This window comes from Lethenteron reissneri, chromosome 67 (genome assembly GCF_015708825.2).
Source record: "Lethenteron reissneri isolate LAM-NWPU_2019-01 chromosome 67, ASM1570882v1, whole genome shotgun sequence".
In the NCBI taxonomy this organism is placed as follows: domain Eukaryota; kingdom Metazoa; phylum Chordata; class Hyperoartia; order Petromyzontiformes; family Petromyzontidae; genus Lethenteron; species Lethenteron reissneri.
Window position 1 is genome coordinate 739,403 of NC_083845.1, and position 60,777 is coordinate 800,179.

The following is a 60,777-nucleotide window of genomic DNA, read 5'->3' on the forward strand; positions in this document are numbered from 1 at the left end:
TAAGGCAGTGATCAGGGGTTGGACCCAGAGCCCCACGTGCACAGCAGAGTATGAGACGTACCCAAATTTCGATTTGGGCGGATTTCCCTTCGTATCGTACCCCCGCGTGTGTGAAAGGGAGTTAATGTTTAACAATGTTACATTCCCTGATGTTTTTAAATAGAAACATTTACATTTAAAGCTTTTACATTAATAATTCTACATCAATAATTAAAACATTTAAATAAAAATTCACTCACTGCGGCCTAAAGCCTACAGCTAGGCCTAAAGCCTAGAACTAGGCCTGAAACTCTCCCTTCGTATCGTCCGATTAGGTGTAGCAACATCGCCCCCTACTGCAAACACTTGGCAGGACCCTACAAAAACCTTTACACTCAGTGAGGCTTTCCTGGCTAAACAAGTGTAATAATACATTATGTTTATATTCTTTGGTTATTCGTTCCTACCAGCCCACCCTGCAGGGACCTGTTTACATTAGCTCCAATAAATATATATTATAAATTGATATTACTTGAACGTCCATTGACTGACAAGAACTCGGTAATGTCAATTGAATGTTGATTGAGTTATCGGTGGTAATAGAGATATGCACAATTAAGACTTTGATATTAAAGTTGACTTCACCATATAGAATACAATAATTGGGTCTAGAATGTGAGGGTGTTTATGATAACTAGGAGGTACGAGTGGATCAATTATTTTTGGGTTGTATTATATTGTAATTTTTGCGCGGGAAATCGAATAAGATGGCGCCGTGCCTCGTGGCGAGTTATTTCATTATAATTATTACGAGTGTCAATTGTTTATTTTGATCAGTCCAACTCGAATCACTACACATAACGTGGTTGGAAGATGATTATAGTGTTTTGGTGATGAAAATATAACTGTTTTTTTTATAGTTTATAACATTTGGTATTGTGCTGCGTTATGCTTTCATTGGGAAGGCACAAAATGGCTGCCTTAGAGCTTAATTTTAGCATTGAGCTAATGGGGTGAGCGGCCCGGGTGTTATTGCAGAAGTTACGTTCCCGATTCAGGTTTACGAAATACTTGTTTAATATTTTATTGTCAGTATAAAAAAAACGCGACGATCGAATCTGGCTCAACGCTGTGTGATTTGAGTGACATCACACATGTGTGCAGTGATGTCACTACTGTGCATGCACAATTGCTCGGCAACCAACAATCTAGCCAGGAAGCCAGCCAGCAAAATTTTATTTAAATAATATAGTATGATTTCATAAATGAACTGGTTTCCTCAGAGATGCAATGTCCTTACCTTCTGTGCAGTCTTCCCCAGTGAAGACTTCATCGCAGACGCATTTCCCGTCGACGCATCTTCCTCTGTCACTGCAGTCGTTGGGACATCTAAGATCGCTACAATCTTCCCCAGTGAAACCTTCATCGCAGACACATTTCCCATCGACGCATCTGCCTTGTCACTGCAGTCGTTGGGACACCTAAGTTCGCTACAATCTCCCCAGTGAAGCCTTCATCGCAGACGCATTTCCCGTCGACGCATCTCCTTTGTCACTGCAGTCATTGGGGCACCTAAGTTCGCTACAATCTTCCCCAGTGAACCTTCATCGCAGACACATTTCCCGTCAACGCATCTTCCTATGTCACTGCAGTCATTAGGGCACCTAAGTTCACTACAATCTTCCCCAGTGAAACCTTCATCGCAGACACATTTCCCGTCGACGCACCTTCCTGTCATTACAGTCGTCGGGACATCTAAGATCGCTACAATCTTCTCCAGTGAAACCTTCATCGCAGACACATTTCCCGTCGACGCACTTCCTTGTCACTGCAGTCGTTGGGACACTAAGTTCGCTACAATCTTCCCAGTGAAGCCTTCATCGCAGACACATTTGCCATCGACGCACCTTCCTTGGTCTTGACAATCGTGGGACATCTAAGTTCACTACAATCTCCCCAGTGAAGCCTTCATCAGACGCATTTCCGTCGACGCATCTTCCTTTGTCACTGCATCGTTGGGACATCTAAGTTCACTACAATCCTCCCCAGTGAAGCCTTCATCACAGACGCATTTCCCGTCGACGCATCTTCCTTTGTCACTGCAGTCGTTGGGACATCTAAGTTCACTACAATCCTCCCCAGTGAAGCCTTCATCACAGACGCATTTCCCGTCGACGCATCTTCCTTTGTCACTGCAGTCGTTGGGACACCTAAGTTCGCTACAATCTTCTCCAGTGAAGCCTTCATCGCAGATGCATTTCCCATTGACGCATCTTCCTTTGTCTTGACAATTATTGGGACAGGTCAATTCACTGCAGTCTTCCCCAGTGAAACCTTCATCGCAGATGCATTTACCATTGACGCATCTTCCTTTGTCTTGACAATCATTGGGACAGGTTAATTCACTGCAATCTTCCCCAGTGAAACCTTCATCGCAGATGCATTTCCCATTGACGCATCGTCCTCTGTTTTGACAGTTGTTGGGACAGGTCAATTCACTGCAGTCTTCGCCCGTGAAACCTTCATCGCAGACGCATTTCCCATCGACGCATCTTCCTTTGTCTTGACAGTTGTTGGGACAGGTCAATTCGCCGCAGTCTTCACCAGTGAAGCCTTCGTCGCAGATGCATTTCCCATCGACGCATCGTCCTCTGTCCTTACAGTCATCCGGGCAGGTCAGTTCACTGCAGTCGTCGCCGGTGAAGCCTTCGTCGCACACGCACTGGCCATTGACACAGCGGCCGCGGTCCTGGCAGTCATTCGGACACCGGGTCCCACTGCAGTCCTCGCCAGTGAAACCCTCGTCGCAAACGCACACCCCGTCCACGCAGTTGCCCCGGTCGCTGCACTCGTTCGGGCAGCGCTGCTCGCTGCAGTCGTCGCCCGTGTAGTCGTCGTCGCACACGCACTTGCCGTCGACGCAGCGGCCGTAGTCGTTGCAGTCGTTGGGGCACTTGAGCACGCGGCAGTCGGGCCCCGAGTAGCCCTCGTCGCACAGGCACGCGCCGTCGACGCAGCGGCCGTGCACGCACGGCGGCGAGCACGTCGGCTCCGTGCAGTTCTTGCCGCTCCAGCCCGGCTCGCAGATGCAGCCGCATGTCTCCAGGCTGAAGGAGCCGTGGCCTCCGCACGCGGGCAGGTAGTCGGTGCGGCCAGCTGCAAGCGACACGCAAAGCAAATGCGCCTGCTCAGTAAGTCAAATAAGTATAACCCGTAAAAACAAAGTTTTTCACTATAAATCCTTTATATGCGTGGCATCGGGGCGGCTAGAGTCCTCTCGTCCTCTGGCTTGAGATGGCTGCCACCTATGGGTCAGATGATTGTCTGCCAGTATTAAGCAATTGGTAATTAAATATTTAATTTGTTTTCCCTAAACAGTGTAAAATTTTGGAAAAAAATTTTCACGAACATTAATTGTCTCGCACAACGAGTCCGTGTGCAAAATGTCAGCTCGATTGGATCACGGGAAGTGGGTTAAAAAACGACCGAAAGATTTGCACGGTCGCAAGCAAGCAAGTGAACTTAATATAAAGGATTTAAAAACAAAGAGCCATCGCTCCCGTGTAGCCAGAACCGGCCCTAGACCCAGGGGCGGTTTCTTCATTAGGGCGATTGGGCGACGCACCACCAATGTCATTCAACCACAGAGTCACGCTAGCCGTCACTGTGCCTCTGGATATAGTCCAATCAGCGTCATGTCACGTTCTGTGGAGTACCGCCTCTTTTTGGGCGATTTCACTCCGGCTGAGAATCGCCCAGAGTGTTCCCATAGACTTACATTCAGAGATGTTTTTTTTCGAACGGGGGGCGCTGCAATGCATTCTCTATGGCTTCCGGGAGGGCTCGCACTAACGTGCTTACGTCATCGTACGTAAGCACATTTCATCCAACAATATTATTTGTCGCCACCTAGTAGAATCTTTAATAAAAGAAACTTGAGTGGATTGTATTAATAGTGAGTATAGAAACAAACAAGATGTATTGTAAGAGTCACTTTATTTTTCATTAATATTAAAGAAGTGAAGTTGCCTTTACATGCTTAAGCTGTTAATTTATCTTTTGCATGGGTGGACCTTATCCTTATAAATCATCCAGACATTTGCCCCCCCTGAGAGATTTTGCAGGAGCCGCCACTGCCTAGACCTTTGGGGGCCCTAAGCAAAATTTGGTTGGAGGCCCCTTTGATGTATGATTTTTTTCACCCACTAGCTAGCAGTGACTCTAGGGGGGCCCTCTGCTGGCCACGGGGCCCTTTGCAATTGCAAGGGTCGCTTAGTGGCTGGGCCGGCTCTGCGTGTAGCCTTAACAGACTGCAGGGGCAAGTGCTGTTAGCGAGCAGCACCTATGAAGGCCGGCACGGGACACGAGGGATGCATGGCGAGCACCACGCCCAACCGCCTTCGTCTCCTGAGTGACGATGTTTACACGTCATAGCAGGTACTCATTTGAGGCTGAGTCGACCTCAGGGAGGCCCAGGAACGATTCAGATAACCGTCACTGGTGTTGGCGGTCGTAAGCGGGTATCGAACTCGTGTCGCCGGGTTCATAGCGCAGCGCGCTGGCCGTTACACTGCAGCTAAGCATATCACACGGACACGGTTCCTAGAACCGCACTCATCACAGCGCGGATGATTACAGCGTGTAGTGAGAGGTGACTGGAGCTCTCACCACTCGCCGCGTTCCCCTGGCCCCCGTTGCAGCAGCCCCCGGAGGCTCCGGAGCAGAGCTGGCGTAGAGAGGAGACCTCGTTCTCCATGGCCTCCAGGCGACTGAGCAGGTCCTGGAGGTTGGGCAGGGCCCCCCCACCGCCGGCCCCTCCACACCCGCACGCCTGCGGAGGGATGTTGATGCGGTGCGTGAAGACCACGCTGTTCTCGCCGTCTTCCGTGCGCTCTACGTGAGAGTGGCCTGGAGTCTGCACACAGGAACAGGGCACATGGGTTGTGTTCAGCGTGGGGGAACAAAGTAGCAGGATGTTGTACAGGTTGTGTTGTGCGTTCGTTTCCGCACGGTTGCACTTTATTTTTGCTCAATGGGTGTCCGCCGCTTAAGTCGTGGGTGTTTTCATTGTTTTTGTGCCAAGCTCCTGTACCGTTCCCATTCTACACCATTGGAACCTCATTTGCCAGTAAAAATATGATAATAGTTTTTTTACCCTTCTATCTGGCAACAAAACTGACACCTTTTTTACAAGGAGTCATGTTTGCATAGACCACAATACCTGCAGTCATAATGCAAACAAAAAACATAACTCTGATAATATATACACTGTCCTTGAAGTTGATTGGTCCACACCCGAGACAGCTTTCCTTAGAGCCTAGTCTCACATGGTGTTGGACCAGATGACGCCAAAAGGCGCACAACTCAAAGACAATGCGCCATCAGAGTAAGAGAGCTCGGGGTAAGCATTTACACCATTGGAACCTCATTTGCCAGTAAAAAATATGATAAAAAAATTTGCATTATGGCTGCAGGTATTGTGGTCTATGCAAACATGACTCCTTGTAAAAAAAGGTGTCAGTTTTGTTGCCAGATAGAAGGGTAAAAAACAATTATCGTTCCCATTCTGTTATAATGTGCACTTTAGCCTACTTCACTGAGGTCGATATTGGCACGTATAATTAAGATCGATTGATTGTATGTACGTTGAAATTATTTCGCAACACCATACACAGCCAACCGCGACAACACTGGTCAACACACTTTTTTCTGGCATAAGGTATTCCAACGGTTTTAAGGTAATTCCAAATCTGGCATCAGTTTTTGTCTATCACGTCAGGTTTTTGAGATATCAAATATTGCATTTTCAATAAAAACTGCGGAAGAAAAATATTAAATAAATGTGGATATCTACATAAAATGATATTATAAACACACTATTCTAAAAATACAGCACCGTATTTTAACACTAAAGCAGTCACTGACTCGCAACAACTTGCAATCATAAGTGACAGAGTTAATTTCGGGTAAAATCAATGAAAAGGGCGTATGCCGATAGCATTAAAATGAGACGTGATAGAGCAAATCTGAGATCAGATTTGGAATCAGCACCCTGAAATTAGTCTAAAACAGCTGCAAAAGTCCAGGCCAGAAAAAAGTTTTTTTTTGTTGTTGACCAGTGTTATCGGAGGTGCGGGAAAAGGACAACAAACGGAACACAAAAAGCCGTTCGAATGAACTGAGTTTTCAATCTCGATGATTTAAAAGTGCACTGCTCCAGTAACTTCCTAATACCAGAAGGAAGACAAGTTACAGTTGCGAAATAGCACGACCAGAAATACCAGAAAAAAAGCTCATTGCGGTAATCTATCTTCAGTGTGGGGAAACAACACAACCTACCCGACCTAGTTCTCCTGGGGACCCTGATGACACAATGGAAAACCCACTTCCTTCTGCTCACGGAATTGGATATCCACCTGCCTCCTTGATGGATGAAGCCCAAACATAGTTTGCAAACAGATTTTGATTTTGCATTGAACGGAACGGTATGTCGCCGACACTCCACGAGACGTGTAATCTGTCGCGTCTCCCAAGTGCTCTTTAATCCCCCATTTTTTTTACACCATTTCTGTCATCCCCATTTTGGCTATGGCGGTGAAAATGGAAACTCTTACACGTGTCTGGCACCTCTGGCTCGATGCCCACTTGAATTTCGGGAAATAAACACTTAAACCCACGAAACTGAAAGTCAGATTCAAAGATAAATTCTGCTTCTCATTATCCACTTGCCATTACCTCAAGGCATCCTCCTTCCGACCAGAACTTTATTACAGCGATGCGATTCATCAATCTGCTCGTAGTTCTGCGCTGGATCACTTATATCGTGTCTTTCACTCTGCCCTATCGCTTATTCCAGATGAGGGGTCACTCTATTTAACATTGTAACCACTGTTGTAAGTGAAATCAATCATCCGCTATCCTAGCCGAGAGATATTCATCCATCCCGTTTTGTTTTAAGGACGTCAACGGAGAGCTGACATTGGCCTTAGCAGGTTTGCTGAAACTGTGGGGCGCAGTGTCTTATTCAGCACTAAAACAGACACCCCCCATTTTAAACCCATGAAGAGATGGAATTTGAATACGATTAATGGGAACGCAACACAGTAATGACATAGGCAGACACCGGGCCTCCACCCACAGCGCATTGAGTAGCCACGTTTCTCCCGACGCGTCATAGAGGTCTGGGCTGGCCAGTTCAAGCTCAGTGGATTTAGAGCGACGGTTTCTAACATTTACTGCAGCCGCGCACCCCCTTTGCTTCTCAATCGTTCTCAAACACAAGGCTTTGGTCGGATGTCTGCAGCAGACATCGTGCTGCTCAAGGCAGCAGACATCATCGCGACTATCGAGATTTTCCACCTGAAGACCAGCGCTTGTGTGTTTGCGTTCGAAACGTCGTGATTGTTTTATTTCTACCAACGTGACTTTACCGAAAGAAACCAAAGAGTATGGATTCCTGCAGTCACGAAAGCTTCAAATCAAGATTAGTATGTAAGTGCCGGTGCTTAATTTGTGTTTTGATGATTTACCTCCTAAGAAATCTGGCCGTGTCTCGCACCCCCACAAAGGGCATCTCGCACCCCCAGGGAGTGCGTGCACCTTAAGAACCACTGCTGTAGACCAGCAAGAGGCACTACAGACATGATCTTCTCTGCTCGACTACTGCGAGAGAAGTACCACGAGCAACATCAAACCCCTCTACGTGGCCTTCTTTGATCCGACCAAAGCCTTCGACTCCGTCAACCGTGGGCCCTGCTGAAAAAAATGGCTGCCCCCATAAAGTTTTTTTTCTTCTTCTTGGTTCTTTCAGTAAAGTCACGTAGAAGAAAAATAATAAAATAATAAAAATAAAACATTAAAAATGATTTTATATTATTTTATTACTTTATTTTATTATGTTTTACTTTTATTATTTTATTATTTTCCTTCCACGTGACTTTACCGAAAGAACCACGAAGATGAATCCCTGCAGTCACGAAAGCTTTAAATCGAAACTCATAAAGTTTGTGAACATTCTCCGTCTCCTCCACGATGGCGTCCAGGGCGGTAATCGTCTGCAATGGCTCCACGGCTGACCCGATTGACATAAGGGCCAGCGTCGAATGAGGACGTGCTATTGCCGCAATGCTCTTCTCCATCTTTCTTGCAGTGACACTTCATCTACCATTGGACAGACTCCTTGTTGGTGTAAAACGAACCAACAGGATGGACGGCAAACTCTTTGATCTCGGCCGCTTCAGAGCCAAATCTAAGATCGCGTTCGCATCTCTCGTGGAGCTGCAATATACAGGTGACAGCAGTAGTTGGTGCTTGTACGGTCACCGATCTTCAGGTAATTGTTGATGTCTTTGCCGGAGCGTACAGCAGGATGGGCTTACACTCAACACCAGAAAAACAAAAGCATTATTTCCGCCGAATTCAGTGTTCCATCACCTCCACCTCTAATCAGGGTCCAGGATACCTTATTAGAGAACGTGGAGTATATTCCTCATCTTGGCAGACATCTGTCACGCAAAGTAGACATCGACAAGGAGATTCAACGTCGCAGCCTTCGTTCGCCTAAGACAGGAGTCTTAAATGGCCACGACATCATCAACGACCACCAGATTAGTGGTCTATAATTCTGTCGTGATCCCCACACTCCTGTATTGCACAGGGACGTGTGAAACGTAGAGAAGACACCTCAAGGCGTTTGAGAAATTCCATCAGCGCTGCTTACAGAAAATGCTTGGCATCACCTGGCAGATGCAAACAAACCAAATGTCGGTGTTCTTGAAGAGGCCTGATCCTGGAGTTTTTTAAAGCTGCCATCACTCAACGTCAGCTCTGTTGGGTTGTGCACATTATCACACCTCAAGGCGTTTGAGAATTTCCATCAGCGCTGCTTACGGAAAATGCTTGGCATCACCTGGCAGATACAAACAAACCAAATGTTGGTGTTCTTAAAGAGGCCGGATCCTGGAGTTTTTTTAAAGCTGCCATCACTCAAAGTCAGCTCCGTTGGGTTGTGCACATGATCAGCAAGTCCTTCTATTCCCAACTCAAGATCAGGACACGCTCCAGAGGGGCCAGCAGAAACATTACAGGCGCGGTTGCTCTTACACTTGGTGAGAGCAACATCACCAAGTGCAACATCGACCCAGGTAACATGGGGGGGGGGGGGGGGGGGCGGGCAGCTAGCACTCGAGTGCTCATCTTGGAATTCGAGTCACAAAGATGCCGGCCATCGCGAAACCGACAAAACGGGCACGAAGGAAAGAACGCAGCCAGGCTAGACGGGTCACTCGAAGTTTCCAAACTATCAATAACGACAACACGCGGCGCCATCACTGTGAACAAGGCGTTGTTGGTTCCAGGATGGGCCTCGTCAGCCACCTGTGCATACCCACAAACCCTGACCAATAATCGCTGTCCATGGAGGATCATCACAGTTGAACTCGAGGGATCCCAGATGATGATGATGTGCAGACTGAGAGACCTCGGCGTTCACTTGCTGCGTGCAGGGCTCGTGGTAGAGGGCACGAATGCGGTTTTTAAAAAATTAAAGCAATCGCATGCCATCACGGTGCTTGGTGCTTTCCCTAGGGGCCACTCGAGAATATTAACAACATATATTTCGCAAATGTGCTTTGACAATTGGACTGAACCCTGTGTCAGATGTCACGGTGTCAGATGTGATACATCCGGTTTAGTTTGAAGGCGTCGGTGGGGCCCAGGCAGGGATTTTGCCCTGGACCCCGCACACCCCCCCCCCCCCCCCCCACATGGACTGCCCTGGCTAGAGTTGCTGCTAAAGTGTTGCTGCAATACAGAGGCTGGTGCAACCGCTACAGCCGTAAAGAGCCTTCAAATATAACAGCAAGACCAAGGTTTGCCACTCCTCCACGTATGTTGAACTACTCTCGCACCGTACGTAGCCAACTGTGCTAATCGGAGGGGCAGGGGAAGGACAACAAACCAAACAAGAAGCAGTTCTAAAGAAATTAGTTTTCAATCAAGATGATTTAAAAGTGCGTAACTCCAGTGGCTTCCTAAGAGAGCATTCCAGACGGCCGCAGAAGCGCATCTGAACGTAACACAATGATTCAGCAGTGACCACCGTCTTTGTTTGATGGCTGCGAGGATGTCCGGAGTTTTCGTGATGGTGGTTTATGCTCCTTCACGAGATCAGCGAGGTATTGTGGTTCATTTGTGTCAAGCACTTTGTGTGTAATAAGTGCGACCTCGCAGTGGTAGCTACAGGGCCGGCATCTGGGGGTCACCTGCATGGGGGTTTCACCACCCCGTGGGTAAACCCTCTCTGTGTGCAAGTGTGGATCTGGGCTTGAGCAATGTGTGGTGTGCAGTAGGGTGGGTAGAAAAATACATAGTGTAATGTTACATAAATATGATAAAATTCCTCTTGATATACAAATTATTTTGTCAAGGCGCTCTTCCTCCTCCCTCCCAGCTTAAATAGACGCTCCAAGCCCAGGACGTGTCATTCAGACTCTGTCTTATCGACAGACCTGTTCTTCACCTGAGGACGGCTGCTTGCGTTGTGGCCGAAACGTCGTGAGAATTATTTTATTATGTTTTGTTTTATTATTTCCATTCTACGTGACTTTACCGAAAGAACCAAGAAGAACATGCAAGGGTCTTGCACCAGTGCCGTGGCAGTGTTTAACACTGGGCAGGTTTAATAGGCTGTGCAAGCCCGGCACGCCACTCCACTCGGCTGTTGGGACTTACCCACCTGGCGCCCATTAATTTAAATTGGCGAGTGGGGGCCCACAGGCGTGGCGTAGAAGTGGAGGAGAGATAAGAAGAGCCTTTTAAAGCCATGGAATGAATTCGGGGACTCGAGAGGGTTATTATCACTCATGTTGCGTTTGAAGTTGTCGGGTGTTTTGTTGAATGTAAATGGTGTAGGCTTTCTCACACGTGACTTTTACGATTCATGATATTTCGATTTAAAACTTTCGTGACTGCAGGGATTCATCTTCTGGTTCTTTCGGTAAAGTCACGTAGAAGGGGAGTAATACAATAATAAAAATAAAACACAAATCAAATAATTCTCACGACGTTTCGGCCACAACGCAAGCAGCCGTCCTCAGGTGAAGAACAGGTCTGTCAGACGCTGTCTTTCCGACAGACCTGTTCTTCACCTGAGGACGGCTGCTTGCGTTGTGGCCGAAACGTCGTGAGAAATATTTGATTATGTTTTATTTTTATTATTTTATTATTTCCATTCTACGTGACTTTACCGAAAGAACCAAGAAGATTTTTGATATATTTGTTTAATCTGGTACAATCGCGTGAGTGAAATTCCAACGTGTGTCGTGCACCCTCCTCCACCCGGCACGGTCAAATGAATAAAGTTATCACGTGGACAAGCATGCCGGGCCTTGCTTATTGCTTCAGCACACCGGTACAGTGGAGAGTAGTCCATGGCGTTTAGCAATTGAGTTCGACATTTTTGCTAAAAGGATGATTCTAATACAGCGTCATTCACAACAAGGTCTCACAGCGCTCTGCATAAAATAACGCGACCCTCAACTGATAAAACTAAATAAAACCCTTAACAGATACAACCCCTGAAAAGTACAACTAAATAAACCCTTAACATATAAAAAAAAATATTTGCAAATAAAACTGAAAAAAAAAATCTTATACGGATAGAACCAAAACTCTTACTAAACCATTAACAGATAAAACCCCCAAAAAACACAACTGAATACAACACTAAATATATCCTTGACAGATAAAACCCTAAATAAATAAAACTGATAAACCTTTGCAGCTAAAACCTTAACAAAATATATAAAACCTTAACAGATGAAACTGAATCAATCCCTTAACAGCTAAAAGCCGATACAAATACAATTTAACCCTTAGAAAGAAAAAAAACTTTAATAAATCAACCGAGGAAAAAAACCTTTACAGATAAAACCATTAAAAAAATAACATCTGAATAAATCTTAACTGATTAAGAACAATGAGTCGACACGTAACCTGGCCAAGATCCTCGTCAAGATTATGGAGCATGGCCAACCAACCGATAACAACTCAGGAAAACCCAGACACAGCGCAACCCCCCCCCCCCCACCAACGTAACTCTGCCCGCCCGCATTCTCAAAGGGTGCTAAACTCCTAAGCGGTTGTTGCTCTTTGATGATTTACAACGTGAAGTTTGTTATCCACCAGCGAGCCGTGAAACCGCAGCCGCTGGTGCCTATCTGTAATAATCGACGCACGTGCCACCCTCCCCTCCTCGCCTGGGACAGCCCGGGCCAAGAGGAGAGCCTGGCAAGAGTGATCTAAGCGATGAAAGGAATCCGGACTCAGCCAAAAAAAAAATTTACCCGTAAAAACAAAGTTTTTCACTATAAATCCTTTATATGCGTGGCGGCTAGAGTGCTCTCGTCCTCTGGCTTGAGATGGCTGCCACCTATGGGTCAGATGATTGTCTACCAGTATTAAGCAATTGGTCATTAAATATTTTTAAAAAATTCCCTAAACAGTGTAAAATTTTGGAACATTTTTTTCACGAAAATTAATTGCCACGCTCAACGAGTCTGTGTGGAAAATGTCAGCTCGATTGGATCACGGGAAGTGTGTTAAGAAACGACCAAAAGATTTGTACGGTCGTAAGCAAGCAAGCAAGCACGCAAGCACGCAAGCAAGCGAACTTAATATAAAGGATTTAATAAACACGAATTAAGGAATGTTGAAAAAAAAATGTTAATATTACAGAACTACAGATGACTAGGAGGTGAATGTTATTTCCCGTAAATTAATTCAACGCTCGTATCGCAAGTAAATCTTCCGAGCTGTCGCACGCGTGAAAGAAACGCGGCCATTTTTTTACCCGGTTGCCATGACACAGCACGTGACTCGGTCCAGCCAATCCGAGTCCGTGTTGCTTGTGCAACTTTGTTCACAAAGGCTCTCTGTGAACAAAGTTGCCCGCTGCAGATAAGAACTTAAACTTTAATTACCCCACGATGCAGCCGATGCACGTATAGCAACGTTGCACGCGTTTAACATTGGATTGTATCGGCAAAACAGGAGGAATATTGGAGATTCATTTGTGATTGGCTCTGTCGCTGGGAGGTGGAGGTTAAGTTAAAATACTGATTATGACTGTATACTGAACTAAAAACAACATAATTTTTATTTTACCCGGTAAGGCCCACTGATCTGTATAGTTATTTTTCAGAAGCAACCTGGACACAAATGATAGCTCAACGAAGTGGCTTATTAATGTGGAAATTTCTAAGCAGTCAAATACTCTAAACGCGTGATGTTGATTCTAAATGTGGAGGGAAAATCCGGAGGACCCGGAGAAAAATCCACGAGACCACGGGAAGAGAGACACTGCAAACTACAAATATACAGGCATCAGGTCGGGATCGAACCCACGACCTGTATACCAAGTGAGGTAGTAAAAATCTCGGATTGATCACCCCCTAGTCTGCCTGCGTGCAGTTCAGGTAACGCGTGAGATCAGTTTCGGAGTTTTGAGACAGTGGGGAGGAGGAGGGAGATGAAAGAAAGAGGAGAAGGAGGAGAGAGAGGAGGAGGAGGTGGATGTGAAGGAAGAGGAGAGGGGGAGGAGGACAGGAAGAGGAGGGGGGAGAGAAGAGGGGAGCTCAGAGTTCAGGATTGAAACTGAGAGCTCAGCAGGGGAGGAGGGGTGTGTGGAGAGGGGGAATTGATGGGGGGGGAGGGGTGGGGTGGGGGGTGCCAGGTTCATCCTGAGGGCTCACGATAGAAGCAGCGGCCGCAGCCCCGGCCGCTCCCCGCGCCGCCTGCAGGTCCACGCTGCACATGGAGCCGAGCGGCACATTGATGTTGTAGACGTGGTTGAAGACGACGGGCGACGGCCCGGAGCTGGTGACGCTGTCGGCGGGCAGCTGCACCGACACCTGCTGCTCGCCGCCCGAGGCCGCCAGAGGGGCCGCGTGGGGTCGGAGCAGGCCCTTGCCGACGCGGCCTGCGGGCGCGGCCGCCAAGGCCCTCCTGTGGAGTCGGCGGTGGGGGGCCGTGGGTGGAGCGTTCGAGGACTCTAGCGCGGCCCGGGTCCACGCCCAGCAGCAGCAGCTGTAGCGCCAGCAGGACCAGCACGGGCACCTGTGGACGGTGCATCCTTGCCACGTGGAGTCGAAGGGTTGCGACGAGTGGAAGGTCGGGTCGCTTAGCCGACGGGGTGGGTTGAGCGCTCCTGCGTGAGGATTCGCGGTGGCGGAGTGAACGGGTGTGGAGATGCCGAGGTTCGTCGAGTCCGCAAAGTGACTGTGCTTCTGAAAGGCAGAGAGAGCGACGACATCATCAGTAGCAATTGAGACGGAGCAGGAGAACGGAGGTGGACGTTGACTCTGTAGTATGGGACGGAGCATCGGTCAGTTCTCCCACTCCCAAACGCAATGCATTATGGGCCACTTCTCATGATGCAGTGCGGAACGGGCGCCCGTTATAACGCAGAACGCGTGCCTGTTATAACGCATAACACGTGCCCGTTATAGCATGGAACGCGCGCCCATTATCACACAGTTTCTGAGTGGTCGACGACGAAATACTTTCTTGAGCTGCGCGGCTGACACAGTACACGTGTAGTGACATAAGAGGGGAGGGGCTGCTGGGGGCTCTGGGACCCTAGGCAACCCAGACGCTTAAGCCCCTTGGCGCCACCAACAGGGGGGGGGCTGTGTGTGCTCTGTGGGATATCTGGGGGCGCACACAACCCCACCCCTCGTTGGGGACGAGGCATAAAGGGGCAGCTCCCTGGACGATCGAGGCCCAGTTGTAGCTCAAGACCCAAGACCCTTGACCAGCCATCTGAGGACCCTGGGACGCTGTAAGGGCCAGTGGTGGGACTCTGGAACTCCCGGCTCTACGTCCTTGTGAGGGCGAGTTCCAGAGCATAGCCAGAGTAGTGTATCTAGGCTGTGTATCTAGGCTGTGTACCTAGGCTGTGTACCTAGGCTGTAACAGAGTATCAGGACTGTTGGAGTGTTGGATTGTAATAACGAAGTTACCTCTACAAGTGTCTCCGGAACCCGTTACATACGGAATGATGCAGTTTGTGTGGAATGATACAGTACATGGTGGCAGTGTACCGCCATCTCAGTTTTGTGTCCCACCATGGGATGACTGCAGGCTGACTTTACACTGCCAATGTGATTCGGTACTGTGCAGTAATTCCTCGCCTTAACGCGACACTTTTCCGGAACGCAACAACCGCTACGAACGAGAAATGACTTCATTCACAGTCTGTAAAAGGTCAAGCAGGCAACGAATTGCAAGGCAATTCTTTGTTCATACGAACGGCTTGTGTACAACGTGGCCACACCACCTGGAAGGCGCGGAAAGTGACGGATAAATAAAGTATGGAGAGAGGGACAGAAAGGAACGGGTGAGGGAGGGTGAAAAGAACAAGGTGCCATGGTGGCGAGATGTTTACTACCTCGCCTGGTATGAACGAGGTTGTGGGCTCGATCCCGACCCTGACGCCCGCTCTATATCACTGGTCAACACACTTTTTCTGGCATAAGGTATTCCAACGGGTTTAAGGTAATTTTGGGGTGCTGATTCCAAATCTGGCATCAGTTTTTGTCTATCACATCAGGCTTTTGAGATATCAAATATTGAATTTTCAATAAAAACTGCAGAAGAAAAATATTAAATAAATGTGGATATCTACATTAAATGATATTATAAACACACTATCCTAAAAATACAGCACCATATTTTAACACTAAAGCAGTCACTGACTCGCAACAACTTGCAATCATAAGTGACAGAGTTAATTTCGGGTAAAATCAATGAAAATGGGGTATGCCGATAGCATAAAAATGAGATGTGATAGAGCAAATATGAGATCAGATTTGGAATCAGCACCCTGAAATTAGTCTAGAACAGCTGCAAAAGTCCAGGCCAGAATTTTTTTTTTTTTTGTTGACCAGTGTATTTGGAGTTTGCGTGTGTCTCTCTTTTTCCCTGTGGTCGCGTTGATTTTTTTTCTTCGGGTCCTCCAGTTTTCCCCTCCACATTTCAAATCGACGTCATGCGTTTAGAGTAATCGGCTGTGATACATTGCCACACGTTGTTGACAAGCCACTTCGTTGGGCTATAACTTGTGGTGGCCAGGTCGCTTCTGAAAAAGAGCTGCATAGCTCAGTGGGGCCCTTACCTGATAAAATAAAACATCTTCTTGGTTCTTTCGGTAAAGTCACGTAAAATGGAAGTAATAAAATAATAAAAATAAAACATTATAAAATAATTCTCACGACGTTTCGGCCACAACGCAAGCAGCCGTCCTCGGGTGAAGAACAGGTCTGTCGAGAAGACAGACTTCTCATGCTGCAGTGTCTTCTCGACAAACCTGTTCTTCACCTGAAGACGGCTGCTTGCGTTGTGGCCGAAACGTCGTGAGAATTATTTTATTATGTTTTATTTTTATTATTTTATTATTTTCTTCTACGTGACTTTACCGAAAGAACCAAGAAGATGAATCCCTGCAGTCACGAAAGCTTTAAATCGAAATAAAACATCGTTTTAAAATAGTTTTAGAGTGGGGAAACAGAGGAAAGGGATGGAAATGGAACGGAAAAACCAGAGCAGAGTGGTCTGAAGAGCTGAGGGTTGGGTATAGGAGGCTACACGAGAGCCTCGACGCTGCTGCACATGGAACAGCGTCTGTTTTCATAGTGGGAGGGGCAGAGAGGTTAGGGGTTGAGAGTGGGCGTGGTCACGCAGAAGTCACGTGGGTTACGGGAAGTTTGAGCTCATTTAGAGAGATGTGTGTATAAATTTAGATTTAAAGCTTTCGTGACCGCAGGGATTCATATTCTTGGTTCTTTCGGTAAAGTCACGTAGAAGGGAAATAATAAAATAATATAAATATAAAACAATAAAAATTCTCACGACGTTTCGACTGCAACACAAGCAATCATCGTCAGGTGTGAAATCCACAGCACATTTTTTTTTATAAAAGTGGGTACTTTTTTTTCTTGCTGTGGATTTCACAGATGTGTGTATGTTTAACTTCTTTCGCATCGTACGTCGCGAACCGTGCTAATTGGGAGGTGCGGGGGAAGGACAACAAACGAAACATAAAAGCAATTCTAAAGAAATGAGTTTCCAATCTAGATTATTTAAAAGTGCATAGCGCCAGTGGCTGCCTAATATCGGAAGGAAGAGCGTTCCAGACGGCCACGGAAGCGCATCGGAAAGCGCATGATGCGGTGACCATCTTTGTTCGATAGCTAGCCACAAGCTTCTGCGAGGATGACCGGAGTTTGCATGATGATGGTTTATGCTCCTTGACAAAAGAAGATGTAGATTTAGAGATGAGAGGGGAGGGATTCAGAGTTGGCGTGTCTGCACAGAAGTCACCTGATGGGAGGCATTGAGCTGATTGATATCGTTATAGAAGTGTGGGGATCACCTACCCACAGAGTGACCAGATTTTACGCAATATGCTTTAATGAGCGAGAAAACTCCTGTGACCTTTGCTTGGAATGTTCTTTGGACAAAGTAATGGATCTGAAATGCTCTCCATCATTTTCATTGCCTGGTCACTAAACGTTCCATTTGTTAGGAAATTCAGTTGTTCAGTTGCCAGCAAACATTGCCTGCCAACAACGCTGGTTGTAAACATTGATTGGAGCAGCCAAGGTAAAGAATTGCAGATTTAACACTTCTGGCCATAGTCAGGTAGGCAATATGGCCATGTAGTGGGACATCTGGACATGGAGTGGGACATCTGGACATGGAGTGGGACATCTGGACATAGAGTTGGACAAACATCTGGCCGTGCAGTTGGACATCTGACCATGGAGATAGACAGACATCTGGCTAAGGTGTTGGACATCTGGACATGGAGTTGGACATCTGGTCAAGGAGTTGAACATTGAACCATGCAGTTGGACATCTGGACATGGAGTTGGACAAACATCTGACCGTGCAGTTGGACATCTGGACATGGAGTTGTACAGACATCTGACCGTGCAGTTGGACATCTGACCATGGAGCTAGAAAGACATCTGGCTAAGGTGTTGGACATCTGGACATGGAGTTGGACAAACATCTGGCTAAGGTGTTGGACATCTGGACATGGAGTTGGATAGATATCTGGCCAAGGAGTTGAACATTGGACCATGCAGTTGGACATCTGGACATGGAGTTGGACATACATCTGACTGTGCAGTTGGACATCTGACCGTGGAGTGGGACATCTGACCGTGGAGTTGGATAGACATCTGACCATGGAGTTGGACATCTGGACATGGAGTTGGACATCTGGACATGGAGTTGGACATCTGACCGTGCAGTTGGACATCTGACCATGGAGTGGGACATCTTACCATGGAGTTAGACAGACTTCTGGCCAAGGAGTTGAACATTAGACCATGCAGTTGGACATCTGGACATGGAGTTGGACATCTGACCATGGAGTTGGATATACATTTGGCCGTGGAGTGGGACATCTGATCATGCAGTTGGATAGACATCTGACCATGGAGTAGGACATCTGACCATGCAGTTGGACAAACATCTGGCCGAGGAGCTGAACATCTTGCAGTGTGGCGGGACATCTGGTTAGAGCGTAGGGGTGGCCGTTCGAGCTGAGACTTGTCGACTTGTCAGCGCTGCGCTACAAAGCAACAGTGGAGCTAGGAGGGCATTACAGCCTTCCGATCCCCCCACGTGCCCCCCCTCTCCTCTCAGTGTTTACGTGCCAGCGGCTGCGGTTGGCTTTGCTGGCTGCCGGAACGGCCAGGGGGTGCGCCGGGTGGAAAGATTCGTGATTAATGTGTTTGTGTGAGACGAGCCAGAGTAAGTGCGTGTATCCTTTGTATTTGTGTGTGCGCGTGTGTGGACAGCGGTAGTGCGGTGGTCACCGCTGCGTCGCGACCCCCGGCGACCCGAGTCCAATTCCCGCACATGACAAGTAAAAGTGGCGGATTTCGATGTAAAGCTTCTTTCGTGACTGCAGGGATTCATCTTCTTGGTTCTTTCGGTAAAGTCGTCACGTAGAAGGGAAGTAATAAAATATTAAAAATTAAACATAATAAAATTATTCTCACTGAGAGTAAAAATAAAACATAATAAAATTATTCTCACTGAGAATTGTATTTTATTATGTTTTATTTTTATTATTTTATTATTTCCCTTCTACGTGACTTTACCGAAAGAACCAAGAAGATACATTTCGATTTAAAGTTTTGTGACTGCAGGGATTCATCTTCTTGGTTCTTTCGGTAAAGTCGTCACGTAGAAGGGAAGTAATGAAATAATAAAAATAAAACATAATAAAATGTGTTTTCATAGTGAGTGTTTTATTTTTATTATTTTATTACTTCCCTTCTACGTGACGACTTTACCGAAAGAACCAAAAAGAGTGGCGGATTTGTTTTCACCGGTTCTGGGGCTCCCCTAGGTCGACTCAGCCTCAGATGAGTATCTGGTGGGGTGTGTTAACAATCGCTACTCGGGAGACATATACGGCGTGGTGCTGGCCACCCCATGCCGCTTTCAAAGGTGCTACTCACTAACAGCACTTGCCCAACACTCTCTTAAGGTTATACGGGGGGGGGGGGGCCTTTGTCTTTGGGAACGGTGGCGCAGTGGTTAGTGAACTGCGCTACGAACTCGGCGCCCCGAGTTCTACTCTCGCTCGCGGCCAACACCAGTGACGAGTATCTGAACCAGTTCCTGAGCCTCCGCCTAGGTCGACTCAGCCTCAAATGAGTACCTGGTGCAGTGTGGTGTAAACATCGCCACGCGTGGTGCTGGCCAAACCACGCCCTCGTATGCCATCCCGACATTTGAAGGTGCAGCTCTTGCCCCAACGGTCTGTTGAGGCTATACGGGGGATCTTTGTGTGAGTGAGTGTGAAGGCCGGCACGGCACACGAGGGGGTGGGTGGCCAGCATCACGCCCGGCCGCCTTTGTCTCCCCAGTGACGATGTTTTACACACCGCACCAGGTACTCGTTTGAGGCTGAGTCGACCTAGGGGAGGGCCCAGGACCGGTTGATATAATCGTCACCGGTGGTGGCCGTGAGCGGGAATCGAACTCGGGTCGCCGGGTTCGTAGCGCTACCCACTACACTACAATGCGCGGGTCACGTGACAGATGTGACGTCACAGCTCACTTGCCGTGCAAAAAAAATGCATTATTGAGCTCCCCCCCCCCCAAAAAAAGTGTATTTTTCTAATTTTTAATTTGTGCATGGTGTACAGTCTGGAAAGTACCCACATGGCAAATTTCAAGTTTGTTGCATGTCGGGAAGTATGCTAAACATTTTGAACAGACATATGGAGATATATATATATATTTTTCAAAGTGATGTGTTTAGCGGTCCTCCACTTTGAAGCTTTCGTGACTGCAAGGATTCATACTCTTAGTTTTTTTGGTAAAGTCACGTAGGTAAAACATTAAATAAAAATTGTAAAAAAAAATAGTTATTAATTTTAATTTCACGTAGGTAAAAAATGAAAAAAAGTAATAAAAAAAATTTCTTAATTTTTATTAAAAATGAAAAAAATCTTATTTTTAAAATTAATTTTAATTTCATTTTTTACCTACGTGACTTTACCGAAAGAAACCTAAGAGTATGGGTCCTCCACTTTGCACTCGTGTCGTTTGTTGTCGTCGCGTTCTGACCACGTGTCCCTTAACTGGGAATCTGTGAAACAAGGAGCTTTGTAGCTCATATGATTCCTGCTGCTGCTGCTGCAAGTAGAACTACAACATTCTGATTCTCATAGGGGGGTTGCGTTTATGCCTGGACGACGCACGTGGACGTGGCGATGTGCGTGGGAGAGAGCGAGAGAAAGAGAAAGTAAGGCGGAAAGAGAGGGAGAGACAGCTCGCCTCTGTTTCCCTGTGAATGTTCCTTTGTGAGTGTGTGTGTGTCAGTGTGTGTGTGTCTGTGTGTGTCAGTGTGTGTGTGTCAGTGTGTGTGTGTCTGTGTGTGGCAGTGTGTGTGTGTCTGTGTGTGGCAGTGTGTGTGTGTCAGTGTGTCTGTGTGTGCGTCAGTGTGTGTGTGTGTCAGTGTGTGTCAGTGTGTGTGTGTCAGTTTGTGTGTGTGCATCTGTGTGTGGCAGTGTGTCTGTGTGTGCGTCAGTGTGTGTGTGTCAGTGTGTGTCAGTGTGTGTGTGTCAGTGTGTGTCTGTGTCAGTGTGTGTGTGTCTGTGTGTGTGTGTGTCTGTGTGTGTCTGTGTGTGTCAGTGTGCGTGTCAGTGTGTCGGTGTGTGTGTCTGTGTGTGTGTGTGTCAGTGTGTGTGTGTCAGTGTGTCTGTGTGTGCGTCAGTGTGTGTGTGTGTCAGTGTGTGTCAGTGTGTGTGTGTCAGTGGGTGTGTGTCAGTGTGTGTGTGTGCATCTGTGTGTGGCAGTGTGTGTGTGTGTCTGTGTGTGTCTGTGTGTGTCAGTGTGTCTGTGTTTGCGTCAGTGTGTGTGTGTGTCAGTGTGTGTCAGTGTGTGTGTGTCAGTGTGTGTGTGTCAGTTTGTGTTCTCTGTGGCTTTCAGGAGGTCCGGTGGACCGGTTCTGGCTCCTGCCACCATGAGGGGTGGACAGTCCTCTACTCGGGGCAGGAGACTGCCAAACAACAGGGTGTGGCTCTTCTTCTGAACAAAAGAATGAAGGGGGCGTGGGAGCGTGGCGGTGAGGTGTGGGAAGCTGTAAGCCCCAGGATACTTTGGGCTCGCCTTCCCATCAACCAGAGGCGAGGAGTGGTGGTCGTGGTTACTTATGCCCCCACCGAAGACGAACATCCGTGGAGGGATGCAAGCAAAGCCGATGAGTCAGACGCTTTCTATGACCTCCTGTCACAGGTGCTGGCTAAAGTGGCCACTCGGGACAGAGTCATCTTGTTGGGTGACTTCAATGCCCGAGTTGGTCATGATGCTGACACCTGGTCTGGAGTGATTGGAAGGCATGGGCCAGATCAGCTCAATAATAACGGTAGGAGGCTGCTAGATTTTTGTGCAGCCCATGGGCTTGTAATTACCAACACGCTCTTCCGGCATCGGCGCATCCACACAACATCATGGATACATGCCGGGTCCAAGCAAGAACATCTGCTGGACTACATAGTGACGGACCAGCGGATGCGAACCCATGTCCTTGACACCAGGACCTACCGTGGAGCTGATCTGTCCTCTGACCATCGACTAGTCATCTGTAAGATGCGCCTGCCTTTCTTCCACTCCGGTGGTGGGTGTACACCCAGGATCCCATTCCAACCAAAAGTGGCCTGGTCTCAGTTAGCTGATGAAAGTTGCAAGCGAGAATTTCATCATCGCTTGCAGCTGGGGTTGGCATCGTCCCCCACTCCACCTGATGTCGAGGGTAAATGGGCGAGGTTTAAGACTGTGACTCATGCAGCTGCAATGGCTGCTTTGGGTACGCGGTCCAGACCTCCCCAGAAACCCTGGCTGACAGAGGAGGTGTTCAGGTTAATTGAGAAAAAGCGTCAGGCCCACTCTCATCGCCTACAGCATCCCACGTCAGAGAATGAGGAGGTTTACCGCAGCCTTCGCTCGGAAGTTCGGAGAGCCGTAAGGCGTTGTAAGGATGGGTGGTGGTCGCGGGTTGCTGAGGAGATGGAGTCTGCCTCAGTGGCCCGTGATCACAAATCACTATTTAACTCCATCAAAAAAGTAACCTGCAGCGCCACACCTATTACCATCATTAGAGGAAAAAACGGTGATCCAATCTCCGACCCCCAGGAACAGGTTTGCAGATTTTCTGAGCATTTCTGTGAGGTCCTGGGGGAGGGAAATTCTCTCAGCCAGGAAAACATCATGGCACAAAGTGGGGATAACCCTGCTGAGGCTGCGGTGCCTCAAATATTGGAAGAGGTCACCCCTTGTGAGTGGCTGGCTGAGGTTCCAGCTGTTGAGGAAGTACTGAGGGCGATCCGGAGTCTGAGACCAGGGAAGGCACCGGGCAGAGATGATCTCCCAAGCGAAATGCTGAGGGAGGGTGGCGTTTGTGCACAGACTGCCCTATATGACATCATAACAACAGTCTGGACCACTGGACGGGTTCCGCAGGACTGGAAGGATGCCCTGGTGGTCCCCCTCTTTAAGAAGGGGGACCGCACAGACTGTAACAACTACAGGGGCATCTCACTCCTCAGTGTGCCGGGTAAGGTCCTGGCAAGGATTATTCAACATCGCCTTGCTAGGCACGCTGAGGAGGGGCTTGCGGAGCCCCAATGCGGTTTCAGGAAAGGGCGGTCCTGCACAGATGCCATATTTTCTGTCCGTCTGCTACAGCAGAGGTGTAGGGAATTCCAAAAAGACCTACATCTCTGCTTTATTGACCTGGTCAAGGCCTATGATACCATCAGTAGGACTGGACTCTGGGTTGTTCTTCGTGCTTTCGGAGTCCCTGACCCTCTGCTCACGATCATTAAGGACCTTCATGATGGTGAGCGGGCCCGGGTAAAACTACGTGGCCGGGAGTCGGAGCCTTTCCCTGTACACCTTGGGGTGCGACAGGGATGTCCTCTGGCTCCCACATTATTTAACATCTATTTTGACCGCGTAATTCGTGAAGCCTTCAATAGCTGTACCGGGGGAATTTCCGTTTGGTACAGATATAATGGGAGGCTGATCGACGCCCGGGTGCGATCAAGGGATGGCTCCCTATTGGTCAACCACGTTATGTATGCCGATGATTTGGTAATAGCTGCTCATTCAGAAGAGGAGTTGGAGGCGCTGCTGCTGAGACTGGAGCGTGCCACTAAGAGGTGGGGCCTTACCATCAGCCCCACCAAAACCAAGCACCTGCCTGGGTATTTTGTACCATCGGACACTCCACCCCCACAACTCCCAATTGGTGATGGGGCAGTTGTGGAGAGAGTGGAGAGTTTCCCATACCTGGGCAGTATGCTTATGACCGGCTCCAGTCTATCAGCAGAGGTCTCACTCCGAATCAGTCGAGCGGCAATATCTTTTCATCGGTTGCGTAACGCTGTGTGGAAGCTACCTGGTCTGTCGCTCCGCACGAAGCTTCAGGTCTTCTCGGCCACGGTCATTCCCTCCCTTCTCTACGCTTGCGAGACGTGGACCCCCCTGGTGGAGCATCTTCGCCGGTTGGAAACATTTAGGCTGGCCTGCCTACGATCCATCCTGGGTTTAACCAGGCTGGATTGTGTGAGGAGCTCACAAATCCTTGAAAGATCTGGGCAAAGTCCCATCAGTGAGCTCCTCCGGCAGGCAAGGCTGCGTTGGCTGGGTCATGTAGCCCGCATGCCCAGCCACCGCATGCCTAAACAGCTTTTGTTCGGCCGGATCGAGGGGGCTAGACGGGCGCGGCACGGGCTGGAGAAGAGATGGAGTGATGTGGTACAGGAGGACGTGGAGCTGAGTGGACTTGCCGATGACTGGTACCAGCGGTGTCAAGATCGGCCTCAGTGGAGGAGGCTCGTGAAGGACGCTACTGGGCAGTTGGAGGCAGTCGCCCTCCAACAACAACGGAGGGCGGAGGAGCGACGCTCACAACAACGAGCGGAGCGCCGGGTGGCTAAAGCACAGCAAGTTGGCACAGTAGGGGGCACAGGTGGTGCATCAGCCAGTCATCTCGGTCATCTCGGTCAGTCGACCAGTGGCACCTGGGTCTGCCCCGTGACCTCCTGCCAGCGGGCTTTCGACACTTCACGTGGCCTCAAGGTGCACTTGGCCTGGCACAAGCATCGTGGTGACGTCACCGCCACTTAGTGGCGAATGGCGGTTGTTGTTGTTGTTGTTGTCAGTTTGTGTGTGTGCATCTGTGTGTGGCAGTGTGTCTGTGTGTGCGTCAGTGTGTGTGTGTCAGTGTGTGTCAGTGTGTGTGTGTCAGTGTGTGTCTGTGTCAGTGTGTGTGTGTCAGTGGGTGTGTGTCAGTGTGTGTGTGTGCATCTGTGTGTGGCAGTGTGTGTGTGTCTGTGTGTGTCTGTGTGTGTCAGTGTGTCTGTGTGTGCGTCAGTGTGTGTGTGTGTCAGTGTGTGTCAGTATGTGTGTGTCAGTGTGTGTCAGTGTGTGTCTGTGTGTGTGTGTCAGTGTGTGTGTGTCTGTGTGTGTGTATCTGTGTGTGGCAGTGTATGTGTGTGTGTCTGTGTGTGTCTGTGTGTGTCAGTGTGCGTGTCAGTGTGTCGGTGTGTGTGTCTGTGTGTGTGTGTCAGTGTGTGTGCCAGTGTGTGTGTGCCTGTGTGTGTAAGTGTGTGTGTATCTGTGTTTGTCAGTGTGTATGTGTCAGTGTGTGTGTGTCTGTATGTGTGCGCGTTATGGGGAGCGGTGGTGCAGCGGTTAGTGCGCTGAGCTACAAACCCGGCGACCCGAGTTCGATTCCCGCTCACGGCCAACACCAGTGACGATTATCTGAACCGGTCCCGGGCCTCCCCTAGGTCGACTCAGCCTCAAATGAGTATCTGGTACGGTGTGTAAACATCGCCACTGGGGAGACAAAGGCGGTCGGGCCTGGTGCTGGCCACCCACCCTCTCGTGTGCCGTTCTGGCCTTCACAGGTGCTCGCTAACAGCACTTGCCCCTATAGTCTGCTAAGGCTACACGGGGGATCTTTGTCAGTGTATTTTGTGTGGTAGAGGGGGGCGGTCAGCCGCGCAACGAACCCGGCGACCCACCAAACCACCCAGCGACGATTTCATGAACCGTTCCCGGGGCCTCCCTTAGGTCAACTCAGCCTCAAAAAATAATAACAACAACAATAACGACCTCAATTTTATGAAGTGCCTTTCATATTGAAGGACTGTATCTCGAAGCGCTGAGTTTACCCGGTGCGGCATGTAAACATCGCCACTGGGGATACAAAGACGGCCGTGCGTGGGTACAGCAGACGTCACCCGCCTCTCTTGCCGTGACCGGCTCTCACTGGGGCTGCTCGCTAACAGCACTTGGCCCCCACCCCACCAAAGCCAGTCGGTTTAAAGGCTACCCGGGGTATCTTTGTCTTTGTGTGAATCCTTACACCCCCCCCCCCCCACCGCTGTGACTGCGACGTTTCGTGCGGCGTGGGGAGACCTGGAGGAGGAGGGGGGGAGGAGGGGGGGGGGGGTCTGTAACTCACTCGCGTGGTGACTTACGGAGTGACCTAGGCGTCTGGAGAGTGAGCGAGACGGGGTTAGGGGTCACCGGGTGGGGGAGGGGGAGGTCAAGGAGGGGGGGGGGGTCAGGGTCACGGTGGCCAAACTCAGGCCACATGGCCAGGCCCTTCCTAAGTCGACCAAGGTCCATGTGCCTCGTGGCTCTCGCGAAATCATACTCTTAGTTCTTTCGGTAAAGTCACCAGGTAGGTAAAAAATGAAATTAAAATTAATAAAAAAAAATCACGACGTTTCGGAAGCAACACAAGCTTCCGTCTTCAGGTGAAACTGTCACAGCAAAAAATCTGTATCTCGCGAAATTCTCGGCCGCGTTTGTTTGGCCAAGTCAGAACCCTCGGTTTGTGCAAGATTCACGCTTTGGGCAGCACTCAATCCACGCGCTGTCTCGGCAGGGCAGGCAGAATAACATTCAATTGTTGCAGCGGCAGGCAGCAGCAGCGGTAGCAACGGCGCGATAGATTCAACACGGGCACAGAGGGGGCGCCTAGGTGGCTCGGAGATGTTGACTACCTCGCCTGGTCTACAGGAGGGTCGCGGGTTCGATCACGTGACCCTGGGAGATGTTGACTACCTCGCCTGGTCTACAGGAGGGTCGCGGGTTCGATCACGACCCCTGGCGCCTGCTGCTGTATATTTCGAGTTTGCGTGTCTCTCTCTCATCATCATCATCACGGTGGCTAGGAGATGTTAACTACCTCGCCTGGTGTACAGGAGGTCGTGGGTTCGATCCCGACCCCTGGCGCCTGCTGCTGTATATTTCGAGTTTGCGTGTCTCTCTCCCTGTGGTCGCGTGGATTTTCTCTCCGGGTCCTCCGGGTGTTTCCCTCCACATTTAGAATCAACATCACCACGCGTTTAGAGTATTTGGCTGCTTATAAACATCCACGTTATGATGGTGTTGATGATGGTGATGATGATGGTGATGATGGTGATGATGATGGTGATGATGACGATGACGGTGGTGGTGGTGATGATGACGGTGGTGGTGATGATGGTGGTGATGATGGTGATGATGTTGGTGATGATGATGATGGTGATGATGATGGTGATGATGATGGTGATGATGATGGTGTTGGTGATGATGATGGTGATGATGGTGATGATGTTGGTGATGATGATGATGGTGTTGGTGATGACGATGATGGTGATGATGATGGTGATAATGATGGTGATGATGATGGTGGTGATGGTGATGATGATGGTGATGATAATGATGGTGATGATGATGATGTTGGTGATGATGATGATGTTGGTGATGATGATGGTGATGTGGCCTTACCTGGTTAAATAAAATAAAGAATAGTTTAGTTTATGATTTAGAAGGTGCCATGACTAATTATCAGCACGTCACGTGTGAGCGACCACACGGAGTGTAAGAGAGAGAGAGAGAGTGTATGTGTGTATGTGTGTAACACGTGTGTGTGTGTATGTGTGTAACACGTGTGTGTATGTGTGTGTGTAACACGTGTGTTGGGTTGGTGATTGAGGTTATTGTTGTTACGAGAGTCTGGGGCGTTGGGGGCATGAGAGACGGTGATGATGGTGATGATGGTGGTAGTGATGATGGTGGTGGTGGTGATGATTGTGGCGGTGGGAGAGGGAATTCCAGAGTGGAGCGATGCGATGAAGGAAGCAGAGAGAGAAGAGAAGTGAGGAGACCTCCGGTGTGGTGAGTGTGTGGGAGGGTGGGTGAGGGGGTGAGTGAGAAGGTGAGTGCGTGAGTGTGTGAGTGTGTTGTGATCTGCAGTGTGGTGAGTGAGTGTGTGGGTGGGTGAGTGAGAGGGTGAGTGAGACAGTGAGTGTGTGAGTGTGTTGTGACCTGCAGTGTGGTGAGTGTGTGGGTGGGTGAGGGGGTGAGTGAGAAGGTGAGTGAGTGAGTGTGTGAGTGTGTTGTGACCTGCAGTGTGGTGAGTGTGTGGGTGGGAGTGTGAGTGAGAGGGTGAGTGAGCGCGTGAGTGGCTGAGTGCATGAGTGTGTGTTGTGACCTCCGGTGTGGTGAGTGTGTGGGTGGGTGGGTGGGTGAGAGGGTGAGTGAGAAAGTGAGTGAGACAGTGAGCGTGTGAGTGTGTTGTGACCTGCAGTGTGGTGAGTGAGTGTGTGGGTGGGAGAGGGGGTGAGTGAGAAAGTGAGTGGCTGAGTGCATGAGTGTGTTGTGACCCAATAACTCACACACTCACTCACCCACTCACCTACTCACTCATTCACACACCCACTCACCTATTCACTCATTCACTCACCCACTCACCTATTTACTCATTCACATACCCAATCAGCTACTCATTCACTCACCCACTCACCCACGCACTCATTCACACACCCACTCACCTATTCACTAATCCACTCACCCACGCACTCATTCACACACCCACTCACCTGTCCACTCATTCACTCACCCACTCACCTACTCACTCATTCACTCACCTACTCACTCATTCACTCACCTACTCACTCATTCACTCACCCACTCACCCACGCACTCATTCACACACCCACTCAACTACTCACTCATTCACTCACCCACTCACCTACTTACTCATTCACACACCCAATCAGCTACTCACTCATTCACTCACCCACTCACCTACTCACTCACCCACTCACCTACTCACTCGCCTACTCACACACTCACCCACTCACTCATTCACTCACCTACTCACTCATTCACTCACCCACGCACTCATTCACACGCCCACTCACCTGTCCACTCATTCACTCACCCACTCACCTACTCACACACCCACTCACCTACTCACACACTCACTCACCTACTCACCTACTCACTCACCCACTCACCTACTCACACACCCACTCACACACTCACTCATTCACTCACCCATGCACTCATTCACACACCCACTCAACTACTCACTCATTCACACACCCACTCACCTGTCCACTCATTCACTCACCCACTCACCTACTCACACACTCACTCACCCACTCACCTACTCACTCACCCACTCACCTACTCACTCACCTACTCACTCACTCACTCACCCACTCACCTACTCACTCACCCACTCACCTACTCACTCACCCACTCATCTACTCACTCACACACTCACCCACTCACCTACTCACTCACCCACTCACCTACTCACTCACCCACTCACCTACTCACCCACTCACTCACCCACTCACCCACTCACCTACTCACTCACCCACTCACCTACTCACTCACTCACTCACCCACTCACCTACTCACTCACCCACTCACCTACTCACTCACCTACTCACATACTCACTCATTCACTCACCCACCTACTCACTCACCCACTCACCTACTCACACACCCACTCACCCACTCACCTACTCACTCACCCACTCAACCTACTCACTCACCTACTCACACACTCACTCACCCACTCACCTACTCACTCACCCACTCACCTACTCACTCACCCACTCACCTACTCACTCACCCACTCACCCACTCACCTACTCACTCACCCACTCACCTACTCACTCACCCACTCACCTACTCACTCACTCACTCACCCACTCACCTACTCACTCACCCACTCACCTACTCACTCACCTACTCACTCACCCACTCACCCACTCACCTACTCACTCACCTACTCACTCACCTACTCACATACTCACTTACCCACTCACCCACTCACCACACCTCTCTCTCTTCTGCTTCCCACACCGCTCCACTCTGGAATTCGCCACCACCATAATCATCACCACCCCAATTGCGTTTATCCCCGAAGCTCTGTCAACAACAATTACCTCGTTCAGCGCAAGACAACGTGCTAATTACGTTTTAAAAAAAAAAACTACTTCTTTTAATAATTATATAATGTTGCTTGTCTCTTAACTGCGATTCTTAAATATGTTAATGTTAGTTTTAATGTTACGCGCGTTGCTCTCCAGTTGCCTGGGTGAATGAAAAATGGAAAAAGTTTTGCCCAAACGAAATACACCAACTAACGCGTGCCAGTTGTATGCGTAACAAAGACAAAGATCCCCCGTATAGCCTCTACATACTGTTGGGGAAAGTGCTGTTAGCGAGTGGCACCCACGAAGTCCGGTACAGCACATGAGGGGGTGGGTGGCCAGCACCACGCTCTCCCGGGCCGCCTTTGTCTCCCCATTTGAGGCTAAGTCGACCTAGTGGGGGGGGGGTGGTGGTGGCCCAGGGCAGGCTCAGATAATCGCTGCCCCAGGTGGTGGCGGTGGGCGCGAGCGGGAATCGAACCCCGCTGTGTAACCACCCACACACAAATCTGTGTGTGTGTGTGTGTACCAACACACACTCACACACACAGTGAGAGATCTGTGAACCCGTCGCGACGTTGTACGCCTCCCCTCCCTTGTGGGGGGGGGGGGCGGACACTGCCCCTGGGTCTGCATAAAGGTTGTGGGGGTCCCCCCCCCCCCACCCCGTTCTCTCTCGCCACGATCGCCGCACGGGAGGAGGTCAGCAGAGGTCATCTGCGGGGTCACGCGCTCAACACCTCCCGGTTTAATTGAAATTCCTCTTGACCCTGCCCATCCCCTCCACCACCATCTCCACCACCGCCCCCCAATCCTACACACCCAGTCAGTGTGCACACCCAACACACAACAAGGGTGAGCGGCGTGGAACACCTCTTCCTGGTTCTTTCGGTAAAGTCACGTAGAAGGGAAGTAATAAAATAATAAAAATAAAACATAATTACATTTCGATTTCAAGTTTTCGTGACTGCAGGGATTCATCTTCTTGGTTCTTTCGGCAAAGTCACGTAGAATGGAAATAATAAAATAATAAAAATAAAACATAATTACATTTCGATTTCAAGTTTTCGTGACTGCAGGGATTCACCTTCTTGGTTCTTTCGGTAAAGTCACGTAGAAGGGAAATAATAAAATAATAAAAATAAAACATAATTACATTTTGATTTAAAGTTTTCGTGACTGCAGGGATTCATCTTCTTGGTTCTTTCGGCAAAGTCACGTAGAATGGAAATAATAAAATAATAAAAATAAAACTTTATAAATATAATTCTCACGACGTTTCGGCCACAACGCAAGCAGCCGTCCTCAGGTGGAGAACAGGTCTGTCGAGAAGACAGAGTCTGCTGGCCGAAACGTCGTGAGAATTATTTTATGAAGTTTGATTTTTTATTATTTTATTATTTTCATTCTACGTGATGACTTTACCGAAAGAACCAACAAGATGAATCCCTGCAGTCACGAAAGCTTTAAATCGAGAAGTGGAACACGATGCCAAACGAGTTTGCCATCAAATCCTCGCCGAGTCTCATGGCGTGGTTTACACGAGGCGGCTGTCACTTCGCGATGTTTGTTGTAAAGGTCACGAATTCGAGCGTTTGGCTTCGTGTCGGGGTGGAGGAACCCGGAGAGACCCCCCGTGAAAGCCCCAGCACCCCGCTGCTGCTGCTGCTGTACACGAGGGGGCGACACGGGGTGGCAGAGGTCACAAACGGGTTTTGATTCCTTACCCATACCCGTACCCGGCCGCACCAGGGTCGCAAACGGGTACCCGTACCCGGCCGTACCCGTACCCTACCCGTACCCAGCCGGGTATCGTGTAGGGTATCGGGTACCTGATTGCGACCTCTGGGATGAAGCCATGTTGCAGGCGCGGGTGGGTTGATTCTAGGAAACATGAATTGTGAGAAGAGACAAGACGTTGGGAAATGAGTGACAAACGGTGACTCACCAGTGACTCACGGCCTACCCGTACCCGGCCGCACCAGGGTCGCAAACGGTTACCCGTACCCGGCCGGGTACGGGCAGCCGGGTATCGGGTAGGGTACGGGTATCAGGTACCCGGCTGCGACCTCTGCTGGGGAGGAGGTCTCGAGTCGTGACCTCTCGACCTCTGAGACCGCCGGTGCCAGGCGCGCTCGGAGCGGGGAATTCGCTCGGCGCTGCGTTACCTCCACTTCCTCCTGAAGCCCCCCCCCCGCGCGCCCCACCCCCCCGTGCCCCCCCCCCACACCACCACCCGACCCCCGCCCCCCACTGTTCCCAATAAAACCGCTGACCTCGGACAGGCGACAACAAAGGGGGCCCTTTCACAGATGACCCCGCCCTGACCTCTCTGCTCTTCATTCATTCAGCCCGGCCGCCGTGATTTAGGAGGAGCTGATGTTACCGGGCTGAGCGCCCCACCCCCCCCCCATCCCCTGCCCCCCCCCGCACGACTGCGTGGGGTCGGGACCCCCCCCCCCCCACCACCATCTCTGCCCCCCACCACCATCTCTCTCCCTCCCAATGCACTCTCCTGCCTCTCATCTCACTCCACTCCCTCCACGCACTCTCCTACCTCTCCCCTCTCATCTCACTCCACTCCCCTCCACGCACTCTCCTGCCTCTCCCTTCTCATATCACTCCACTCCCCTCCACTCACTCTCCTACCTCTCCCTTCTCATATCACTCTACTCCCCTCCACTCACTCTCCTACCTCTCCCCTCTCATCTCACTCTACTCCCCTCCACTCACTCTCCTACCTCTCCCCTTCATCTCACTCCACTCCCCTCCACGCACTCTCCTACCTCTCCCCTCTCATCTCACTCTACTCCCCTCCACTCACTCTCCTACCTCTCCCCTTTCATCTCACTCCACTCCCCTCCACGAACTCTCCTACCTCTCCCCTCTCATCTCACTCCACTCCCCTCCACGCACTCTCCTACCTCTCCCTTCTCATCTCACTCTACTCCCCTCCACTCACTCTCCTGCCTCTCCCTTCTCATCTCACTCTACTCCCCTCCACGCACTCTCCTGCCTCTCCCTTCTCATCTCACTCTACTCCCCTCCACGCTCTCTCCTGCCTCTCCCTTCTCATCTCACTCTACTCCCCTCCACGCACTCTCCTACCTCTCCCCTATCATCTCACTCCACTCCCCTCCACGCACTCTCCTGCCTCTCCCTTCTCATCTCACTCTACTCCCCTCCACGCACTCTCCTACCTCTCCCTTCTCATATCACTCCACTCCCCTCCACTCACTCTCCTACCTCTCCCCTCTCATTTCACTCTACTCCCCTCCACGCACTCTCCTACCTCTCCCTTCTCATATCACTCCACTCCCCTCCACTCACTCTCCTACCTCTCCCCTCTCATTTCACTCTACTCCCCTCCACTCACTCTCCTACCTCTCCCCTCTCATTTCACTCCACTCCCCTCCACGCACTCTCCTACCTCTCCCCTCTCATCTCACTCCACTCCACTCCCCTCCACGCACTCTCCCGTCTCTCCCCTCTCATCTCACTCCACTCCCCTCCACGCACCGAGTATGGCGAGCGTGGTGAGTGTGTGGTGAGTGTGTGGTGAGTGTGGTGAGTGTGTGGTGAGTGTGTGGTGAGTGTGGTGAGTGTGTGGTGGGTGTGTGGAGTGTGTGTGTGGTGAGTGTGTGTTGATTGTGTGGTGAGTGTGTTGTGTGTGTGGTGAGTGTGTGGTGAGTGTGTGGTGAGTGGGTTGTGTGTGTGGTGAGTTTGTGTTGAGTGTGTGTTGTGTGTGTGGTGAGTGTGTGGTGAATGTGTGTTGTATGTGTGGTGAGTGTGTGGTGAGTTTGTGTTGAGTGTGTGGTGAGTGTGTGGTGAGTGTGTATTGAGTGTGTGGTGTGTGGTGAGTGAGTGGTGAGTGTGTGTGTTGAGTGTGTGGTGAGTGTGTGTGGTGAGAGTGTGTGGTGAGTGGGTTGTGTGTGTGGTGAGTTTGTGTTGAGTGTGTGGTGAGTGTGTGTTGTGTGTGTGGTGAGTGTGTGGTGAATGTGTGTTGTATGTGTGGTGAGTGTGTGGTGAGTTTGTGTTGAGTGTGTGGTGAGTGTGTGGTGTGTATTGAGTGTGTGGTGTGTGCTGAGTGAGTGGTGAGTGTATGTGTTGAGTGTGTGGTGAGTGTGTGTGCTGAGTGAGTGGTGAGTGTGTGTATTGAGTGTGTGGTGAGTGTGTGTGGTGAGAGTGTGTGGTGAGTGTGTGGTGAGTATTCCACTCGAAGCCGGGGTAATTCCTCTCCCGTCCCATCTCACTCGGGCAGCAGCATCAGTTTTTGTTACTCACATCCGAAAACTCGGGGCCGGTTTCCCTTCCCTTGGGCCTCATCAGCAACAGAGCCTCCGTGCCTCTTGCACGAATACCTCGCGAGCCAGACCCCACCGTGCACACCTCGGGGTCCTGGGGCAGCCACCGCCTCTCTCCAGACTGCCCTCTAACCACAGCCACGCTCACCTTCACACTTGCAATTGTCAGGCACTCGCTCACCAACTCTCTCACTCGCTCACTCACCCAGCCACCCATAGCGTCACTCACCAACTCTCTCACTCGCTCACTCACTCAGCCACCCATCAACTCTCTCACTCGCTCACTCACCCAGCCACCCATAGCGTCACTCACCAACTCATTCACTCGCTCAATCACCCACCCATACCGTCACTCACCAACTCTCTCACTCACTCACCCAGCCAACCATCCCGCCACTCACTAACTCTCTCACTCACCCAGCCACACACTCCGTCACTCACCAACTCTCCCACTCACTCACTCACTCACCCAGCCACCCACTGAGTCACTCACCAACTCTCTCACTCGCTCACTCACCCAGCCACCCACAGCGTCACTCACCAACTCTCTCACTCGCTCACTCACCCAGCCACCCACTGAGTCACTCACCAACTCTCCCACTCACTCACTCACCCAGCCACCCATAGCGTCACTCACCAACACTCTCACTCACTCACTCACCCAGCCACCCACACGGTTACTCACCAACTCTCCCACTCGCTCACTCACCCAGCCACCCATACCGCCACTCATCAACTCGCTCACTCACCCAGCCACCCACTTTGTCACTCACCAACTCTCTCACTCACTCACCCAGCCATCCACACCGTCACTCACCAACTCTCCCACTCGCTCACTCACCCAGCCACCCATACCGCCACTCACCAACTCTCTCACTCGCTCACTCACCCAGCCATCCATACCGTCACGCACCAACTCTCTCACTCGCTCACTCACCCAGCCACCCACACCGTCACGCACCAACTCTCTCACTCGCTCACTCACCCAGCCACCCATACCGCCACTCACCAACTCGCTCACTCACCCAGCCACCCACTCTGTCACTCACCAACTCTCTCACTCACTCACTCACCCAGCCACCCATACCGTCACTCACCAACTCACTCACTCACCCAGCCACCCACAACGTCACTCACCAACTCTCACAGCCTAGATACTCTACTCTGGCTACGCTCTGGAACTCGCCCTCACTACACCTGCACCTGTACGTAGCCTTCGTCTGACGCCTCTTGCTGCCGTCTTGTATATTTGCACATTTAAAACAACAACAGCAACAATAAACACGTGGATTTACGTGCGCTTCGCTTACGCCCGTTCAACTCCTCCTCTGCGGGACCCTGACTCGCTGTGCTTGTTGTCTTTGCTGTTTGTTGTTGTTGTTGCTGCTGTTGTTGTTGATGTTGTTGTTGATGCTGCTGTCCTCACACACCACGGATGTCGTGGGTCAAATAGCCGGGCAACTGGCTCAACCGCGGAATCACTCAATCACTCGATCACTCACTCACTCACCCACACTCACTCACTCGATCACTCCTCATTCACTCGATCGATCACTCGATCACTCACTCACTCGATCATTCCTCATTCACTCGATCACTCACTCACTCACCCACACTCACTCACTCGATCACTCCTCATTCACTCGATCGATCACTCGATCACTCACTCACTCGATCACTCACTCACTCGATTGATCAATCACTCGATCACTCATTCACTCGATCACTCACTCGATCGATCACTCGATCACTCACTCACTCACTCACTCGATGACTCACTCACTCGATTGATCGATCACTCGATCAATCACTCGATCGATCACTCGATCACTCACTCACTCGATTGATCGATCACTCGATCACTCACTCACTCGATCACTCACTCGATCGATCACTCGATCACTCACTCACTCGATCACTCACTCACTCGATTGATTATTCACTCGATCACTCACTCACTCGATCACTCACTCACTCACTCGATCGATCACTCGATCACTCACTCACTCGATCACTCACTCGATCACTCACTCACTCACTCACTCGATCGATCACTCGATCACTCACTCGATCACTCGATCACTCACTCACTCGATCACTCACTCACTCTATCGATCGATCACTCGATCACTCACTCACTCACTCGATCACTCACTCGATCACTCACTCACTCACTCACTCACTCGATCGATCACTCGATCACTCACTCGATCACTCGATCACTCACTCACTCCTACACAGGGGATCCGACTCCTACTGTGTGTGCGTTGTTGTTGTTGTTGTTTGTGTCACTGTGCGTGTACGTGTGCGTTGTTGTTGTTTGTGTGTCACTGTGCGTGTCGTGGGGAGCGGTGGTGCAGCGGTTAGCGCTACGCCGCGCTACGAACCCGGCGACACGGGTTCCATTCCCGCTCACGGCCAACACCGGTGACGATTATCTGAATCGGTCCCGGGCCTCCCCTAGGTCGACTCAGCCTCAAGGGAGTCCCCGGTTCGGTGCGCAGTAAACATCGCCGCTGGGGAGACAAAGGCGGCCGGGCGTGGTGCTACCCACCCTCTGCTGTTCGCCAACAGCACTTGCCCCTACAGCCTGTCACAGGCTACACGTGGGATCTTTGTCTTTGTGTGTGTCTGTAGTTGCTCGCCAACAGCACTTGCCCCTACAGCCTGTTACAGGCTACACGGGGGGTCTTTGTCTTTGTGTGTGTCTGTAGGTGCTCGCTAACAGCACTTGCCCCTACAGCCTGTCACAGGCTACACGTGGGATCTTTGTCTTTGTGTGTGTCTGTAGGTGCTCGCTAACAGCACTTGCCCCTACAGCCTGTCACAGGCTACACGTGGGATCTTTGTCTTTGTGTGTGTCTGTAGGTGCTCGCAAACAGCACTTGCCCCTACAGCCTGTCACAGGCTACACGGGGGGAATCTTTGTCTTTGTGTGTGTCTGTAGGTGCTCGCAAACAGCACTTGCCCCTACAGCCTGTCACAGGCTACACATGGGGAATCTTTGTCTTTGTGTGTGAAGAGACGTGAATTCATGAGTTCAGCTGTGAGCGCGGTGTGGGGGGTCCGACAGGGGGGGGGTGGAGGGGGGTCCGAGGGGGGGGGTCGGGGGGGTAGAGGGGGGTCCGAGGGGGGGGGGTCGGGGGGGGTCGGGGGGGGGTAGAGGGGGGTCCGAGGGGGGGGTAGAGGCTGTGTCCACAGGGACGCGCCGGTGGCGTGAGGCGGTGTGACAGTGATGGAGCGGAGCCGACACCACCAGCACCACCACCACCACTACCACCACCACCACTACCACCACCACTACCACCACCAGCACCACCACCAGCACCACCACCATCACCGCCACCACCACCACCCCCACCACCGCCACCACCGCCACCACCACCGCCACCACCACCGCCACCAGCACCAGCACCACCACCAGCACCACCGCCACCACCAGCACCACCACCACCACTACCACCGCCACCACCACCACCACCAGCACCACCACCGCCAGCACCACCAGCACCAGCACCGCCACCACCACCAGCACCCCCACCACCGCCGCCACCACCACCACCGCCACCACCACCACCACCAGCACCCCCACCACCGCCGCCACCACCGCCACCACCACCACCGCCACCACCACCATCACCGCCACCACCACCACCCCCACCACCGCCACCACCGCCACCACCACCGCCACCAGCACCAGCACCACCACCACCACCAGCACCACCACCACCGCCACCACCACCGCCACCACCACCACCACCACACGTGGCTGGAGGTGGGGGGTGGGGAGCGGGGGTGTCACACGGGGTGAGGGATGGGCGACTGGGTGGCCTCTGTGGGTGGCCGCACTGCCGTGTGTGTGTCTGTGTATGTGTGTGTGCCGTGTGTGTGTGTGTGTCTGTGTGTGTGTGCCGTGTGTGTGTGTGTGTCTGTGTGTGTGTGCCGTGTGTGTGTGTCTGTGTGTGTGTGTCTGTGTGTGTCTGTGTGTGTGTGTGCCGTGTGTGTGTGTCTGTGTGTGTGTCTGTGTGTGTGTCTGTGTGTGTGTACCGTGTGTGTGTCTGTGTGTGTGTCTGTGTGTGTGTCCCGTGTGTGTGTGTGGTGCTGCTACTGCTGCTATTGCTGCTACTACTGCTGCTGATGCTACTGATGCTTTTGCTACTACTACTACTGCTGCTGATGCTACTGATGCTTCTGCTACTACTAATACTGCTGATGCTGATGCTACTGATGCTACTGCTACTACTAATACTGCTGATGCTGATGCTACTGCTACTACTAATACTGCTGCTGATGATGCTACTGATGCTTTTGCTACTACTGCTGCTGCTGATGCTATTGCTACTACTAATACTGCTGCTGATGCTACTGCTGCTGGTGAGAGCGTCTGGCTTCGAGGGAGGTTGACGCCGGACATCCCGCTGGGAGGAGCGAGCGAGCGAGAGAGAGAGATACAAACAACCCCGAGCCGCGCACGATAACATCGAGGAGGAAGGCTCCACACAGATGGATCCAACAATTCACGTCGCAACCAGCCTCCCAGCCGTTCACAGGAGGGGACGCGCAGGCTCTCTGGAGATTCCTCAGAAATATCGATGATTATTCACTGGTCAACACACTTTTTCTGGCGTAAGGTATTCCAACTGTTTTAAGGTGATTCCAAATCTGGCATCAGTTTTTGTCTATCACATCAGGTTTTTGAGATATCAAATATTGCATTTTCAATAAAAACTGCGGAAGAAAAATATTAAATAAATGTGGAAATCTACATAGAATTATATTATAAACACACTATCCTAAAAATACAGCACCATATTTTAACACTAAAGCAGTCACTGACTCGCAACAACTTGCAATCATAAGTGGCAGAGTTAATTTCGGGTAAAATCAATGAAAACGGGGAATGCCGATAGCATAAAAACGAGAGTGATAGAGCAAATCTGAGATCAGATTTGGAATCAGCACCCTGAAATTAGTCTAAAACAGCTGCAAAAGTCCAGGCCAGAATTTTTTATTTATTATTTTGTTGACCAGTGTTATTTTATTTTGCCAGGCTTGGACCTGCTGAGCCACGCAGCTCTTCTTCAGCAGCGACCTGGTGCTCACAGATGATAGCTCAGCCAAGTGTCTTATCATCATCATCGTGATCGTGGGGTCATTGATAGCTAAAACAGCTGCAAAAGTCCAGGCCAAAAAAAATGTTGACCAGTGTAATATCACAACGGCAATGCGTAACATCATCGCCGTGATAATTGTTTATTTTACCCTTTTATCTGGCAACAAAACTGACACCTTTTTACAAGGAGTCATGTTTGCATAGACCACAATACCTGCGGTCATAATGCAAACAAAAAACATAACTCTGATAATGTGCACTGTCCTTGAAGTTGATTGGTCCACACCCGAAACAGCTTTCCTTAGAGCCTAGTCTCACATGGGTTGGACCAGATGACGCCAAAAGGCGCACAACTCAAAGACAATGCACCATCAGAGTATGAGAGCTCGGGGTAAGCATTTACACCATTGGAACCTCATTTGCCAGTAAAAAATATGATAATTGGTGAGGCTAGGCTCTAAGGAAAGCTGTCTCGGGTGTGGACCAATCAACTTCAAGGACAGTGCACACATTATCAGAGTTATGTTTTTTGTTTGCATTATGACTGCAGGTATTGTGGTCTATGCAAACATGACTCCTTGTAAAAAAAAAGTGTCAGTTTTGTTGCCAGACAGAAGGGTAAAAAAACCAATTATCATATTTTTACTGGCAAATGAGGTTCCAATGGTATCATCGCCGTGATTATTAGGGGCGCGTGTTTGTTTCGTGATCGATCAAGTGAACTCGACGGCGTTTGGAGCGTCTCCAACGCAGCTGTTCCTGGGACGCAGTGCCAGAGATGGGAGATTGAAGCGTCACCTCCTGTTGCTTCCATTGGCCGGGCGTCTCTGCGTGATCCGTCAACCCTTGCCCCCTCCGCTGACCCACCACGACCCCCCACCCCCTATAGGGTCACCCCCCTGCCCCCCCCCTCCTGCCCTGCTGCCCTCCCTGCCCGCAGCTGCCCACGGCAGCTGAGTCAGCGGCTCGCTGACCCAACAGCAACAGTGGCGGTGACGTCGTCACCACGGCACTTGTGCCAGGCTAGGTGCACCAGGAGGAGGTCACGGGACGGATCCAGGTGCTGTGGGTTGACTGCTGTGCCAGGCTAGGTGCAGGAGGAGGTCACGGGACAGACCCTGGTGCTGTGGGTTGACTGCCGAGCCAGGCTAGGTACACCAGGAGGAGGTCACGGTACGGATCCAGGTGCTGTGGGTTGACTGCTGTACCAGGCTAGGTGCAGGAGGAGGTCACGGGACAGACCCAGGTGCTGTGGGTTGACTGCTGTGCCAGGCTAGGTGCACCAGGAGGAGGTCACGGGACAGACCCAGCAGGTGCTGTGGGTTGACTGCTGTGCCAGGCTAGGTGCAGGAGGAGGTCACGGGACAGACCCAGGTGCTGTGGGTTGACTGCCGTGCCAGGCTAGGTACACCAGGAGGAGGTCACGTGACAGACCCAGGTGCTGTGGGTTGACTGCTGTGCCAGGCTAGGTGCAGGAGGTCACGGGACAGACACAGGTGCTGTGGGTTGACTGCCGTGTCAGGCTAGGTGCACCAGGAGGAGGTCACGGGACGGACCCAGGTGCTGTGGGTTGACTGCCGTGCCAGGCTAGGTGCAGGAGGAGGTCACGTGACAGACCCAGGTGCTATGGGTTGACTGCTGTGCCAGGCTAGGTGCAGGAGGAGGTCACGGGACGGACCCAGGTGCTCGGGGTTGACTGCCGTGCCAGGCTAGGTGCAGGAGGAGGTCACGTGACAGACCCAGGTGCTATGGGTTGACTGCTGTGCCAGGCTAGGTGCATGAGGAGGTCACGTGACAGACCCACGTGCTATGGGTTGACTGCTGTGCCAGGCTAGGTGCAGGAGGAGATCACGGGACAGACCCAGCAAGTGCTGTGGGTTGACTGCTCTATGGGTATCTATGAGTCTCTGTGTGTCTCGATGAGTCTGGATCTCTGTGGGTCTCTATTAGTCTGGATCTCTGTGGGTGTCTATGAGTCTGGATCTCTATGGGTGTCTATGAGTCTCTGTGAGTCTCTATGAGTCTGGATCTCTATGGGTGTCTATGAGTCTCTGTGTGTCTCTATTAGTCTGGATCTCTATGGGTGTCTATGAGTCTCTGTGTGTCTCTATGAGTCTGGATCTCTATGAGTGTCTATGAGTCTCTGTGTGTCTCTATGAGTCTGGATCTCTATGAGTGTCTATGAGTCTCTGTGTGTCTCTATTAGTCTGGATCTCTATGGGTGTCTATGAGTCTCTGTGAGTCTCTATTAGTCTGGATCTCTATGAGTGTCTATGAGTCTCTGTGTGTCTCTATGAGTCTGGATCTCTATGAGTGTCTATGAGTCTCTGTGTGTCTCTATTAGTCTGGATCTCTATGAGTGTCTATGAGTCTCTGTGTGTCTCTATTAGTCTGGATCTCTGTGGGTGTCTATGAGTCTCTGTGGGTCTATGAGTCTCTGTGTGTCTCTATTAGTCTGGATCTCTATGGGTGTCTATGAGTCTCTGTGTGTCTCTATGAGTCTGGATCTCTGTGGGTGTCTATGTGTCTCTGTGGGTCTCTATTAGTCTGGATCTCTATGGGTGTCTATGAGTCTGGATCTCTATGGGTGTCTATGAGTCTCTGTGTGTCTCTATGAGTCTGGATCTCTGTGGGTATCTGTGTGTCTCTGTGGGTCTCTATTAGTCTGGATCTATATGGGTGTCTATGAGTCTCTGTGTGTCTCTATGAGTCTGGATCTCTATGAGTGTCTATGAGTCTCTGTGTGTCTCTATGAGTCTGGATCTCTATGAGTGTCTATGAGTCTCTGTGAGTCTCTATGAGTCTGGATCTCTATGGGTGTCTATGAGTCTCTGTGTGTCTCTATTAGTCTGGATCTCTATGGGTGTCTATGAGTCTCTGTGTGTCTCTATGAGTCTGGATCTCTATGAGTGTCTATGAGTCTCTGTGTGTCTCTATGAGTCTGGATCTCTATGAGTGTCTATGAGTCTCTGTGTGTCTCTATGAGTCTGGATCTCTATGGGTCTATGAGTCTCTGTGAGTCTCTATGAGTCTGGATCTCAATGGGTGTCTATGAGTCTCTGTGTGTCTCTATGAGTCTGGATCTCTATGGGTCTATGAGTCTCTGTGGGTATCTGTGTGTCTCTGTGTGTCTCTATTAGTCTGGATCTCTGTGGGTCTATGAGTCTGGATCTCTGTGGGTATCTGTGTGTCTCTGTGGGTCTCTATTAGTCTGGATCTCTATGGGTGTCTATGAGTCTCTGTGTGTCTCTATGAGTCTGGATCTCTATGAGTGTCTATGAGTCTCTGTGAGTCTCTATGAGTCTGGATCTCTATGGGTGTCTATGAGTCTCTGTGTGTCTCTATTAGTCTGGATCTCTATGGGTGTCTATGAGTCTCTGTGTGTCTCTATGAGTCTGGATCTCTATGAGTGTCTATGAGTCTCTGTGTGTCTCTATGAGTCTGGATCTCTATGAGTGTCTATGAGTCTCTGTGAGTCTCTATGAGTCTGGATCTCTATGGGTGTCTATGAGTCTCTGTGTGTCTCTATGAGTCTGGATCTCTATGAGTGTCTATGAGTCTCTGTGTGTCTCTATGAGTCTGGATCTCTATGGGTCTATGAGTCTCTGTGAGTCTCTATGAGTCTGGATCTCTATGGGTGTCTATGAGTCTCTGTGTGTCTCTATGAGTCTGGATCTCTATGAGTGTCTATGAGTCTCTGTGTGTCTCTATGAGTCTGGATCTCTATGAGTGTCTATGAGTCTCTGTGTGTCTCTATGAGTCTGGATCTCTATGGGTCTATGAGTCTCTGTGGGTATCTGTGTGTCTCTGTGTGTCTCTATTAGTCTGGATCTCTGTGGGTCTATGAGTCTGGATCTCTGTGGGTATCTGTGTGTCTCTGTGGGTCTCTATTAGTCTGGATCTCTATGGGTGTCTATGAGTCTCTGTGTGTCTCTATGAGTCTGGATCTCTATGAGTGTCTATGAGTCTCTGTGGGTCTCTATTAGTCTGGATCTCTATGGGTGTCTATGAGTCTCTGTGTGTCTCTATGAGTCTGGATCTCTGTGGGTATCTGTGTGTCTCTGTGGGTCTCTATTAGTCTGGATCTCTATGAGTGTCTATGAGTCTCTGTGTGTCTCTATGAGTCTGGATCTCTGTGGGTATCTGTGTGTCTCTGTGGGTCTCTATTAGTCTGGATCTCTATGGGTGTCTATGAGTCTCTGTGTGTCTCTATGAGTCTGGATCTCTATGGGTGTCTATGAGTCTCTGTGTGGGTCTATGAGTCTGGATCTCTATGAGTGTCTATGAGTCTCTGTGTGTCTCTATGAGTCTGGATCTCTATGAGTGTCTATGAGTCTCTGTGTGTCTCTATGAGTCTGGATCTCTATGGGTCTATGAGTCTCTGTGAGTCTCTATGAGTCTGGATCTCAATGGGTGTCTATGAGTCTCTGTGTGTCTCTATGAGTCTGGATCTCTATGGGTCTATGAGTCTCTGTGGGTATCTGTGTGTCTCTGTGTGTCTCTATGAGTCTGGATCTCTGTGGGTATCTGTGTGTCTCTGTGGGTCTATGAGTCTGGATCTCTGTGGGTATCTGTGTGTCTCTGTGGGTCTCTATTAGTCTGGATCTCTATGAGTGTCTATGAGTCTCTGTGAGTCTCTATGAGTCTGGATCTCTGTGGGTGTCTATGAGTCTCTGTGTGTCTCTATGAGTCTGGATCTCTATGAGTGTCTATGAGTCTCTGTGTGTCTCTATGAGTCTGGATCTCTATGAGTGTCTATGAGTCTCTGTGTGTCTCTATGAGTCTGGATCTCTATGGGTCTATGAGTCTCTGTGAGTCTCTATGAGTCTGGATCTCAATGGGTGTCTATGAGTCTCTGTGTGTCTCTATGAGTCTGGATCTCTATGGGTCTATGAGTCTCTGTGGGTATCTGTGTGTCTCTGTGTGTCTCTATTAGTCTGGATCTCTGTGGGTCTATGAGTCTGGATCTCTGTGGGTATCTGTGTGTCTCTGTGGGTCTCTTTTAGTCTGGATCTCTATGGGTGTCTATGAGTCTCTGTGTGTCTCTATGAGTCTGGATCTCTATGAGTGTCTATGAGTCTCTGTGAGTCTCTATGAGTCTGGATCTCTATGGGTGTCTATGAGTCTCTGTGAGTCTCTATGAGTCTGGATCTCTATGAGTGTCTATGAGTCTCTGTGTGTCTCTATGAGTCTGGATCTCTATGAGTGTCTATGAGTCTCTGTGTGTCTCTATGAGTCTGGATCTCTATGGGTGTCTATGAGTCTCTGTGAGTCTCTATGAGTCTGGATCTCTATGAGTGTCTATGAGTCTCTGTGTGTCTCTATGAGTCTGGATCTCTATGAGTGTCTATGAGTCTCTGTGAGTCTCTATGAGTCTGGATCTCTATGGGTGTCTATGAGTCTCTGTGAGTCTCTATGAGTCTGGATCTCTATGAGTGTCTATGAGTCTCTGTGTGTCTCTATGAGTCTGGATCTCTATGGGTGTCTATGAGTCTCTGTGAGTCTCTATGAGTCTGGATCTCTATGAGTGTCTATGAGTCTCTGTGTGTCTCTATGAGTCTGGATCTCTATGGGTCTATGAGTCTCTGTGGGTATCTGTGTGTCTCTGTGTGTCTCTATGAGTCTGGATCTCTGTGGGTCTATGAGTCTGGATCTCTGTGGGTATCTGTGTGTCTCTGTGGGTCTCTATGAGTCTGGATCTCTATGAGTGTCTATGAGTCTCTGTGAGTCTCTATGAGTCTGGATCTCTGTGGCTATCTGCGTGCCAATGTTGGTGGTTTGCCAAAAGCTGTTGTACCCAACAACGTTAAACCTACTTTGGTATTTGGTGGCAACTTGTTCCACCAAAATTCGGCCCAACGTCGTTGAACCAACGTTGAGCCAACGTTGGCATGGCAACTTCTTGGACCCAACGTTGGGCCCAACTTTGAGCCAACGTTGAGCCAACGTTGAGCCAACGTGTTATCAAGCAAGTATGCTGAACTTTTTTTCGCACAGTAAGTAAGTCGCCAACCCGTGCTAATCGGAGGTGCAGCATTTGGTTTGTCCAACGTTTGACGAACGTTGGCATGTGGTTGGAAAACCTGCTGGAATGAACGTTGTTGGCCCGAGCGTTTCATGTTACTAGGGGGTGGGGAGGGGCTTCCTTCCCCACCACCAGCACTACCACCACCACTACCACCACCACTACCACCACCAGCACCACCACTACTACCACCACCACCACTAGCACCACCACCACCACCACTACTACCACCACCAGCACCACCACCACCACCAGCACCATCAGCACCACCAGCATCACCACCACCAGCACCACCAGCACCACCACCAGCATCACCACCACCACCACCACCCCCACCACCAGCACTACCACCACCACCACTACCACCACCACCAGCACCACCACCACCAGCACTACCACCACCAGTACCACCACCAGCACTACCACCACCAGCACTACCACCACCACCAGCACCACCACCAGCACCACCACCAGCACCACCACCACCACAACCAGCACTACCATTACCAGCACTACCACCACCAGCACTACCACCACCACTACTACCACCACCACCACCAGCACCACTACCACCACTACCACCACCAGCACCACCACCACCACTACCACCACCAGCATCACCACCACCACCACTATCACCACCACTACCAGCACCACCACCAGCACCACCAATATCACCACCACTATCACCACCAGCACCACCACTATCACCACCACCACCAGCACCACCACTACCACCACCACTACCAGCACCACCACTACCACCACCACCACCACTACCACCACCAGCACCACCACCACCAGCACCACCACCACCACCAGCACCACCACTATCACCACCAGCACCATCACCACCAGCACCACCACCACCAGCACTACCACCACCACTACTACCACCACCACTACTACCACTACCACCACCAGCACCACCACCAGCACCACCACCACTACTACCACCACCACCACCACCAGCACCACCACCGCCAGCACTACCACCACCACTACTACCACCACCACCACCAGCACCACTACCACCACTACCACCACCAGCACCACCACCACCACTACCACCACCAGCACCACCAGCACCACCACCAGCACCACCACCAGCACCACCACCACCAGCACCACCACCACTACCACCACCACCATCACCACCACCAGCACCACCACCACCAGCACCACCACCACCAGCACCACCACCACCAGCACCACCACCACTACCACCACCACCACTACCACCACCACCAGCACCACCACCACCACCACAACCAGCACTACCATTACCAGCACTACCACCACCAGCACTACCACCACCACTACTACCACCACCACCACCAGCACCACCACCACCACCACCACTACCAGCACCACCACCACCAGCACTACCACCACCACTACTACCACCACCACTACCACCACCAGCACTACCAGCACCACCACCAGCACCACGTGTCCTGTCCGTGTGTCTCGCTCGGCTGTCGCAGCGTCCCGTGTCGTCTGGCAGCGCGGTGGCTTCCTGGCTAATCTGCCAAATGTAAACTTCGCCTCAATTAGTAGAGGGACCCTCTCAATTTAGCTGCCTTCCATAGTAAACACACACACACACAGACAGGAGGGGCGATGGGGATAATGATGATGATGGTGGTGGTGGCGGTGGTGATGTTGAAACGGGGAGTGGTGGGGCAGCGGTTAGCGCGCTACGCTACGAACCCGGCCGCACCGAGTTCCATTCCCACTCTCGGGCAGGGCTGGGTGACGATTTTATTTAAAACCGAGGTCCTGGGCCTCTCCTAGGTCGACTCGGCCTCAAATGAGTACCTGGTGCGGTGTGTGAACATCGCCACTGGGGAGACAAAGGCGGCCGGGCGTGGTGTTGGCCACCCACCCCCTCGTGTGCCGTGCCGGCCTTCATAGGTGCTACTCGCTAACAGCACTTGCCCCTACAGTCTGTTAAGGCTACACGGGGGATCTTTGTGTGTGTGTGTTAGTCTCTGTACGTGTGTGTACTGCTAACGGCACTATGCACCACGTGTATACGTGCACTACCGGTACTACTCAGAGCACAACACACCACGTGTACACGTGCACTACCGACACTTCTCACGGCACCACACACCACATGTACACGTGCACTACCGGTACTGCACCACGCACCACGTGTACACGTGCACTACCGGCACTACTCACGCACCACGTGTACACGTGCACTACCGGCACTACTCACGACACAACACACCACGTGTACACGTGCACTACCGGCACTACCGGAACTTCTCACACACCACGTGTACACGTGCACTACCGGCACTTCTCACGCACCACGTGTACACGTGCACTACCGGCACTTCTCACACACCACGTGTACACGTGCACTACCGACACTGCTCAGAGCAATTCCTACTTCGACTGCGCTACGATTTTTCCGAAAACGGGACACGGCAGCGAGTGATATATGTGTGAGTGAGTGGGTCAGTGGGTGAGTGGGTGAGTGAGTGGGTGAGTGGGTCAGTGGGTGAGTGAGTCGGTGAGTGGTTAAACGAGTGAGTGAGTGAGTGAGCGGGTGAGTGCGTGGATGAGTGAGTGGGTGAGTGCGTGGGTGAGTGAGTGAGTGGGTGAGTGAGTGTGTGGTTAAACGAGTGGGTGAGTGAGTGAGTGAGTGGGTGAGTGAGTGGGTGAGTAAGTGGTTAAACGAGTGGGTGATTGAGTCGGTGAGTGGTTAAACGAGTGGGTGATGTGCGTGGGTGAGTGAGTGAGCGGGTGAGTGCGTGGGTGAGTGAGTGGTTTAAACGAGTGAGTGAGTGAGTGGGTGGGTGCGTGGGTGAGTGAGTGGGTGATTGAGTGGGTGAGTGAGTGAGTGAGTGGTTAAACGAGTGGGTGAGTGATTGCGGGTGAGTGCGTGGGTGAGTGAGTGAGTGGGTGAGTGAGTGAGTGAGTGGGTGAGTGAGTGGGTCAGTGGGTGAGTGGGTGGGTCAGTGGGTGAGTGAGTCGGTGAGTGGTTAAACGAGTGGGTGAGTGCGTGGGTGAGTGAGTGAGTGAGCGAGCGGGTGAGTGCGTGGGTGAGTGAGTGGTTAAACGAGTGGGTGAGTGAGTGGGTGCGTGGGTGAGTGAGTGGGTGAGTGAGTGAGTGGGTGAGTGAGTGAGTGGTTAAACGAGTGGGTGAGTGAGTGAGTGCGGGTGAGTGCGTGGGTGAGTGAGTGAGTGAGTGAATGAGTGGATGAGTGGTTACACGAGTGAGTGGGTGAGTGAGTGGTTAAACGAGTGAGTGAGTGGATGAGTGAGTGGTTAAACGAGTGAGTGAGTGAGTGGGTGAGTGAGTGGGTGAATGAGTGAGCGGTTGGTGGTGGTGGCGGAATCAACCAACAGTCAACCACGGCATGAGTAGCACCAACAGCAGCGATAAAAGAGAGACACGGAGAACGCCCGTTGAAGACGATGAAAAAACGAATAGGCTTTACCCTCTCGGGCGAGAAGGCTACCTGGGCGCGTTGTGGTGTGTGCGGGGCACCTTTGTCTTTGGTGCCCGTGCGACCTCGCCCATCTCTCACCTGCACGGGAGCCGTGCCGCTGCCGTGTGCCGCTCCGCGTGCCGCGTGCCGCTTGTGTCGTGGGGGGAGAGAGGAGAGCGCCGCTTTCTATGGTAGCGGAAACACCCCCCACCCACTTCCACCCACTAGCTACTACTACTACCCCCACTCACTTCCACCCACTAGCTACTACTACCCCCACCCACTAGCTACTACTACTACTACCCCCACCCACTTCCACCCACTAGCTACTACTATTACCCCCACTCACTTCCACCCACTAGCTACCACCCCCTTCCACCCACTAGCTACCACCCCCTTCCACCCACTAGCTACTACTACTACCCCCACCCACTTCACCCACTAGCTACTACTACCCCCACTTCCACCCACTAGCTACCACCCCCTTCCACCCACTAGCTACCACCCCCCTTCCACCCACTAGCTACTACTACTACCCCCACTCACTTCCACCCACTAGCTACTACTACTACCACCCCCACCCACTAGCTACTACCACCCCCACCCACTTCCACCCACTAGCTACTACTATTACCCCCACCCACCTCCACTCACTACTACCACTACTACTACCCCCACTTCCACCCACTAGCTACTACTACCCCACCCACTACTACCCCCACCCACTACCACTCCCACCACCCACTTCCACCCACTACTACCCCACCCACTACCACCCACTACCACCCACTACTACTACCACCTACTACCACTACCACTACCACCCACTACTACTACCACCACCCACTTCCACCCACTACCACTACCACCTACTACCACCCACTACCACCACTACTACTACCACCCCACCCACTTCCACCCACTACTACCCCCACCCACTTCCACCCACTACCTACCACCCCCACCCACTACTACCCCCCACCCACTTCCACCCACTACTACCCACTACCACCCCACCCACTACCACCCCCACCCACTACCACCCACTACCACCCCCACCCACTTCCACCCATTACTACTACCACCCACTACGACCCACTACCACCCACTACCACACATTACCAACCCCACCCACTACCACCCACTACCCACTACCAACCCCACCCACTACCACCCCACCCACTACCCACGACCACCCACCACCACCCCCCACCATACAGTCTTTAACAGACTGTAGGGGCAAGTGCTGTTAGCGAGTAGCAGCAGCACCCATGAAATCCGGCACGGTACACGGGGGCGGAGATGGGCAACCAGCACCACGCCCGGCCGCCTTTGTCTCCCCAGTGGCGATGTTTACCACGCACCGCACCGGGGACTCATTTGAGGCTGAGTCAACCTAGGGGAGGCCCAGGACCGGTTTAGATAATCGTCACTGGCGGTGTTGGCCGGGTTCGTAGCGCAGCGTAGCGCTAACCGCTGCACGCAATTTAGAGTTAGAAACTTTGTGTCTTTTTCGTGTCTAGTGACTTGCTTCCCATGCCTAACACCGTTGCACTCGTGTCGGTGTTTGCGTCCCTTGTTGTGACTCTTCTCGACTGGGGCGTGCGTGCAGCAAAGAGCTTCACAGCTCATCGGATTCCTGCGGTCCAAAATCAAGATTCTGATTCTCACACACGCACACGTGGACACACACACACACACACGTGGGGACACACACGTGGACACACACGTGGACACACACACGGACACACACACACCCCAGACACACACACACACGTGTGGACACACACACACATAAACACACACACGTGGCCACACACGTGGACACACACACACACACGTGGATACACACACACCCCAGACACACACACGTGGACACACACACGGACACACACACACCCCAGACACACACACGTGGACACACACAAGTGGATACACACACGTGTGGACACACACACACGTGGACACACACACACACGTGGGGACACACACGTGGCCACACACGTGGACACACACACCCGTACACACGTGGCCACACACGTGGACACACACACACGTGGACACACACACACGTGGACACACACACACACCCCACACACACACGTGGACACACACACACGTGGGGACACACACCCCACACACACACACATGGACACACACATGGACACACACACGTGGACACACACACCCCAGACACACACACGTGGACACACACAAGTGGATACACACACGTGTGGACACACACACACGTGTACACACACACACACACACCCCACACACACACGTGGACACACACACACGTGGGGACACACACCCCACACACACACACACATGGACACACACACCCCAGACACACACATACCCCAGACACACACACACGTGGACACACACACACCCCACACACACAGCCCCCCCCCTCCATCTCGTGGCACGCGCATCAGATGACGGCACGGGACCCCCCCCCTCCACCCCCCTCCACCCCCCCGCGTGTTACCCGATCCTGGCTGCTACCACCACGGCCGCCGCCGCTACTGCTACTGACGATGACGCCTTGGGGTCAGGGTCTTGCAGGCAGCGGGGCCTCCAAAGCAGCGGGAGACGAAGCCGCGGCGACTCGCGGACCCACCACTCGGCGCCCGGCTGACGATGATCGCGAGCCGCCGACAGACAAAAGATCCCCACTCCCGTGGTAGCCTCGGACAGGCTGTCGGGGCAAGTGCCGTTCGCGTGTAGGGGCAGCGTCTGTAGCAGGCCGCGGGGTGGGTGGTGAGCACCACGCCCGGCCGCCTTTGTCTCCCCAGGTGGCGATGTTTAACACACCGCGCCGGAGGCCAAAGACCCATTCGGATAATCGTCACTGGCTGTGAACGGCAACTACACACTCCACAGCGCTTCACTCACCCACTCACTGATTCACTCACGAACTCACCCACGCACTGACTCACCCATTCACTGATTCACTCACCAACTCACCCACTCACTGACTCGCCCACTCACTGATTCACTCACGAACTCACCCACTCAATGATTCACTCACGAACTCACCCACTCACCGACTCGCCCACTAACTGATTCACTCACGAACTCACCCACGCACTGACTCACCCACTCACTGATTCACTCACGAACTCACACACTCACTGACTCGCCCACTCACTGATTCACTCACGAACTCGCCCACGCACTGACTCACCCATTCACTGATTCACTCACGAACTCACCCACTCACTGACTCGCCCACTCACTGATTCACTCACGAACTCACCCACTCAATGATTCACTCACGAACTCACCCACTCACCGACTCGCCCACTAACTGATTCACTCACGAAATCACCCACTCACTGACTCGCCCACTCACTGATTCACTTACGAACTCACATACTCACTAACTCACCCACTCACTGATTCACGAACTCACTCACTCGTGCATTCACTCACTTGCAAATGGGACTCTGCGCTGGTTTCTTGAGTTCTAACCGGGTCAAACAAATTCTCTTGAAAATTGGAAACGTGATCACAGTAACTCAGACACAAACACACACACATTGAATGAATAACCCAGACACACACTGAGTGAATAACCCAGACACACACACACTGAGTGAATAACCCAGACACACACACACACTGAGTGAATAACTCAGACACACACACACATTGGGTGAATAACTCACACACACACTGAGTGAGTGGAGTTTGTATGATCTCCCCCTGTTCTACAGAGTGAGTGAGTGGAGTTTGTTTGATCTCCCCCTGTTCTACAGAGTGAGTGAGCGGAGTTTGTGTGATCTCCCCCTGTTCTACAGAGTGAGTGAGTGGAGTTTGTGTGATCTCCCCCTGTTCTACAGAGTGAGTGAGTGGAGTTTGTGTGATCTCCCCCTGTTCTACAGAGTGAGTGAGCGGATTTTGTGTGATCTCCCCCTGTTCTACAGAGTGAGTGAGTGGAGTTTGTGTGATCTCCTCCTGTTCTACAGAGTGACTGAGTGGAGTTTGTGTGATCTCCCCCTGTTCTACAGAGTGAGTGTGTGAATGTGTGAGTGAGTTTATGTGTGAGTGAGTGTATGTGTGAGTGTGTGAGTGAGTTTATGTGTGAGTGAGTGTAGGTGTGAGTGAGTGAATGTGTGTGTGTGTGAGCTCCTCCGGCAGGCAAGGTTGCGTTGGCTGGGTCATGTAGCCCGCATGCCCAGCCACCGCATGCCTAAACAGCTTTTGTTCGGCCGGATCGAGGGGGTTAAACGTGCGCGGCACGGGCTAGAGAAGAGATGGAGTGATGTGGTACAGGAGGACGTGGAGCTGAGTGGACTTGCCGATGACTGGTACCAGCGGTGTCAAGATCGGCCTCAGTGGAGGAGGCTCGTGAAGGACGCTGCTACTGGGCAGTTGGAGGCAGTCGCCCTCCAACAACAACGGAGGGCGGAGGAGCGACGCTCACAACAACGAGCGGAGCGCCGGGTGGCTAAAGCATAGCAAGTTGGTACAGTAGGGGGCACAGGTGGTGCATCAGCCACTCATCTCGGTCATCTCAGTCAGTCGACCCGTGGCACCTGCTGGGTCTGCCCCGTGACCTCCTGCCAGCGGGCGTTCGACACTTCACGTGGTCTCAAGGTGCACATGGCCTGGCACAAGCGTCGTGGTGACGTCACCGCCACTTAGTGGCGAATAGCGGTTGTTGTTGGAGTATGTGAATGTTTGTGTGAGTGCTGTTTGTACTCCCCATGTTCTGCAAGGGTCTCCTCCTGGTTTCTCCGCTTTTCTAAACCAACAGACGCCGTGGAAGTGATATCGGCCACAACTACAATGTGGAGGGGAAAAACGTAAGACCCGGAAGAGAAAATCCATGCGACCATGAGGAGAGACACGCAAACTTCACATAAACAGCAGCAGGCGTCAGGGTCTGGGATCAAACCCACGACCTCCTGTAGACCAGGCGAGGTAGTTAACATCTCCTAGCCACCGTGATGATGATGAGAGACACGCAGACTCCAAATATACAGCAGGCATCATCAGGGTCGGGATCGAACCCACGACCTGCTGTATACCAGGCAAGGGAGTTAACATCTCCGAGCCACCGTGATGATGATGAGAGAGAGACACGCAAACTCCAAATACATAGCAACAGGCGTCAGAGTCGGGATCGAACCCACGACCTCCTGTACACCAGGCGAGGGAGTTAACATCTCCTAGCCACCGTGATGATGATGAGAGAAAGAGAGAGACACGCAAACTCCAAGTATACAGCAGCAGGCGTCAGGGTCGGGATCGAATCCACGACCTCCTGTACACCAGGCGAGGCAGTTAACATCCCGCAGCAGCGAGCGCACAATAGACACCCACGTGACACCAACACCACCACGTGCCCTCCTCGCACCAACTCGTCCCAGACAGCCGGAAGCCGCTCTGGGGATCTCCTATTGGACGACGCGAGTGCCTGGGGGTGGGGGTGGGGGAGGGGCAAACTGAAAGGAGAAGGGGGGAGGGGCAGAGAGGCTGCCACTCCTGTGTCGGGAGCTAGACGGGAACCCTGCCCGGAGCTCTGTGGATGGGTCTGGGGTCAGGCGCCTGTCACCGCGAGGGGAGCGGTGCGACCCTGACGCCTGCTGCTGTATATTTGGAGTTTGCGTGTCTCTCTCTCATCATCATCACGGTGGCTAGGAGATGTTGACTACCTCGCCTGGTGTACAGGAGGTCGTGGGTTCGATCCCAACCCTGACGCCTGCTGCTGTATATTTGGAGTTTGCGTGTCTCTCTCTCATCATCATCACGGTGGCTAGGAGATGTTAACTACCTCGCCTGGTGTACAGGAGGACGTGGGTTCGATCCCAACCCTGACGCCTGCTGCTGTATATTTGGAGTTTGCGTGTCTCTCTCTCATCATCATCACGGTGGCTAAGAGATGTTGACTACCTCGCCTGGTGTGCAGGAGGTCGTGGGTTCGATCCCAACCCTGACGCCTGCTGCTGTATATTTGGAGTTTGCGTGTCTCTCTCTCTCATCATCATCACGGTGGCTAGGAGATGTTGACTACCTCGCCTGGTGTGCAGGAGATCGTGGGTTCGATCCCGACCCTGATGATGCCTGTTGTATATGTGGAGTTTGCGTGTCTCTCTCATCATCATCATCACGGTGGCTAGGAGATGTTAACTACCTCGCCTGGTGTGCAGGAGGTCGTGGGTTTGATCCCAACCCTGACGCCTGCTGCTGTATATTTGGAGTTTGCGTGTCTCTCTCTCATCATCATCATCACGGTGGCTATGATATGGTGACTACCTCGCCTGGTGTGCAGGAGGTCGTGGGTTCGATCCCGACCCTGATGATGCCTGTTGTATATTTGGAGTTTGCGTGTCTTTCTCTCTCATCATCATCATCATCATCACGGTGGTTAGGAGATGTTAACTACCTCGCCTGGTGTACAGGAGGACGTGGGTTCGATCCCGACATTAAAACCTCCACTTGGGGCAGAGGCGACGGGGGGGGGGTGGGGGGGGTAGCAGTGCCCTCTGAGTGCGCGTCGGAACGAAAGGGGTCGATTGGTGATCGGTGAGCGGAGCGGTTTACAAGATGCCTGCGCGTTGCTCTTCGTCCACCCGCTTACGTCAGTGAATGCCAGCACGTGGGGGGGGGGGGGCTGGGGGGGGGCTGGGGGTGGGCTGGAAACTGGGGGGGGGGGGCTGAGGGGGCTGTTGGTGGGGGGCTGATAAACGAATAAAGACGGCCAGCGAACACGACCCGTGGAGTTGGGTCGAGGTTCCTAATGAAAACCTCATTGAGTTGACATTCGCGTTGTTCACAGATACGAGCCGCCGCTGCTGCTGCTGTCGCTGCTGCTGCTGTGTGTGGTGCACGTGGCCCTGGAAGGAGAAGGTCGAGGGAGAGAGATCCAGACAGAGAGAGAGAGACAGTGAGACAGACAGAGAGAGAGAGACAGGGAGACAGTGAGACAGGGAGAGAGATAGACACAGAGAGAGAGAGACAGAGAGACGGAGAGTCAGTGGCGTGGGTGGTGACCTCCTCGTCTCGGACAAGCCGTGGGTCGGTCGCCAGCAAGCGGGGCCACGTGGATTGATCGTTCGCGTCCTGAGCGGGGCCGGGTTCGGTGGATAGTCGTAGAGAGGCAGAGAGAGACACACACAGACAGAGAGAGAGGCAGAGAGAGAGACACACACAGACAGAGAGAGAGGCAGAGAGAGACAGACAGAGAGAGAGAGAGGCAGATAGAGACACAGACAGAGAGAGAGGCAGAGAGAGACAGACAGAGAGAGAGAGGCAGAGAGAGACACAGACAGAGAGAGAGGCAGAGAGAGACAGACAGAGAGAGAGAGAGGCAGAGAGAGACACAGACAGAGAGAGAGGCAGAGAGAGACAGACAGAGAGAGAGGCAGAGAGAGACACAGAGAGATAGCGAGGCAGATAGAGACACAGACAGAGAGAGAGGCAGAGAGAGACACACACAGACAGAGAGAGTGGCAGAGAGACACACAGAGAGAGAGAGAGAGAGACACAGAGAGAGAGAGAGAGACACAGAGAGAGATAGACAGAGAGGCATATAGAGATAAAGAGACACAGAGATAGACAGAGAGGGAGACAAGAGACACAGAGAGACAGAGAGACAGACACACACAGAGAGAAAGAGGCAGAGAGAGACAGAGATGGAAACACAGACACAGAGACACAGAGAGACAGAGAGACGGCGAGACAGACAGAGAGAGCGACAGAGAGCGACACACAGCGAGACGGAGAGAGAGACAGAGAGATAGACAGAGAGGGGGACAGAGAGAGACACACACCGAGAGAGAGACACACACATAGGGAGAGAGAGACAAAGAGAGCCCAGACAGACGCTTTGACTTTTAAACAACTTTTATTGCCGCCAGCAGCAACAGCACAGGAGGCGATTCCAATTGGTAACACACAAAGTCACCAGCAACACAAAAAACAACCGCTACAAATCCACGTGCTGTGGCGCTAAATGTGCCGCGCACAACACGAAATAAAAGCCACGTGGTGGTGGTGGTGGTGGTTGTCGTAGTGGCTGTGGTGGTGGTTGTGGTTGTGGTGGTGGTGATTGTGGTGGTGGTGGTTGTGGTGCTGCTTGTGGTGGGTGGTGGTGGTTGTGGTGGTGGTGATTGTGGTGGTTGTGGTGGTGGTGGTTGTGGTGGGTGGTTGTGGTGGTGGTGGTGGTTGTGGTGGTGGTGGTTGTGGTGGTGGTGGTGATTGTGGTGGTGGTTGTGGTGGTGGTGGTGGTTGTGGTGGTGGTTGTGGTGGTGATTGTTGTGGTGGTGGTGGTGGTGGTGGTCATCGCGCACGCCACGGTGACGAGCGAGCGCTTCAGAAGGTGAACACCACGAGGTGCCGTCCACGCTGGTGCAGAGAGGGGCTTGTCCGGCCCCACCAGCGTTCGAAGAAGACGTGCACATCACCGACACGTGTGTGGTACATGGCGTGCTCCAGCCGGAGCCGCGCCTTGAGCAGAGAGAAACAGAGACACAGAGAGAGACAGAGACACAGAGAGAGACAGAGACACAGAGAGACACAGAGAGACAGAGACACATCACCGACACGTGTGTGGTACATGGCGTGCTCCAGCCGGAGCCGCGCCTTGAGCAGAGAGAGACAGAGACACAGAGAGAGAGAGAGAGAAACGGAGAGAGACACAGAGAGAGACACAGAGAGAGACAGTGACACAGAGAGAGAGACAGAGACACAGAGAGAGACAGAGACACAGAGAGAGACAGAGACACAGAGAGAGACAGAGACACATCACCGACACGTGTGTGGTACATGGCGTGCTCCAGCCGGAGCCGCGCCTTGAACAGAGAGAGACAGAGACACAGAGAGAGACAGAGACACAGAGAGAGACAGAGACACAGAGAGAGACAGAGACACAGAGAGAGAGAGAGACGGAGAGAGACAGAGACACACAGAGAGAGACAGATACACACAGAGAGAGACAGAGACACAGAGAGAGACAGAGACACAGAGAGAGACAGAGACACAGAGAGAGACAGAGACACAGATAGAGACAGAGACACATCACCGGCACGTGTGTGGTACATGGCGTGCTCCAGCCGGAGCCGCGCCTTGAGCAGAGAGAGACAGAGACACACAGAGAGACAGAGACACATCACCGGCACGTGTGTGGCACATGGCGTGCTCCAGCCGGAGCCGCGCCTTGAGCAGAGAGACACAGAGACACAGAGAGAGAGAGAAACGGAGAGAGACACAGAGAGAGAGAGAAACGGAGAGAGACACAGAGAGAGACACAGAGAGAGACAGATACACACAGAGAGAGAAACAGAGACACAGAGAGAGAGACACGGAGAGAGACAGAGAGAGAGACACGGAGAGTGCATGGATCACTCTGCTGTCCCCAGATATAGACAGACTCTGAACTTTAAAAATTTCGATTTAAAGCTTTCGTGACTGCAGGGATTCATATTCTTGGTTCTTTCGGGAAAGTCGCGTAGAAGGGAAACAATGAAATAATAAAAATTAAACATAAAATATAAGTAAATAAAATAAATAAATAAATAAAAGTATATTTTTCGTCCCTTCTACGTGACTTTACCGAAAGAACCAAGAGTATGAAACTCTGAACTGTTTACGCGGTGGGACAGAGTTATATTAAGCACCCCTCCCCCCCCCTCGTTAACCTGATGGCTAGGAGATGTTAACTACCTCACCTGGTGTACAGGAGGTCGTGGGTTCATACCCGACCCTGACGCCTGTGGTACATTTGGAATGTGCGTCTCTCTCCGTGGCCGCGTGGAATTTTGTCCGTGTCCTGCGGGCTGGCTTCCCTCCACATTTAGAATCAACGTCACCGCACTATTTTGCCTGCCGCTATCAATAAACACGCGATCACGATGATGATGATGATAAGACACTTGGCTGAGCTATCATCTGTGAGCGCCAGGTCGCTGCTGAAGAAGAGCTGCGTGGCTCAGCAGACCAAACAAAGCCTGGCAAAATAAAATAACACTGGTCAACAAAATAACAAAAAAAAATTCTGGCCTGGACTTTTGCAGCTGTTTTAGACTAATTTCAGGGTGCTGATTCCAAATCTGATCTCAGGTTTGCTCTATCACATCTCATTTTATGCTATCGGCATACCCCATTTTCATTGATTTTACCCGAAATTAACTCTGTCACTTATGATTGCAAGTTGTTGCGAGTCATGACTGCTTTAGTGTTAAATATGGTGCTGTATGTTTAGGATAGTGTGTTTATATTATAATTTTATGCAGATATCCACATTTATTTAATATTTTTCTTCTGCAGTTTTTATTGAAAATGCAATATTTGATATCTCAAAACCTGATGTGATGGACAAAAACTTATGCCAGATTTGTAATCAGCACCCCAAAATACCTTAAAACCGGTGGAATACCTTATGCCAGAAAAATGTGTTGACCAGTGTAATATTTTAGTATTTAATAGTTCACTTTGTTTTGCCTGGCCTTGAATAGTCTGAATGCACTTTGTATTCTGACCTCCGTTTTTTAATATCTCAAATGCCAGGGACTGCATGCAGAGAACCACATTCCACGGAATAAAATAAAAAAAATACCATCCGAAGATACAAAATCTATCTTCTTGGTTCTTTCGGTAAAGTCACGTAGAATGGAAATAATAAAATAATAAAAATAAAACATAATTACATTTCGATTTCAAGTTTTCGTGACTGCAGGGATTCATCTTCTTGGTTCTTTCGGCAAAGTCACGTAGAATGGAATAATAAAATAAATAAAAAACATAATAAATAATGTAATAAATAATAATTTTATTATGTTTTATTTAATAAAATTATTATTTTATTACATTATTTATAGGTTTTTTTATTTTATTTTAATTTTTTTCATTCTACGTGACTTTACCGAAAGAACCAAGAAGATGAATCCCTGCAGTCACGAAGCTTTAAATCGAAATACAAAATCTACTTACCAAATGGCTGAGAACTTCAGCAACCGTAGAGTGTGTTGAACTTATTTCGCGCCGTACGTAGACAGCCGTTCCAATCGGATGTGCTCTGGAAGATCAACAAACTAAACACGCACAAAATCAGTTCTAGAGAAATTCGTTTTCAAAGTACTATAGTGGTGAAATGCAGCGTATCAAAGTATAGTGTATTCATATTCTTAGGGTTTTTTCGGTAAAAGCACGTGCTGTGACGGTTCCACCTGAAGACGGAAGCTTGTGTTGCCTCCGAAACGTCGTGATTTTTATTTTTATTTTACTTTTCTTAATTTTAATTTTTTACCTACGTGACTTTACCGAAAAAACCCTAAGAATATGAATACTTGCAGTCACGAAAGCTTTAAATCTAGAATTAAAGTATAGTATTATAATGTGGTAGTGTATAGTGGAGTGTATATTGGTGTATATATACTAGTGGTGCAGTGTATAGTGTAGCAGTGTACTCTATAGTAGTGTAGTCTATAGTGTGTAGCGTAGTGTAGTATGTATGTTGAACTTTTTCGCACCGTACGTAGCCAAACGTACAATGGGAGGTTGCTCCAGAAGCACAACAAACTGAACACAGCAAAAATCGTGCCAATAAATTAGATTTTTTTCTTCCCATCTCGATGATTTGAAAGTGCACTGCTGCCGTGGCTTCCTGAAATCGGATGGAAGAACGTTCCAGACGGCCGCGCGTTGCGTTTGATGCGCTCCTTGACAACATCGGCGCGGCATTTGCGGTTTATTTGATGTCGTTGGAGCTGCCGCTATTAAATTGTCAACATTTCCCCTTGCGGTGTTCAGTTTTGTGGCACACGCGGGGAGTTTATGAATTCAATACGAACATCGGCGGCATGGTTGCAACTTGGAACATCCGTGTCCCGCCTAGAGCACCACGACCGTTTAGTAAGAGTCTACGTTTGTTGTTTTAATTAAAATTATTATTTTTATAGACCCCCCCCATATCCCGCAAAAAACCCCTCCCCCATTTCCCCCCCCCCCCCTTAGCCCCCCGTTACCCGCACCCATTACCCCCCTTTAGCCCCCGTTACCCTCACCACCCTATTACCTCAAAACCCCCACCTTATTCCGTTCCTCTATTAAAGATGACCTCTTCTAA

The 60,777-nt window shown here is 51.0% G+C and overlaps 1 protein-coding gene across 1 annotated transcript; it reads right to left on the reverse strand.

The window, feature by feature from the left end:
- Positions 1 to 1,804: 1,804 nt before the first annotated feature.
- On the reverse strand, positions 1,805 to 48,874 carry LOC133360089 (tenascin-like). The gene is made up of 5 exons (XM_061578678.1): positions 48,798 to 48,874; positions 13,731 to 14,264; positions 4,648 to 4,894; positions 1,991 to 3,135; positions 1,805 to 1,903 (listed from the first exon to the last, which is right to left on the reverse strand). Exons 2-5 carry the CDS (start codon positions 13,791 to 13,793, stop codon positions 1,805 to 1,807), a joined length of 1,554 nt encoding a protein of 517 aa, XP_061434662.1. The 5' UTR covers positions 13,794 to 14,264; positions 48,798 to 48,874.
- Between the last annotated feature and the right edge of the window lie 11,903 nt (positions 48,875 to 60,777).

What these genes read in the sequence shown, in the direction of transcription:
- LOC133360089 (XM_061578678.1), bottom strand. Translation starts at nt 13,793, where the DNA reads ATGTGCAGCGTGGACCTGCAGGCGGCGCGGGGAGCGGCCGGGGCTGCG. An exon ending in CTGCGGCCGCTGCTTCTATC is followed by an intron (nt 4,895 to 13,730) that starts GTGAGCCCTCAG and finishes TCCTGTGTGCAG; the next exon opens with ACTCCAGGCCACTCTCACGT. An exon ending in CCAGGGGAACGCGGCGAGTG is followed by an intron (nt 3,136 to 4,647) that starts GTGAGAGCTCCA and finishes TGTCGCTTGCAG; the next exon opens with CTGGCCGCACCGACTACCTG.